General features: G+C 37.2%; 1 protein-coding gene across 1 annotated transcript; it reads left to right on the plus strand.

The window, feature by feature from the left end:
• The first annotated feature begins 22,520 nt into the window (after positions 1 to 22,520).
• dcn (decorin) lies at positions 22,521 to 47,458 on the plus strand. Its single transcript, XM_051688304.1, has 8 exons — positions 22,521 to 22,685; positions 31,332 to 31,605; positions 37,775 to 37,887; positions 39,361 to 39,574; positions 40,495 to 40,608; positions 40,735 to 40,828; positions 41,207 to 41,345; positions 45,876 to 47,458. Exons 2-8 carry the CDS (start codon positions 31,347 to 31,349, stop codon positions 46,074 to 46,076), a joined length of 1,134 nt encoding a protein of 377 aa, XP_051544264.1. The 5' UTR covers positions 22,521 to 22,685; positions 31,332 to 31,346; the 3' UTR covers positions 46,077 to 47,458.
• Positions 47,459 to 60,948: the final 13,490 nt, after the last annotated feature.

Genomic DNA, 60,948 nt, shown 5'->3' on the forward strand with positions numbered 1-60,948 from the left:
TCCATACTGATAATGTTCTTTTCTCAAAAATTTCTTGTTTTATGTTTCTTGGTAAGAGCTTGGCAGGTATTTTTTGCTTGGCTGAGGTTATTCTCGCCACATTTAAAGCGAAGAAAAACACATTATTCAGATTCTGGCAGCGGTGAACTGGGAGTTGTAAAGCTGTTTCTCTCTTACATAGGACTGTGCTTTCAGTCCACGCCAATGACACCAGGCCCAATGTTGTTTTTTTGTTTTGTTTTTTCATTAAGAAAAAAACGATAGTCAATCATCTACAAACAAACTTGTTTAGTTTAAGTTTTTGAATGTTCCCTTGTACAAAATAATTCAGTCAGTTTGAATTGGGGAGAAAAGTGTACTTGGTGTTTGTCTTTCTCCTAAAAGCCACTTGTACTTGATTATATTCACCAATAGATGGCAGAAGAGTATATATTTTAAAAATGTCTGACATAACTTTACCTTATATATATATATATATATATATATATATATATATATATATATATATATATATATATTTGTTTTTTTCTGATATTTCTCCTGGTAGATTTAAAAAGGTTTGTTTTTATTTTCTACAGTTTAGCTCCAATAATCTCAACTTAATATTCATATTAAAATTTTCATATAATATAAGATAGTGGTTAAATATTTAATATTAAGATCACTGTTTGATCACTGTGGGTTTTCAATGACCGATTCTACAGGTTTTACATTTGCCCCCAGAAATCACAGATTCTCTGTGACCTGACTCCAGATCATGAGGTAAAGATGTCTGCAAGCTAGATGAGAGCCTGATAATCTCTCACTCTCTCTCTCTCTCCCTCTCTCTCTCTCACACACACACACACACACACACACAGTGTTGGTGCGGCTATTCTTATGAGGACTCTCCACAGACATAATGATTTTTATTCTGTACGAACTATAGATTCTATCCTCTAACCCTAATGCTACCCCTAAACCTACCCCTAAACCTAACCCTCATAAAAAAACATTGTGCATTTTTACATTTTCAAAAAAACATCATTTAGTGTGTTTTTTAAGCAATTTGAATTATGGGGACACCAGAAATGTCCTCATAAACCACATTTATAGCATAATACCCTTGTAATTACCAGTTTGTAACCTAAAAAATGTCCACGTAAACCACCCCCCCCCCCAAACACACAGACACACACTCATCAACAGGCACACATTATGTTCCCACTCTAGGAAATGACAAAAGTCTTGTGGTCATCACTTTCAATTAAGTGAGACTACTCAAGCAAACCATACGAATGTGTGTAAGAGGAGATAAGTGAGAGAATATAAAGAAAGAGAGGTAAAGCGGGGAAAGGGGGTGAAAGAGAGTGAGAGAGAAATGAGATGGAAAGAAAGCAAAAAGCAGCTTCATGTGAAGAGTTGGTGAATTCCATCTGTCTTATAATGCAGGAAAGCTACGTGGCACTGGAGACAGCTGCAGAGAGAGAGAGAGTGAGAGAGAGAGAGGGGGGGAAAAGGAGAGAAGGAGACAGAAAAAAAGAAGGATTTTGGGAAGGTGAAGAACTGTTCCAGCACCTCCCCACAGTCCAGCAGGACCCTGACCCCTATATTCTTGCTTTCTGTCTTTTCACTCTTTTTTCTACTGTTGTTACCAAGCTGTCTCACCAGAACCAATCAATGTGCAATCTTAATGAATCACTCTCTATATAGCTGCACTGTTGTACCAAGACCATGTAAAATCACTATCAAATACAACCATGTATACCAGTACAAAACCTACCTACCTACCTAGATAACCTTCAGATCAATCTTACAATCCATGATGTAGGTGTGCATGTTCCTTTGTGCCAATACTGGCATCATGAGAGGATTCTTAAAAGGTGGGGGAGGATTAGGTAAAATAGGTGGTATAAGAGAGAGAGAGAGAGAGAGAGAGAGAGAGAGAGAGAGAGAGAGAGAGAGATTATCAGGCTCTCATCTCAGCTTGCAGACATCTTTTCCTCATGATCTGGGGTCAGGTCGCTGTACAGACGTTACTTTTGCCTGAGGTTAAAAATGTATTGCTTGAAATTATCTCACGCTAGCAGATAGTTCAGCAGAGTAAGGTATTTAAACCACGTTAAACCGAGGTATTTAAAGTGATGTACAAAATCGGTAGCAGAAGCATATGCAGAGAAACCTGTCTGTGCTGCTAATGCTAACATCCATGATTCCTTGAGGATTCAGTCTGGCCTGTGGCTTTTATTGAACAGAGGGCCTGAACTTAGTTATCATTAAAGAATGTCTGCAAACAGAAGGGCAGGAAATTAAACCCCACCCTGGAAAAAGCAAATAGAGACAGAGCGTCTGACCTGGTCAATAAACAGATCCAGGCCAAGGTTGGTCTAGAAGATCTGTTAGACATGGGTCATAGGAAGACATGGCAACCTGCATGTGCATGCATAGACATCTCTGTTTTCATGAATTTGGATGAAATTAGAACATTTACAAGAACTTTTAATCTCTCAGTTACACTGTGGTAGACTTCGATTCTTTATCCTCACTCTCTTTTCACTACTTTTCCACATGAACACTTCTGCACTACTCTGGTTTAACTTTGAAATTGAACATATTGCAATGCATAATCTTACACCAATTATGCTTAATAAGCTGACAATGTGTAAGGTCATATAAATGCTTTAAACGGTGTTCTTTTTTCAGAGTTAGGTCATAAACGGTGCAAGCAAAAAATGATCACCACACAGATTTTTGCACATTACCCCAATTTTCTTTACTGCTGTTCTGATGGCTTATTCGATGTCTGCTGTTTAATGTCTTGACATCAAAATCGAAGAAAAACCTGATAAAATTAAAATTTAGATGCGGTGGTAAAATGTAACAATAAGGTTCCATTCATTAACATTAGTTAATGCATTAGGTATCATGAACAAACAATTAACAATATTTTTACAGCAATATTTATCTTAGTTAATGTTAGTAAATAAAAATACAATTGTTCATGATTAGTTCATAGTGCATTAACTAATGTTAACAAACACAACTTTTGATTTTAAAAATGTATTAATATATGTTGAAACTAACTTTAAGGAAGATTAATAAATGCTGTATAAGTAATGTTCACTAGATTTGAATGAGATCATAATGTTTTCAAGATCTGAAAATAAAATTATATGAAGCATGAAACTAAAATAGTGACTATACTTTAACATGTGAAAAGCCACTGGTGTGCGTTTATAGTTAATGCTTGCTGTCATCAACTGATCAGAGTAAAGTATAACTTAAAGTAAAATTTTCTAAAGGAAAACTAAAAAACTGCCATCAGCAACCAAACTTACTTTGGATAAAACTTGTGTGTAATGTTTATGTCAGTATGTTTGTATAAAATGGATAATTCCAACCCTAAATTCTGATTGGAAGAGCTGTGTTCGAAGTGGTTATAAAATGCTAATAAATCTACACCTCTGACCGCCTGTTCTATATAAATGCTCTATATCAGTGGTCCCTAACCTTTTTTCCTTACATTTTATGTATCTTTGACAACCTCAAAAGCATATGAGGTTCCACGCCCCCAGGTTGGGAATGACTGCTCTATATTAAAGTGTTAGTTCACCCCCAAAAAATAAAAATAAAACAAATTCTCTCATCATTTACTCACCCTCATGCCATCCCAGATGTGAATGACTTTCTTTCTTCTGCTGAACACAAACAAAGATTTTTAGAAGAATAGCTCAGCTCTGTAAGTCCTTACAAAGTGGATGGTGACCAGACCTTTCAAGCTCCAAAAATCAGAAAAAAAGGCTGCATAAAAGTAATCCACATGACTCCAGTGGTTTAATATATGTCTTCAGAAGTGATATCATTGGGGTGAGTGAGAAGCAGATCAATATTTAATCCTTTTTTCCCTATAAATCTCCACTTTCACATTCTGAAAGTGAAAGTAGAGATTTACAGTAAAAAAGGATTGAAATCTGTTTCTCACCAAAAGTGATTGCATTGCCTCAGAAGACTTATATTAAGTCATATGGATTACTTTTGATTTATTTTATAATAGCAATACACCACACAAAGGCATGTGTTACAATGATTTTAACATGACAAAGGGGGTTTTAGGGACTCTGCATCATGGCATACCTAAGAAGACCTATTATAGCCCATAGTAAAATCATTGTAATGTACAACTTGTGGCTTATTATTGCTTTAATCATTCAGCTCATATTTGAAGTGAGCTGATTTCGTGAATGTGTCTACAGCAGGGAGGAAGAACAATAGTAAGGTCTGAACAAAGGGTTAATGCTGCTGTGAGTTAAAACACTGGGTATCAATTTTGAGCAAATGTAAATGAATGAAGTCTCTAAGAGTGAGAAAAAGAGTAGAGGGTCATATTATAAGACACTGCTATTACTGCAACCGTAGTGAGATGGCGCTTGAGTCAGTGGAGAGAGAGAGAGAGAGAGAGAGAGAGAGAGAGGAAAGAGGGAGGGGAGGAAAAAAGGAAGGTGGCAACAGAGCAAAAGAGCCAAAGAGTTGAGTACAGGACCATGGGAGCCAGACGGACCTCTATACACACACTCCCTCACTTATATATATAGAAACATTGATATATTTGGATTAACATGTCTGTACTCGTATCCCCTATCTCTATCCATATTTCTTGCCTTGTCATCTCATTTAACTCGTATCGAGATGGACACTTCTGCAATCATACACACAATGTGTCTGCAGACAAGAATACACATGCACACAGCAAACCAGCTAATGGAAGTCTCTCATCCTTACAGGCTCCACAAGAGGGCCACTGTGTTTACTTTACTTTTCAGGAGTGCAGATCACAAGATTAACACATGCAGCTTTACTCAATTATTGCATACTGTGTATACCAATGCATGCAAATCTATACATATGCATGTAAATGAAGCATGAAGAACTGTGAAAAACTGAAATGTGACCATCTATAATGCAGTTTTCTCTGTACTGGTATACATGGTCAAGCCACGCCTACAATCTTCTGCACAGTGTGTGTGTTTGTGTGTGTGTGTGTGTGTGCGTAGGTGCTAGAGGAGTGTGTACCTGTTTGTGTGTGTATTTGTGTAGGATTCTGATAGGTCAGCTAAAGTTATATACAGTATATCCTTCTAAATTCTTTTGTCTATTATAGCTATTATAAGTTACTGTCTAATGCTTCTCCCAGTACAAAAACACACTTTGATTATCTAAACTGTATAATTAAAGATGGCTTTAGTAGATCTTTTGTTTAATAAACAATAGCTTGATATCCACGATTTTCACGGGCAGCGAAATTACCCATTATGCTTAGCGCGAACTCCCAATGCTGATACTACAAACTTCCGGTTCGCAACTTAGTCACATTACCAAGCAATGAAATAATCACTAACGATAGTCAAAAATGATGGAACACTCCCTGTTTACTTAACGTAAATCCCTTTCTTACTAAAATCTGTGTTTGTATGCTTTCAACGGCAATCGCTGAATAAATAAGTACACAATCACACACATTTACATGGTAAAGTTACTACACTGGGCTCTCACGCTTTCTGCACACGCCCTGTGTGTGTGTGTGTGTGTGTGTGTGTAAAAGAGAGCGTGACACAAAGACATTCAGCACGCAGAGAGAGAATTCACATTTATTATGCACTAGATTTCACCGGGTTTCTTGTTGCACACACAATGTATGATGATGATGATAGAAAGCACTTATGAAATGGACAAGAAAGTATGAAAATGGACAAATCTGGGAATCTGAATCCGACCTGACACTTTTTAAGGCCCAAAAAAGAGGACATGTACGTGAAAAGAGGACGTATGGTCTCCCTAGGTTTCATTTAAAAATCAGCAGATTTGAGGGATGTATCATTTGGAATTATCTGTCAGTGTTTTAACAAAATAGGCAAAAAACTGAGAATTATGTTAATGCAACCTCTGCTTATTGCATCTGGTGCGACTCAAAATTTCAGGCATTGACAGCTGTTGGGTGGGGTTATTGTTGTAACATTCATTTTCCAGTAATTTTTAAGCCACCTGTAGTTGTTATAACATCCTCTAACAGCACATTTTCCTGAAGATCCTCCGATGATCAGCATCACCAGTAATGTTTGTCTAGCTCTAGTGTACAATAACAACAGCCAAGCGGAAGTGCGGAGCATCCGAGAGAATGTAGCTCGCCGTAATGGCGCCACCCATGGAGAAGTCAGGAAAAAGGTGGATACCATGGTAATTGCTTGATAATACCATGCTGTGCTCAAAATCTATAATTATACACATATAGTTTTATTGTCTATCCTCAGATACAGCTTCGAAAGAGCAGAAGCATATTCTCCAGCCTGAGGAACATAAACTGAGTAAGGTTAACAAGACTAAGAGCCATAAACAATGTCCTGCCCATTCCTTATAGGGTCAAAGGACAGGATCCACTGTTAAAGCTAAAAGGTCAAAGGTCAGTACACTGTTTTACACCCAGCCTGGCCGTATCCCTAAACGATATGACTAAACGGCAGGATTATGAGTCCCCTGAGCATTCACGTGTCCTCTTTAGGGAAAAATGTAGTCTTTATAAGAATTCCACATTCCCATTTCCAAAGCTTTATTAGGCAATAAAACAACAATAAAAATAAATAAATAAATAAACAAAACTGGGAAAGAAATACCATTTTTGTCTAGGGACAAAAATATCATAGAGACTTGGTTTTTTTGTTGTTGTATTTTTTGTATTTTATTTTATTTTTTACTTCGGCCACCCTGAACCCCCTAGCAACATTATAGCAACCGTCCAGAACACCTTAGAAAACACATAGCAGCACCCTTGCAACCACCCACAACCTCCTAGAAACCTAGAAAAGTTTTGCAGTGGCAAGCACCACTCTTCACTCTTCTTCAGAAAATGTACAAATCTAGTTATAAAATAGTCTTGTGCAATTCCCTTTTTCCCCCTCACTGTCTGTCTTGTTTTTTGCCTTTCCCTGACTGGACAAAAAATATGGTGTAGAACACAATGTTTCCTCCTATGCAAACATCACCTAAGCACTCCAAAGTCTACGCTTGTCCTACCATTTTTCTGATGTTTTTTTTCTTTAATGCTGTCTCTTTGCATGTCAAATAGAATTAGGAGGGTGGCTTCAGTAGTGGGAAATGCAGGTGTGTGCTTGTGAAAAAACTGCGCTGGTTTATCATTGCCATTTGCAGGCTGGCTAAGCGTTCATGACACAGCTTTTCTAGCCTGGAGACTCTCAGTAATGTAAACTCCCGCTGTGGCAGACCAGTTTGTAAACTTTACTGTGCTGTTTGGTTGTGAAGAGGTTTACCACACAGCACATACAGTGATTCATATCTCTCCTCACAACTTCCAAATCCAACTCAGCGTTTCATTCGATAATGTTCAAAGTCGATGAAATAGAGACTTCATAAACAAGGACTAATCAGCGGCGATGAGTTTACAGCTCCTTTTAATGGTGCATCTCAAAGTGTAATACGGCCTCTAATGAAGTAGCTTCATGTGTGTCTGTTTGGGCAAGTACGAGTCTCTCAGAAGAAAGCAGGATATGTTCCAGGAGATAATTATTCTTTTAATGTGTTTCCTGTCACACTGAGGCAGCCTGGAGGGCTCTTCAATGATTGTGTGTATGTGTGTGGAGTCATCTTATGGGCTTTGATAACCATCTGGCATCTAAAGGTGATTTTGGCAGATTCATCATTTTTCACCTGGCCTCCAAACTTAGTACCATAGTACTGTCATGGTTTTTGGACATAGTACAATGGAAATAGCATGTTTTTGCACATGTACCATTGTAGTTCCATGGTATTCTTTAAAGCACATGTAAATAAAACATGATCACACAGGAAGTCAGCATGTTGTTTCCGAGACTTTCAGTACCCTATAGGATCGGCCATATTATGCCAACTCACTGGCAAGCCCCATCTCCTATTAGACATTTTTGCATCATGTGTGCTTACCTTCCCTTTTGGTGCAGCTGGGAGTGTGATGTATCAGTTGTGTGGGAGACCCAGGTTTGGATCTCTCGTTGAAACCAGGGAAGTAATCATTTTTTCATAATCAGCAAAAAGCGTGATTCAGAGGTTGTATTTTTCCCTCTAACATTACACTTTTACTCCATTAATGGTTAGGTTTAGGTTTGGGGGTACAGTTTATAAAATATGCATTCCTCTTCACTGTATTACAGCCTGTACAGCTGAAAACAACTTGCTTTACAAATCGTTTTTGGTGCCCCTCCATGGACATTTCACCCAGAAAATTAAGCTCACAAATATATAAATATATTTATATATAATATATATAAATCTAAATTAATTTAATATATACATTTCACTGTGAAGCACACTTTATTTGGAGAGAGAGATACAGGGGAGTGACTTTATTGCATCAGAGATTTCACTTTACACACAGCTGATTGGTTCAGCATCAGTTTGTGATCTGTAACCCATAATAAAACCTGTTCTGGAGCAGATTAGCCGTGTGGCATAAGTTGCTATGGCAATGAACACCAGTGAAAACTGACTCACTTTTTTGAGCCCAACAACCAGAGATTGCTCAAACTAAACTCAAACTTACCTAGGTAGCTACTGAATCCAGCTTTGTGCAACAGGCCTCAGACCTGACCACACAATCACAAGTTGTTTTGTTTCATTTCGTTTTGTTTTTTGTTTTGCACGAATACTATGTTTTTGTACCATGGTAATTCCATTATATACTTTAAAGCACATGTAAATATCATAGTACTGTATATGAATATGGTAATCTTTAAGTACCATGGGAATCATAAAAGTTCCATAGTATTATCCTCAGATATACCATAAGCCATTGTACTTTACCAACACAAAACTTTTTTGAAAGGATTCCAGCATCCCTCCACATCAATGTCATCTTTATTTTACAGTGTTTTTTGTTGTTGTTGTTGTTGTTGTTACTATCATTAATTAACCTTCTTTGAATGAATGAATGAATTAATGGATTCTGTTGTGTTGTTTTGTTTTTGTTTTGTTTTGTCTTGTTTTAGTGTTTTTTGTTGTTGTTGCTATAATTAATTAACTTTCTTTAAATGGTTAAATGAATGAATGATTTATTTTTTTCCTTGTCTTGTTTTGTTTTGTGTCTGTCATGACATTTTTTGAATAAATTAATGAATGGATGAATACTTCAATGAATGAATGAATGAATGAATGAATGAATGAATGAATGAACGAATGAACGAATGAATGATGTAGAGGGGAGCTTTGAGCTTGGGTTGAGTCTGCTTGAGCTCATTCAGTCCATTGTATACAGGAAGCCACATCTGTTTACCTTCATCACTCATTAAGATCATATAAACATGTGAACTCATGAAGCTGAAGTTGTTCGGTTGATGGATCAGGTGTTTAATGTCTGTGTGTTAATTATTAGCTCTTTTCCTTTGTGCTGCTTTGGACACTCTAACAGATTTTTTGACACAGTAAATCTTATTTCGTATTGCAAATTAATCTCTAATTTGGCTGCAAACTGAATCACCAGAACAGCCATTCATTCCGGATGAAGAACTGAACAGAAGCAGATGTGATGTGTGTCGACATAAGATCAGCGTCAGCAAACAGAGTCAAGCGGAGATGAGAGTAGAGCCAGGAGTGTGCTTAGGTAAGCAGGCAGACATGCTGCAGGAGTCATAATAGGTAAGAAGAGCAGAGTTCACACGGATCTCTATAGATGTTAGTTACACTGCCAGCAAGACAATTTAAATGAATTAGTTGGTACACCCAAATATAGAGGCCCATCGTCTTTCATACACATTAACACAGAGATTAAAACTGATAAGTAGAGATATGAAACAAAAAGGAAGATCTATAAAGCTAATCAGTCAGCATTTTTGTGTTAGCAGCACAGCCAAAATGTACAGGGTTTCAAAGTTTCCAGAATACATGGACACTAGTAGGTCTGAATGTTGTTGGACAGAGATACTGCTGAGTGCTGCAAGTATATTATGCGTCACATATGTGTGACAGATCCTTTCTGTTTCTTGAATGTAATCCAGTGTTACAAACATTATGACATCAGACTCTTTGGCTGTAGATCACTTTCGATCTGAGAAGATGGATCAAGGGCCAATCTAGAGAGAGGTGCATAGTCAGTTGTCAAATATTGCTGTACCTTGTCTGTGCAGTTGTATTGTCAATGTTGTTGTCAGTGTTGCAGGTCTGTATTCTAAATACATTTCTGCACTGGTGCTTGTCTAGCTGGTGGACCAGCATAACCAACGGTTCACCAGCATGGTCTTTCTTGTGAACCTGGCTGACCAGGAAAGGTGTTACTTTTCTGCTGATTTGACCAAGTGACCAGACTTACGATTTTCACCTCAAGAAAATGGGTGGAAAAAATTCCGTAGACTTACACTGAAGAAGAGACCCAAGCCCAGTAGAGAGACCAGAAGACATGAAGACTTTTTGGTGGAAGCAGAGAGCAAGCCACAGGCACTTGATCCCTTTTATGAAAAGTATTCAGTGAGAAATGGAAGCAAACAGTAAAGCAAACACACAAATGTCCAAAATAAACAGGCTGGGCTACCAGACTGCTCTCGTGTTCTCTGGAGGATGATGGGAAATGAGCTCTATTGGGCATGGCAGGAGAGCCACAAGAGAGGATTCACCGTGACATCAGGAACTCATTCGTCTCAGACAGAATTTCATGCACCAAAGGCTGATTTATGGGTGACAGTAATGTCAAAGAAGCTACTTTTAGTGTTGAGTCAGTCATATTGTAGAAATATTAAAAAGCCTTGTGGTGGTGGCAATGAGATTTTCAGTAAAATGTATTGTTACTGCCATGACAGGCTAAAGACACTTTAAGGCTTAGATGCACGATCCTTGATGACAATCATGAGAAAAGGAAAGAGAGCGGGTAAAACTATTGTGTCACAAAAATCTGCGGATGTAATACTCAATCTTGTCTACGTTTTATCAGCTGTAGTAAAATGTGAATCTTAAAAAGCAAGTGATTTCTTGTTTAAAAACAGATTTGGGACACTGAAAACAATTTCCTTTAAAAGCACATTAGATACTAAATCTTGTTTTCAGAGAATTAAGTATTTTTCTTACTCAATTGACAAATTGTTTTAAGATTTGTTTTAAGGATTAATCTAGCTAATTTTAGTGAAGTTTATGCTTAAAACAAGAAAAAATTGCCAATGGGGTAAGAAAAAAAAAAAAAAACTAATTCAAGCGATATTTTTGGAAAACAATTATTAGCATTTTAGATAATATTGCCTCTTAAGTCAATTTATTACATTTTCTTTTAAGGAATTGGTAATGTTTTTATTGGGAAAACAAGAAAAAAGTACAATATATATATATCTTTTTTTGTTTGTTTGTTTGTTTTTTACAATGGACAGAAACTGGCACCCATAATGACACATGGAGAAAAAGGAGGAGACTGTAATTTTTTCCTCTAACTCTCAGACACACACAAAGACACTAGATAAAAACAAGCACAGTGATGGCCAGGCGCCGAAGTCTGACATATACAAAGTGTTTCATCTGGCACTCAGTGTTACCAGGCATTCTGGGCTGCCATCACTTAAAAAGACTGAAAGCTCCAAACTGCCCCATTCAGCACAGCATGGAAGAAAGATGGCTGACCTTCTATTCAGTCAAACTCTCTTACACTCATGCATCTGTTTAAGCATGGGTGAATAATTTTCATTATGTTGTTGGAAATACATTGTTTATTGCCTTTCGTGTTGTTAGACATGTGCTTGGCAAAATGATGCCTGTTTAGATTCTCTGAGCTTCAAAGCAGTTTGTTGGGTATGATAAGGCATGCCTTTGAAAGAACTATGAAGGATAAAATGACAAAAGTATACTGGTTCAAGATGTCTGAGACATTTGACCATTTACTCAAACCTAAGACAGGAGAGCTGAGCCAAGGCCTCGATAAAATCAACAGGATCGCTGAGCTCTGGGACCAATAAACCGATGGGAATATTCATTCGTGGCAGAAAAGAAAGAAAGAAAACGAGAGCGAAAAAGCAACATGAAAAGTTCATCATCTTTAAAATCACAGTAATGGAAGAGTTACATAGTTGCATACTGTAAATATTTGCCTATATGCTTTCCAATAAAATGGTGGACTTTGCCTCGAGTTAGAGTTTTCCCATTATTTATTTCAGCCTCTCAAACTTTGTTGCTTAGTCATTGTAGTTCAGGCAATCTCTGCTGGTATCAGAGTGTATGTGGGACACCACCACCCTTCTTTTAGTCCCCCTGAACAAAGCAATTAACCCCTACTTGCTTCTCACTGAAGTTAAGATGCAAACTCTCTGTACAGTTTAAAAGAGAACTATTGAGTACTTTATGATGTTTTCCTTTTGTTCCTGTAGCTAAACTGTTAGAGTAAAGTTATGCTTAGGTTAAGGGTTTGATTTCCAGGGGACACAATAACTGATGAACTGTATACCTTGAATGCACAGTAAGTTGCTATGGATGAAAGTGTCTGTCAAATGCAAATGTATTTTTTTGGTGTGTGTCTGAGTGTGGACTATGTGCTGAATTCTCCCCCCCCCTCCACTGGCCCTTTCCTGACCAGCCAGACTCCAGATCCTCCCTGCATTTGTACATTCCTCTGGTATTGCCTAACACATTTTATCATCTGGGTGTGTACATTGTATTTTAGACTAAAAAGTGGTGTTTCTTTGGGTTGGGGGTGTGTGTGTGTGTGTGTGTGTGTGTGTGTGTGATGGGGGGAGGGGGGGGGTTATACATTTGTTTTATTTGTGTGTGTGTGTTTGATAGTATTACACATTGGGATTAGTGTATGGCATCTGTTTATACTGTTATCACTGACATTTTTCCAGTGACATTTGTCTCTATGGGGTTTCTTAAAAACTTTAACTGCAACAGAGAAACTTTTTCTGCTTTCAAAAAGCCAAGGCATAGCTTAAACAGACATATAGTGTGGTATTAAACACAAATTTGCATGGTAAGTCTCTTTGCATTAAGGTTTAATGTGAAATGCATAAATGTAAATGATGGATGGATGAATGGATGGTTAAATGGTAGGATAGATGTATGAATGGTGGGATGGATGGATGGTGGAATGGATGGATGATGAACAGATGGATGATAAATATATAGATGGATGGATGGATGATGAATGGATGGATGGTAAATGAATGGATGAATGGATGGATGGATGGATGAATAGATGAATTGATGGGTGAATGCATGAATGGATGGATGGATGATTGAATGAATGAATGAATAAATGGATGGATGATAAATGGATGGATGGATGGATTGATGGATGGATAGACAGACAGACAGACAGACAGACTTGTTTGGATTTGTTTACATTTGCATTGTTTTACAGTTGGAGTTTGAATAGTCTTGGCCTGTTTGAATATTCCGTCAATATAAGTCGGAATTATTCTTACCATTCTTACATTAATGGTAAGATTTCATTTAAATACTGCTTGTGAATTTAGTACTAGTTACACACACACACACACACTACTGCAGACATTCCAAATTATACTTGCAAGCCTAAAGAGACTGCTAAAGACATCACAGATGTTACTGTCTTTCAGAATTTTCAAATAGAACCACCTTTTTTCTCTCACAAATGCACACTCACACTTATATGAGTCGTGTCAAATTTTTCTCTTACTCAAAACTTTAAGAAACTATTACACTGATATTCTCAGACATTTCATTTTCAGTAGCACAGCTAAGGACATTTCCATTCATTTAATCTTCTGCTTAGCCTCAGAGTTCCAGTTCTTTGGCACATAATTTGTATAACTGAACATGAAATGCTATGTTAATTTATGTTCATTTAATTTCCATTACACATTAGTAGATCCAATTGAGCAAGTGCTATTCCCATCTGCATACAGAACAACTAGCTATGTGTTAAATTATGAACACTTGTAATACTGTATAAATTCAGATACTGACTGCAAAATGCATTTAAAAGAAATCCCGTCTTGTCCCAGGTTTCAGTAAGGTCCATCAGAGAAGCCTTTGATGGTGTTGACAGACGAAATCAGAACCATCTGAAATAATTAGGTCATGTGGAGAGTAGGGCACAAACTGGGCCTCCTGTCTCAATGGGAGTGACCAAGGCAATGGTTTTCAACTCTACAGACTAATGTCTGTGAACTCCTTAAACAAGGAAATGATACACAAGCTGCTCCTTTGCATAAAATAAAAAAGCATAGTGATCACTGGCTGTCAAGTTCAGTTGCAATTTTGCTTGATTTAAAAATAAGATTTGTATTTGGTTGAGATTTTAACCCAGGTGCTCTTGCAAGCTAAATTACATTTTTACATTTAAGTAAAAAACTATTAAGTATTTATTTTTTTAGTCAGCATGTCTTGTCTCATTAGGTGATCGGAGACTGCCACATGTGTCCCCTCAAAAACATAGTTGCATGATTTTACAGAATTCAGACAGGTCTAGTCTAAAGCTATGTTAAATTAGATCCAACAACAGACACTATCTGATTTTAAATTCAGATTTTACATAACTCTTTCATTTTCACTGTGAAAGCCTGCTAAGCCAGGAAAATTACAAATTCTTCTTGTAAACTTCATAGCTGTACTGATGTTCACAAAACAGCTAGTGTCTGTTGAATTAGCAAAACAACGATTAGCTCAATCTTGGAAAAAATAATTCTCAGATAGGTAACATTCCCACTGAAATGCCTTTACAGGATGCTTGTGGTAACTTGTCTTAAAATATAATTGCAACAAAAGCAAAGTCTTAGTCACATAATTATTGTTATTATTTTTAAATATGTGATTTTATTAGTTTTGAGGTTTGTGAAGCTGTGTCTCCTGTGATTATTGTGTATTCTATAGCGTCTCATTTAGTATGGTTCACTTTCATTTGGTTTATTTAGTGTCTTTGGTTGGAGTCTCTGGATGTCTGCATTGGGGGACTGTTGGATTTATTAGTTCTGCAGGGTTCTTTAGGGGTTTTGGCAAATATAACACTATTTTTATGGCTCTGTTGGGCTTTGGTGGTCTTGCCACATGGTTGCCAGCAATACAAGCTGTTTGGTGTCTGACGGAAGCAATAAATCAAATCCAAACCAGAGAAACTGACTCTATATATCATCAGTCCATAAGAATAAAAGCAGTCTTCCTTTCTGACTTGACCACCAACATGCTTGATTTGAAGACATTTACAAATGAGATTGTAATAACTTTAATAAAATTTAGTAGTTAGCTGAATTAGTTCTTGGTTTATTAAATAAATGCTCTTCAAAGTGCCCTTAGACTGTCTTCCTGAAATTCACAAAAACTTTGAGAAGATTACACATATTCTGGAACATATAGTGTATACATTTATGCACTGGTTATAAACTCTACTTGTACTGAACTTGGAACTTAATAATAAATTCAAAGATTTGAAAGCTAAGCAAAATATTTCTGATATATGGATGTGTAGTTATATCAAATCTGTATTAAAGGTGCACTCAGCGATTCCTGAGAAACACTGTTGATATTTGAACTCAACTGCCAAAGCAAACACACCCCTCCCTTCAGTGCTCCTTTGGAAGCTCCACCCTCAACTTATCATAATCCTTCTTTTTTTAGTTTATATTCATCTGACCTTTTTCTCTTGATCAGTTTCTCAGCCATTTGTCCTCCTTGGAGTTTAGAAAGTTCGCATCAGCCAGATTTGTCATCACTTTTCTAATGAATTTCCCTCTCGCTCTGCCCCCACCCCCCATCCTGTGCACATGCAAGAACCACCCTCTGTTGCTGATTGGCTGGAGTAGTATGGAGTGGATCGGTCTGATCCACTTTGTTTTTGTCCCATTTACAGAGCCAGGGCTGTGTACAAATACTAGATTTGTTTCAGCCCACCCACAGAAAGAACAGCTAGCAGACTGTGAGGAGATGTTTGTAGAATTTGACAAAAAGTGTATTGGATTAGAATTACTGAGTGCACCTTTAACCATACTAAAAGAAATAGTGAAGAAGACAGGTATACACACCTGCCAACACACTCCCACAGCTGTGTTTTCTGTGGCCCTGATTTCAGAAATGAGGTTGTGTATATGGTTCTCTTTGATGACTGTGGTTGGTAATGTAGGGATTAGATCAGAGTAGCTCTTGGCAGAAGCCTTCAGTCTACTGACATCAGCTCAACATAAACAGATAATTCAGAAAATATATAAAACAACAGACAAAACCATCCCATAAAGTTCCCAATCGTTTTTTTTTTTTTTTTTTTTCAGCCTGGTCTCATGAACAACATATGACCATGGCAATATTTTTGCAAAATGAAATGATGTGCTTCATTACACGTTTGGCTGCAGTTTCCCAGTGAAATGTCCAGCGAGGGGCACCAAAAGTGAGTGAAATGGTGTCATTATCAAATAGGGTTTATAAGGTGAATGCTATGGAGATTTGAATGCATAAATGCATATCTCCCTGACCTAAAACTTTAACCTAAACCTAACCAATAGTGATCTAAAATCAAATGAGAGGTAGACACAAAACAGATATCCTTACCCTTAACCAACACCTAAACCTAACCGACAGTGTTCAAAAATATAACAGACAGATGGAAAGCACATTTTCTGAAGCAACCACGTCACCTCATGTCGCTTCTATGACACTTTCGTCTCACGTGTCATCTTGCGTGCTTGACTGGTGTCAGTACGCGGTCTTCTGAGTCCAAAGACCAACACTCTATGAGGTGAGCTACTGCTAAAGCTAATCAAATTGGAATAAGTGTGTTAATGTAAGTGAGTCTGTAATACAAGCGTTAAAATTAGGGCTTTCGATGTAACGCATTAATTCAGTGCGATTAATTGTACAAAAAATTAAATGCAATTAATTATATCCCCAGACCATAAAAAGGAATATTCCTGAGCAATTCAAGCTTGAAGTACCACCTGTTTTCTCCAGGGGGCAGTAAGCAAAATTTCAGCAGCTTATACAGAGAACAAACCTACCCTTCAGCGGACAGCACAACACTAGAAGGCGTTCTTGCATTCAAAACACAGCTTGATGGAGCGAAAATCTGAACTACGTGTATTTCTAAGTACTAAACTACGTTTAACTTGACACAGCGACCTAAAAATGGTATGTTTATGATGCAACGCAACCAAAGTGAGATGCTCCAAAAGCGTCTGTCTGATGCAGGTGTACATTGACTGGTCCTTAGACAAGCACTCATAATAAATCTCAGACTGATTGACAAATTCAATTGCAAAATAGATTGCTGTGAACTGTAGGCCAATGATTGGATTATGTTCAATAATATGGAAATAAACAATACATTAAATTCTAAAGCCACTTTTTGTATTGACTTATCAATGCTTAACTCCTCTGCCACAGTAATATAATGCATTTTAATTATCTGAAAAATATTTTAGCATTATATATTGAATTTTTGTTATTTGAGGGGCTTTCTCAGCAAATATTTATACATGTGATTAATTGCGATTCATTTGATTAATTAATCAGCACACCATGTAATTAATTCGATTAAATTTTTTTATTGATTGACAGCCCTGGTTAAAATGTATCATTTTTCAAATGATGCCTTATAGTAAAAGTGTTTCGATACATAGCAGTGTGTGAGTAATAGAGTGAAAAATAAGTGTCATAATCAGCCATTGCAGTTGTGATTTGTGTGAAAGTGAATAAAACGCACAGTTAGTGTTAGTGCCTCTAGTGTTAATTTCACCAGGAAACTGCAGCAAAACATAGAATTCGGCACATAAAAGTCAGTTTGCAAAAAAGTAATTACAGTAACATTCATTCTGTGAGACTTGTTTTTTTCATTGTGTTTATATATATATATATATATATATATATACACACACACACACACTACCGGTCAAAAGTTTTGAAACACTTACTCATTTTTTTTTTCACATTTTAGAATAATAGTAAAGTCATCAAAACTATGGAATAACATAAATGGAACTATGGGAATTATGTTGTGACTAAACAAAATCCAAAATAAATCAAAACTGTGTTATATTTTAGCATCTTCAAAGTAGTCACCCTTTGCCTAGTATTTGCAGACATGTACTCTTGACATTTTCTTAACCAACTTCTTGAGGTATCACCCTGGGATGCTTTTTAAACAGTAGTGAAGGAGTTCCCATCTATGTTGGGCACTTATTGGCTGCTTTTCTTTATTATTTGGTCCAAGTCATCAATTTCAAAAACATGTTTTTTTTATTTTATTTTTTTTTTTTTTTATTAAATTTTAGTTTTATAATGAAATAAATTAATATGGTGGCACAATTATATTTTTGTCTACAAAACTAATTTCAAACATTTAAGCATCTGCCTTCAGATCAAAAGATTTTTAAGATCATGAGAAACATTTCAGTCAAGTGTTTCAAAACTTTTGACCGGTAGTGTGTATATATATATATATATATATATATATATATATACAGTAAATAATATACAGAAACATTCAGTAGAATTAAGATGCAGTTTCATCTATAGGGTTTCATGTTTGCACTGGTAAAATAAACTGAAAATTAATGCGACTCAACCCTCTAAACCAACTCTTTCCATTAAGTGCTTTTAGCTTGTCCACAAATGACATAGTTTAATATTCATGTAAATATTAGTCACTTCTCCTAATTTATTGTACTTCTGTTTATGTTGGACCCATTTTACTTGTTTAGGTTGGTTCTCTTACTTTTTTTCTTTTTTCTCCTTCTCATCTTTTTGCCTTGAGTATCCCAGCTGTTCTGCAGTCACAAAAACAGAAGAGGTTCAAGTTTCACTGTGCTACTTCGCAGTGGTTTGGCCAACACACTGCTCACAGGTTATGCTAATGATTCTAACAGGCTCTGATCTCCCTTTTCATATATCACGTCTGGAGGCTGTGGTGCAGATTGACAACTGTGCCAATCATAAGACAGACAGAGCCGCTTCAGTTTTGCCACTCTTGACTTGAACTTGTTTTGAGATTGAATCCAGACTGCTTGCAGAAGTTGAGTCATCGATCCAGATTCCACTTTGCATTGAGTAACTAACCACTAAAATGGCATGGGATTTTCAGTTTACTTTTATGACATTGATTCAAAGCCTTATCAGGTCAGGATGTCTACAGCACATTTTAATATGTGTACATGGTTTTGACATGTCCTTTAACAGTTTATATGTTTAGATCTGACACAACGTGTGCTCTTACCCTTCGGTTTTTATCCCCTGCAAAACAACTTCCTTTTGACTTTTAGCATAGTAGTTTCTACATTAAGATTTTCTGCTGTGCAGGAAAACACAGCCAAACACAGCTGTTGACAACAGCAGGGACCTTGTGTCAACTATCCTTTAGGGAGCACAGGTGGTGTCAGAGGTCCTGTTTACACCTGGTATTAAGATCCGACTCAGGTGTTCCAATCACAAGTGGTCAGGCGAGACCAATCATGTTTACAACTGGTAGAAATATGCATCTCAAATGAGTCTCCTGTGACTGTGATTTCGAAAGGAAGATCTCTAATTTCATGACTGCGTACATCACAATTTTAATTTAACCACAAATTTGACAATTCGAGCAAAATTCTCAGTTATTTTAGTAGAGTACCTGTATTAACTAAGATTTAGATGCATGTGCATAGATGAACTGTCACTGCATGTTGATATCTGGCCTTCTGAACTAATTCATACTGTATACAGTATGTATATGCTTATTAAACTTTTTTGATCGGATTGTTATTTTTTATTTTTTTATAACCGGCAGTTACAAGCAACTTTAAGTTTAAAATTTTGAATTCTAAAATTAAATGTGGTCACGTGTTTTCAGCCACCTCTGAATCTGGTTTATTTAGCACCGTCCACATTGTATCGCCCCAAATTGATCTTTATACCATGTGTTAACAAGGTCAACGATAAACCTTATAACAAGTGTAACATGCTTTAATCTCATTTGGTCTATCATGAATTTCTGAGCTACAGAATGAACTGCACAGGAGGAGAGATCAGATTTGAAGTGGGACAAAAGAAAAAAGGGCACGAGTCACTATATGGAATAGAAATTCATCGTAGTTTCTCGAGCAAAACTTCCCATCAGTGAAAATGTGCATCAATTTCAAGATCACTGTCCAAATGTGCTCTGTTTAAGTTTAATAAAATAACTGATTTGATCCATAAGGAAGTGAGTAAGTGAATCAAAGGAATGGAAAAGAGAAAGAAAGACAAAATGTGAACTGGGGTTAATAGGAAAGTAGGGGTCATGCAACTGTTTTATGTAGACATTTGGCTTAGGTTTACTGTGAGGTTTACTGTGAGGTTTACTGGGACATCTGTAATTGTGAGCTCAGCCCAGGGCAGCTGGCCAGAGGGAATGACGATCAGGTCATCTGCGTCCTGCACTGATCTAACGCCACTATTCAGTCTAAAACTTTTGAGATTAATGGAAATGCTAACACATGGGTTTTAGGGAAATAGTTAATAAAATATGCATTCCTGGTGATCGTATTACATCATTTACAACTAAAAATACCACTCGATTTTGGCGCTACTCTGTGGACTTCCTGCTTCGGCACACTGGGGGCAGTGATTCAAATTTGGTAAGCACAGACCAATTTTAGCACTTTCGACCTACTGTTGCCGAATTCATCAGCCAATCAGTGTTGTCATGATGCCATTTTCCTGCCCCTCCGTAATGATAAGTCACATCGTGTTTACAGCTCAAAAATGTGCAGTGATTGGTTAAAAAAATGTGCCCATGAGCAAAGATAGCAGCATGCAGGTGACATACTTATGGGCTCCATGTACCAGCTGAGCAACTGTCATTGAGTTGAATGGGAGCGCTAACACATAGCTCTCTCCAGGTTTTATAGAATTGGTCCAAATGTCCAGAAAGATTCAAATATATAGCTTCTCTTCTCTTTCCTCTTGAACATGTGTAAAAATAACATGATCACATGAGAAATCGACATGTTGCTTCTGAATGTTCATGTATCCTGAAATCAACCCCCTTCTGCTGAATTACTGACAAGTGCCATCCCCTTTCAGACATTTTTGCATCAATTCAAGTGTGAACACATTTCCCTCTAGCGCTACTGATTGCGTGTTGTGCAAGCAACCTCAGAGATATAGGTTCTGTTCAAAGACTATTTAGCATAGATGGGCCTCTTCTATTAAAATGAATGGGACACTTTGGAACGGTCAAGAGTCAACACCTCACAGCTAAAAGAGCCAATCACATTTTAGATACAGACACTGGCTGTCAATTAACTTTACAATGCATGCACATTAGCTATACAAGCCGGGAATTTTTTTTTTAGTGTAATCTGAGGTAAAGAAGCACATTTTATGATACCAGCGTTGTCAGATTCTATTGATGATTTAAAATATGTTCTTTGAAAGTAATCTTGACAAACAGTTTTGGAGATTTCTGTCTTTCCCTATACAAGTAGATAGGAGCTGCACTTTCATGACTAGAAATAGCTTCCCGGGAGCGCCAGTGGATTGACTTGCTAGAAAGACTTTGGTTCTAGTCCTGTGGGAACAAGGAAGTAATTAAGTTCACATAAACAATGGTGAGCCCGATTCGTAGGTTGCAGTTTCAGTTGTAAGTTAGGTTTCGGGCTGGGCTTTGGATTAGGGGAAATAGTTAATAAAATATGCATTCCTGGTGATTGTATTACATACCACTCACTTTTGGTGCCACTCTTTGGACATTTAACCTGGAAACTGAAGCTCATATGCCATATGTTCAACAACACTTCCTGCTTCAGCCACCGGGGGCAGTGATTCAAATTTTGGTAAGCTCAGACCGATTTCAGCACTTTTGACCGACTGTTACGAATTCATCAGTGTAATGCCAAAAATACTCAGATTTAGGAGAATTGATAGCAATTCAACTCTGTCTCTCAATGAGAACAAAAAGAAAATTCAGACAAACAGAAATGAGAGAGGAAAAGGGAAGAAAAGTGGGTCTTGATTTCAGTAACTTGCTGAACGTGAGCCAGCTCCTCCCTCCTCATTCTGGGTCTCTCCATTTGCACATTCAATGGCTTGCCATGCCTGTTACACAGTACAAATAAACAAGCCTATTACGGATTGGGAAATTGTGTATGTGTGTGTGTGTGTGTGGTTGGGGTAATGGGTCACTGAATACGTTTGTTCTTTCAAAAGCAACCAAAGTATGGTGGGTAGGAAGCAGGGAATATTTTCACCATGCAAAAAAATAGCATGAATTCAACCAAAAAAGAGCAAAGAAAGAAAACATATGCGAGAGGGAGGGAGATACTTTTATTGTATACAGGGTTCCCTATCTTTACCAGATGGCACAGAATGGGAGGCAGCCAATGCAGTCCCTGCCTGTAGTCCCAGCCTTTCGTCTCTCCCTTTAACTTTCTCTCACTGTTCTTTTTTCTCTCCCTTTCTTGTTCCAAACTGCTTTTGGAATACTCCAGACAGGGGGAAGTTCTTCTCCAATTGTCTCATTTGAAAGGGACGAAGAAATCAACCCCTCCCTCTTTCTACTTCCTTCCCTCCCCTTCTCTCTCTCTCTCTCTCTCTCTCTCTCTCTCTCCCGCTCGGTCCCCCTCTCCATCCCCTCCCCCCCTGACAGAGCACACCTGCCTGATCTTGGCTACGGGCGTCCACACTACGATCAGCCCTCGGCCTGCCACACTGCACATCAGCTCCAGCCCTCTCTGGATTTGTGGGTGTTTCGTCTGCAGCTCTAAATCGTCCTATTCGTGCAGGTAAGACTAAAATCCTTTTATGTGGGGATTTCGAAAAAAGTTATGTGTAGATTGTCTGTCTCAAAAAGAGGTTGAAGGTCTGTGAATGAATGGATATGTGGTTATCACCCTACAGAAATCTCTGGTTTGGTGGTTTTCTGCAGCATGTTAAAGTTTAATGGAGAAACCAGATCTTTGCATTGTTTTGATTGATTGAAGTGTGCTGTTTTAAGTAAAGTTTTCAGTGTATTTTGCTTCGTTTTCAAGCATAAAGTATAGTTCTGAGCCTATCAAAAGTATCTATATATGCATGCATCTATATGGGTTAACTTAGGCTTATTTCAAAGCTTCAAAGCTATCTTGTGGGTGGGCTCGGGTGGTTTGGTTATGTGTGTTAGCACTGATTTTATTATGATAAGAAAGACATAATCTGTATTTTAAGAAAGAAAGTGCAGTGTGGATTTGTGAGTAAGTGAATGTACATTATATTAATGTGTGTATCACATATACCCTCCTCCCTTTTGTGAAATAATTTGTCCTTTTGCTTGAGAGGCGAGGACAGTTGGGATTTTCTGTGATTGCCAAATTGTTTCCCTTCTCTTTGCTTCCCTACACAAACTCAGTGTTGTGTAAAAGCCATTAACTTTGCAAGTGCCCTTATTCTCTCTGCTCTGCTCTTACTTCTATCCCTGTTTTTCTTCCTTTTGTGTACCACTTGCCATTAGGGGAAAAAAGTTCATGTAAGGCCTGAAAAGAAGCAGAGAGCATTTCATTACATTGGTCTCCTCTGATGAATCTGTCTGAACTACAGCAGTAGAAGGGGAGTTTGGTCAGGAGAAAGTTTGTTGGAGAGGTTTTGCATAGACTGTCTGCTTGCCTCCACTCGCTGAAGTTACATCCTAAACTTTTTGCCACTGGCAAGGAAGCCAAATTGCCTTGAGCCACAACAGCTAAAGGATGAATGTGCACTACTTTGAAGTGGAAAGAGAGAGAGTGAGTGCATTAAATGAGTGTCTTATTAATCCTTTAATGATATAGCTTCCTTCCAATTACAGGCAAGTCTGACAAGGCACTTCCTGGTAATCCCACCACAAAATTCCCAGCTAACTCAAAACATTCAGTGGTGGGGGAGAGTTAGTGAGACAGAGACAGAAAGAGAGAGAGAGGTAAATGAGGGATATATTCCATGGCCATTTCACTTCCCAAAAGTAGGGTGAATTCAGGTAAATTGGGCCACTTTTTGATATTGAAATGACTGTCAAAAAAATTACCCAATTTACCTAAACTCTTATTTCCCATTTCTAAAATACCAGTTTTTGTCAATCTCATATGAAGGAACACAACTACAAAGCAATAGTGACACACTTGCATTCCTCTTTTGTATATGGGCAGTTGATGCATAATGTTTCCATGACTTTTATAAGGGAAATGGTCCAATTTTTATTTTTAAAGGAGTCTACATATTCCATGTAGTTTCTCAATTAATGTGAGGTCATAAAAACTGAATGCATATAATTATAAAATAATTAATAAAATGCTGTTTAACCCTTCTGTTTTGGATAAAAATTCCAATCAACAAGTTTTGTTTGGGTCAAAAAAGAACCGGTAGAGTACAGTAGTATACTGTACAGCACCACCCTTTTGATTATAAATGATAACATTTTTTTTTTTTTACACTTAACACAAGCTTTTTAAAATAGCATTTCATCTAGAAATAGTGCCACCTATGTATCAGAGGTGGTACAACTATTTTACAGTAGATACACAGTAAATTCTTCATTTTGAGTAAAAAAGGATGATAATTAGGATACTTAAAAACTGTATATGTTTGAAACGTATACAGAATCATTTATATTTCAGAATATAAACATCTGCCTGGCTTATGGAAAATGGTCGAAAAAATCCCATAGACTTCCATTGAACAGGTCTCCACACATATCTAGGGATCATGATGTCATAGAGACTTGGGGATGCTATCTTTTGACTTGGGCCAGTAAGCATCCATCTTGCAACCATTTAGTACTGCACTAGGAACCACTAAGCAACATTAGCAATGCCCTTGTAATCACCCAAAACACCCAGACACAGCATAAATATAATCAAGTATAAAAAAAAAAATCTATATTTTTTTACTTATTAATTTATTCATTGCTGTGGAGAATTGCATTTTGACCAAATTCAACATTAAGATGATATTCTTCACTACTCTTGAACTCTTAACACACTGTTTTTACCCTTGACAGCAAACTGTCACCCCTCTCTTCCTCCCTTGATAGACAGTGTCCCTGCAATAAGTATTCTTTGAAAGCCACAGGTCTCCATTTGGCCTTTAACTCTGTGATGTTAAAAGAAGAGTCATTAAATGGTAGCCATGCTACTGCTTCCTTTATACTATATTTTAACCCTTTAAGGAAAAAAAAATTTGATTTTTGGACCAAATGTTTTCTTTTACTTTCTCATGGGCCAAAATCACCCACCAGCCTTCAGCATATAATTGGTTATTCAACATCTGAACTTTTTGTGGCTTTTGGGGTAGGTCCTTTGAAGACATCCATTTTGATGGGCTGAACCCTAGTTTTGATCTGTGAGAAAGTTTAATTGTCCTCTGGCAGTTGCTTTGGATTTTGTGTAAGTGGTCTGGAACCAGTTTGAAAGCAGAGGGCAAAGTGGTCAAAGCCCTTTTATGTTGGTGTAGCCCCTGGATGCAGTTTGTTGAGCTCAATATTAAGAACACATTCTTACGTTTTTTTTTTGTTTTTTGTTTTTTTTAAGTTGGTGCCTTATTTGTGTTCCAGTTTTGATACTTAACTCTTTTAATTGTTCAGATAACATTTTTACATTTTCCTCAGTGTTTGGGGAATTCTGCAAATTTTAGAGCTTTCACTGGAGAAATGCTTTTATACAAAAGGGAATAAAATTAGGCCGTATTGTTGGGTGTAATAATAAGATTGGACAGGTAAAGCAGTGGTTCTCAATTGGTTTTACTTCAGGAGCCAGATATTACATTGAACATCAAGTGCCAACCCAACACAGTAAAAAATGTAATGGTGTGAAATAGATTCTATCTAATAGATTATTTAATATGAAACTATACCATTTTTGTCAAAATACTGCAGTTACTGGTACTACTATAAAATCATGATCAATTTTAGCAAGGTGATGTGTGATTTAAAAAACCTTTATTTTGGCACATGGAACAGCCTTGTCTCTTTTCCTTCTCAAGCTATTTAGCATGTACGAGCTGTCTACTCTTTGAGAGGTTTTGACTTTGAGATGTTTTGACCTCCGTTGCACTTTAAACTAGAAAATTAGGCTATCACTAGAATCCAAATGGGTCACATCAGTTTTGTGGTCTGCACCGTGACATTGAGGGAAGCCCAGTTTGTACGTGCTCCAGATAGACAGTATGTTAGAGCAGAGCAGATAATTTGCGTGAGTGATTCTGTTATGGCTCGCACCACACTTGCGTGAAAACCAATCATTGATTGCACCGCATAAATGCGTGTGTCAGATGAGAAACCTTTTTAGTGCATATAAAGTGGAAAACAGAAGATAGAAAATGTTACATTTAAGAAATACTTAAAGTATCTATCTGTTTGTTTTAAAATTAACTGTTGATTGCTTTTAAAGCAGCACACATGTATCAAATGTCCTGTAGCCTGTAAATACCTTTCTGTGAGTCATTGTTGAAAGGAGCCATAGGTCATTGAATGTGTGTGTGTGTGTGTGTGTGTGTGTGTGTGTGTGTGTGTGTGCATGTTTATACTACATTGTGGGGACCAAAAGTCCTCACAAGTATAGTAAAACCTGAGATCACCTACCTTGTGGGGCCCAGCTAGCAGTCCACATGAGGGAAATGGCTTGTTAAACATACTAAACAATGTTTTTTGAAAATTTTAAAATGCAAAAAGTTTTCTGTGAGGGTTAGATTAAGGGGTAGGTTTAGGGTTAGCGTTAGGGGGTAGAAATTAACGTTAGATCTGTATAAAATCCATAAAATGCATGGAAGTCTATGGAGAGTCCCCACAATGATATAAAAACAAGTTTAAGTGTGTGTGTGTGTGTGTGTGTGTGTGTGTATGTGTGAACAGAGCAAGAACAGAAAAATTAGCAATATTGTTTTCATAGGCAATACCTAAACTATTTTAATCAACTTCCAAACACAGTTAACACTTTGTATTACAGTATAAATGTTACATATATTACATGTTATATGCCAATAAAATGTATTATAGTAGCTATAAAAATAGGTACATTTAATACAATTGATTTGTAATTACATTGTAATTACATTGTAAGTACAATGTAATTATATGGTACACGTTAAATGTCCATTCGTGTGTACTATATTGTACTTATTACATATAAATATTAACAAACACTTTCATGCAAATATGATCAAAACTCATCTGCCCCATATACTTCCATAAAACAGTTGATCGATAAGTAAATAAGTTTAAGGACAGCTTTACATTAGTCAACATTTCTCAGAGGTTATGCACTGTTTTGTGGCAAAACACTGTGCTCAATTGTTGCACAAATTAAAGTCACACTGTAACACAGACCACCTGCTATGGAGTAGTTTTGAGAGTAAACACAAAGCTAGTGTATAAGTGTGTATATTTATGTTAGCTATTGTGACTGTCTACTAGCTTGATTTTTGCTTTGTGTCAATCTTAAAAAAAAGAAATTGTTGGGAGGGAGAGAAGAGAGAGAGAGAAAGAGAATCAACCTCATTTTTTCTCTAAGGAGACAAATCAGACCTGCTGTGACACAACCTAAACCTCAATGGCTTAAAAGACCATTGCAAAGGTAGATTGAAAAAGAGGGAATTGTTGCAGAAATAGAGACAGAGAATATGAGAGTGAAAGTGGAAAGTTCTTCATTCCTTTTCAAAGATCCACAGTTTTAAAACCAGAAAGAGGCCGGTGCTGATTCTGGGTTCTTTTAAACATTTGGATCAGACTGTTGCCCGACCCACAGATGGAGAGAAATCAAAGCTATGGGCCAGTAACAGCCTGGCAGAAGCTGGGAGTTAGACCACTGAGCTGCGTCTGTGAAATCACATCTGAAGTGTATTTGTTTGAACTCAGTTCTGCTAATCACTGTCACACTGAGCCATCTGATGCTGGACAACTGAATCCAGATGAGGGTACACCAACAGAAGCTCTGTCAACTACTGGTAATACAACAGGACATTTACAAACATATTTATCAGATGCTTTTCTCCAAAGTGAGTGCATTAAAGGTACATATTTCATCCAGCATGATCTCTTGAAGATTGCAAAATGATACTACATGGTTCCTTACACATATTATGGCAGTTCCAAGGTGAAAAGTTGCCTGTGTGGCGCTAAAAGTAAGTGAAATTCTCACTTTTAACGAAAACTTGAACGATTGACCAGTCTATCTAGTTTTTAATCTACCTATCCGAAAGGGTCTTAAAAAGCAAAGGTGACATGAAAATGCAATTTCTGAAGGAATCACATCATTTTGTGGTGCTTCTATGACACTTTCAGCTCATGTGTTGACTTGCATGCTCTCCAAGACTCAAGCCCTGGTCTTTTGCATCGCAAGTGCAACACTCTTTCAGCTGAGCTAATGCACAGTTTGATCAAATTCGAATGAGCTTGTAAACGAAGTTGGTTATGTAATGCAAATGTTAAAGTGGCATGCACTATAGTAAAAGTATTTTGATGTCATAAGATTGTATGAGGAACAGGGCAAAAAATACAGGTTAATGAACTGATAATCTGCCCTTTTACTCGTGATTTTTAAAAAAGTGCATAAAAGTAATTGTTGTTGTGGTGCCTTTAGTGTTCATATATGTTATGTACAAATTTTGTTTTGCAAAAACGTACAGTATAGTAATGTAATTTTATGAGACTAGGTTGCATTTATCAGATGCCATTGTACATATCAGTTTGTGTGTTCCCTTGGTATCAAACCCATGGCCTTTGCATTGCTAGCACTATGCTTTAATTTTGTCATGGAAAATGTTGTCACTGAGCATCATCCTTTCCCTTTGAATTGAATCTTTTTCATTTTCAAGAAGTCTTTTTTTTATTATTCCACAAAGGCATGACACCATCAGTCTCTGCTCTTGTCTGTTTGCTGGGCTCTCATAGCAGCCTGTGGTTTGTTGACAGGACGCAACTAAAATGCAGCAACAGCTCTTCCCATGATCCTTCCGCAAACAGAATCGGTCATGGTGACAGCCAAAGCAGGAATCTTTGACACTCAAATGGCTTTTTATATTACTGACCAGGCCCTGACACTCCAAGCTCCTACTGCGGCTTTATTCCTGATGGGAATCAATTGAAAAGAAGGGAATCCATGTAGCTCTGGTAGAGCATGGCTCTAACAAAACTAAGGTCATGGGTTTGATACCCAGATTCACATACTGATAAAATGTATACATTGAATGCACTGCAAGTTGGGGATAAAAGCATCTGCCAAATGCATAAATGTAAATCTGAGTGCTTCTTTTTGCCCACTGGATCAAGACTCACATCTCTTGTGTGTAGGTGCTGATGACAAAAGTTGTCTGAGTGAAGAGATATTGTATTCAGGCCTGAAAGCATTCAAATATTTACCAGATCTGTTTGAGGTTAGTAAGCTGTTGATGTGGAAAATTGTTGAATAAAACCTCAACAGCTTTCCAAAAAATATTATATTGTTAGTTTTGAAACATGATGCTGGTTCAGTTGTTTGGTAAGTGTCGAACAGAAGGAAGTTGAATTTTTTTTTTCAGTTTGCTCTCATGCAGTGCAAATCAACAGAAATTAGGAATCTGAGGTTGAATGTCACTTGCCGTGCATTCTGTTTTTAAAATTTTTCATTAAATAGTTTGAAACTCTATACTTACCTCACAAAGGCAAAGCATGATAGTTCGTGCATGGCTATAGTTAATAAAGTTGGTCTTTCGAACCAAATTATATTGGCTTTATACAACAATCATCTGTATTAACTCTTTCTCAGATATTAACAGTTCCTCAATGGCAAATGAGTCCAAATTCATGTTACATAGATCCTTACTAAACGTAAATGCAAAAAGCTGTTGTAACAGTATAAGGATGGGCAAGGAGGAGGCGGGAACCGGCTGAACATTCAACATCAACTTTAATGATATAAATGAACTTAAAACAACATAAAACATAAGGACATAGACACACATGCAGCGCGGCCGTATGCGTCTCGCTCTCTCTCTCCCAAACTGCAGCCTCCGGCTCCCCTTTATCTCGCTCTTCCGCTGATCAGCTGATTCAGTGCCGGTTGTGCACCACCACGGCCTGACCACGCCCTCCTCCTCGTCACAGCTATCTTCTACTGCTTGGGGAATCAGGAAAAAAGAAAAAAAAAACTCTTTCCAGACAAGGTTTTCGAGGTCAAACTCCTGGCTTTCCAGAGTTCAAGAACATAGACATAGTAGTTATTCACTGTCCCAGTGATGTGGCCGTCACCTGGATTTGAACTACTGTAATTATGCCGTATGTTGATTACATAGACCTGAGATGACCCTGCAAAGTTGAACCAAACTATAGGAGTTACCATTGCCATTTCCTTGTCATTCAGCAACTTTCAGCTCCTCCCCAGACATATGTTTATGTATGGGCTTATGGACAACTTTGAGCATTCTCTCTGAGAGAGAAGACAGTTTTATTATTCCTGACTAAAGGCATGAATGAGTATAAACGAGTTTAATCCAAATTCAAATACCAACAGTTCTCACAGATCTAGTCTACGGGGTTTGAACAGTCCACAGCATGTGCTGAAATGTTTTGATGCCCTTTATTTCAAGTCCAGTGTGTGGACATGTATGAAGCATTTTTTGGTACTCTTTAGCGTGAACAGTGTACTTTCAGAGAGAATTTCACCCCTAGTTAAGGTAAGTTTTGGTAAATGACAAGCATCTTGAAATAAGTTATTGTTCTTTATTTAGATTTTCCTCTTATTTTAAAAAAACATTGTAAAAGTATAAAATGAAAAACATTTAGTAGATCTTTAGGACATTTATAAGGGTCATTGAACAATAAGGTTGTCCCAGATTAATAATAATAATAATTAAAAACAAATCTAGTTTAAATCATGTGTCAATCATTTAAATCATTTTTTTACTGTCTTCAGATGGATACACCCCTAAGGCCTAGACATTTTTACTTTAAGCCACAGAAAAAACAGAAAAATTACTTTGAACTAGAAATTAAAAACATGTCCATCATAGAAGAGGTGTACTAAAGTATTGTTTTGTGTGAATTGCATTTGTATGTATTTTTGAGAACTTTATTGACCCCAAAAAGTAAGACTGAATGTCTGCTATGTGACTATTCTGTTAACTTAAAAAAAAAAATGTTTAAAAAAATCAGAATTTGTAATGAGAATGTGCACTTTCTCAAAAGTTTAGCCTTAATTAACTAGATTTTTTTTTTCATAGGCACACCACAAAAGTTGCCGTACAGGCCCCAGAGCCCTCTAAAATCTAATACACCTACCTTTGACCTCAGCCTAGTTATCACCTATATTGCTCAGTCACATTAATACCCCCTACATCTGCCGTTTGACCTTAAACCCTCACCTACACCTCTCCACGCTCCAATACCCAAGACATCCCCCAGTATATCACTTCCTAATCTTTAACCCACCTGTCTTCTCCTCTTTGTGCCCCAGGCCTTCGTAAGCAACATGAAATCGGCCTGTCTTTCCCTGCTTTTGGTGTCCGTATGCTGGGCTCTGCCCTTCCGTCAGTCTGGCTTCCTGGACTTCATGATGGAGGATGAACCAAACTCAGGAGATGGTCCAGACTTGTCCGTGGATCGTAAACCACCAACTACCAAACGTCCTCTATTACCCGAGACCCCAGTGGGACCTGAAGGACCTGATGGACCTGTCTGCCCATTTCGATGCCAGTGCCATCTGCGAGTGTCTCAGTGCTCTGATTTAGGTAAAGTACACTTGACTGAATGAAAATGCCCCTTAATTTGAACGAAATGCCTCTTGATTTTATATCTGACTACTTAATGCAGTTAGATTCATGCATGTTGGCTTAAGTGACCAAAGATTTTTTGGGGCCTCTGTGAAATCTTTTTACTTTTCTATAAATGTGGCCTTTGTCCTAAACCTGTTTTCAATATCTTCATGGCAAAAACTGTCATACAGTTAAGAGAGTGGAGCAGTGTCCAAGCAGTTGTGAACAAACTCTCTGTCTGGTTTGATCTGCCCTTTGTTGAGTCATCATTGAACTGCTAAATTCACTGTCTCAAAACCACTTTAAATGTTTTCATATGCTGTTAACTATGCTCACTTCCGTAGACGTCCAGGCGCTAACCTCCAGACGGCTGCCTCATTTTCCTAATTGCATCCCCAGGCGAATATGTGTGTCTGTGTGTGTGTATGTTGGTGCTTGGAAAAGTCGCAGCCTCTTCCAAAGATGACTACTTCTCTTCCCGTAAATCTGCTCTGTCCTCAGGGTCTATGTGATCTTCACAGAAAAGAGCATCTCTAAAAACATTGTGTTACAAAGATTTACTTTATCCTTTAAAATTGTTCTGAGATTATCTCTGTTTTTTGAGTGAGATTAAGTTGCTTAAATCATATGATCTGTTTTTAATTTTCTAACCCTCGTGTTCTGTTTGTGGTCTCAGAGACACCAAGTCCATTGTAACGGCTGAAAAACACAATTAACCTTTAAATATCAGGTCCACTACAGGTATAATCTAATCTAATCTAATCTAATCTAATATAATATAATATAATATAATATAATATAATATAATATAATAAACATTTTAAACTAATATTTGTAACTATATGTTACATATGTAGCATATGTAATGTGCAGGGTTGGGGAGTAACGGAATACATGTAACGGGATTACGTATTTAAAATACAAAATATAAGTAACTGTATTCCACTACAGTTACAATTTAAATCATTGGTAATTAGAATAAAGTTACATTCAAAAAGTATTTTGATTACTGAAGAGATTACTTTGCATTTCATTTAATATTTAGTCCTTTCAGATGAAAAACATTTATACATATAAATGATCCAAAGAGAATTTGAACAGCGGTAAAAACACTTTCCATGTTTTACATTCATACGAACAGACAGATAAGTTTGAAGTAAATTTGGAGCAGAAGAAATAGAAATAAACCTTGTGTAAATTGTCAGCTTTATGCTAAGCTAAAATGCTATTTCTAGCCATTTTACATGCGCATGTTACCAGACACGATCATATTTTTTTAACAAGAAAATTCACGTTGGATCATAATTTCTTTTTTTCTAGTAAGACCTTTGATATTAGGGCAAAAAATCATATTCTTGATAATAATTTTTATATTGTTTTCCTGTAAAAATATCTAAAAATTCTTAAAACAAGATCAATTTGATTTATCTTGTTTTAGAAACAACACTGCATAAGATTTTTAGGTTTTTCAGAGAATGTATTTTTAACATGTATGTTTTGTCTTACTGTACTGGCAGAGTTTTTATAGTCAGAACAAGTGAAAAAATCTACCAGTGCTGAAGAAATAATCCAAAGTATTTAGAATACGTTACTGATCTTGAGTAATCTAACAGAATACATCACAAATTACATTTTGCAGCATGTATTCTGTAATCTGTAGTGGAATACATTTCAAAAGTAACCCTCCCAACCCTGGTAATGTGTTACTATATGTAACTATAATGTTACATATGTTTGGGGTCTGTGAGACCCCAGGCATATAATATAATATAATATAATATAACATATTAATATAATATAATACAATATAATATAATATAATATAATATAATATAATATAATATAATATAATATAATATAACATAACATAATAATATAATATAATATAATATAATATAATATAATATAATATAATATAATATAATATAACATAATAATATAATATAATATAATATAATATAATACAATATAACAATAATATAATATAATATTATATAATATAATTGTAACAAATCCCTTAGCTCCAGGGAATGAGGAAGGGGGAGATGGCAATTCCAACACAGGAAAACTCTTTTATTTAAATAAAAACCGTTCGCTTGGCAGTGATAACGAAAATAACAAAATCAAAAATCCAATAAATCAAAGGTGGCAAACAAATAAACAGCTTTTCAGCATGGTGAATGGCCAACGCACTGACAGCTTGTCAGTTGGGCTCTCTCTCTTCATCTGCCGCTGTCTCCTCTCCTTAAATACTCCTGTCACTCCTCACAGAAAAACAAGACAGGTGTTAAGCACAGGTGGAAATATAATATAATATAATATAATATAATATAATATAATTCTGGATGGCTGGGTTCCAAAAACAAAAGTGTGAATGTAAGTGGACCAAGACTAAAGTTGACCAAAACTATACATATTTTAATTATTTTTTAATAGTTAATTATTATAAATAATATTATTCATGTCATTCTACTAATGTGCAATATTTTACACATTTTAAAATCCATAAAGGCTTCCAAAATTTTCACAAATATCAAACGTATTGAAATAATGTAAAGGGAGGATAAAGGTGAGATTTTTACCATTATTATTTTACATGTACAGCATCCGAGGCTCCGCGACCTCCCAAAAAAGAACTTACAGTCAATATAAACAGAACGTGAGGGATTATGAACCAGACACTATTTGTCAGCATAACTGAGTTGCTAGCATATTTTCATAGTTGGCGTATTCTTTTCTAACAAGAAAATATTCAGAGATCTATTTCAGAGACAGAAAATGTGTTTGCAAAGAAATTCAGATGACCAGACAAACGAAAACAGCAGTTCTCAGGAAGGGCTCATTCCACTCAACCTCAGGAGATAAGGAGAAAGAGAGGAAGAGTTGAGGGAGTTTTAAATTGGATGTCAGCAAGAGAGTATACGAGAGAAAGAAAATGGTGGAGTAAAAGAGACAGAAAGAATGAGAAAGAAAATTGGAATGAGAACAAGGGAAAGAAAAAAGACTGAATAGTTGGTTATTGCTTTCAGACTCCCCGGCCTCCAGCACTCATCTGCTCCACAGGTCTTTTGGCATGAAACAGACCTGGAAAGGAATGGAGATAGAGAGAGAGAGAGAGAGGAGGGGGGAGATAGGTGCGCCGCCAGGCCTGTTCTCCATCTACGTTCACATCTCTCCAGTGAAATATGTGACCCATTTATACAGTTCTGCAGCTGCAGGGAGAACTGCCTGGAAATAATGCCAGGAACCCAAAAACAACTAATGGAGAAATTGAATTTGTTTGACGGAAAGTTTGATGAAGGGCCTGGTCCTGCTTACTGTTGCCAACTATGAGTTGTAAATGTGAGATACTCCCCCTTTTTAGGTGCCAGTAGATATCAGTTTTGTATTTCTTGCTTGCCAGAAGTTGAGTATATCTGAATGTTTACTGTATGATTGTTAGGTAATGGACCATATAGTTAAGAGAAACAAGGAAACATTAAATATGATTGAGATTAATGGGATAAGTCACCAAAACATGAAAATCCTGTCATCATTTATTCACACTCGTATAATTTCAAACGTATATCACTTTCTTTTTTCATGGAACACAAAAGCAGATTTTGCAGAATGTTCTGACCTTTTTTACATAAAATAAAAGAATATGGTGATCAAGGGCTTTCAAGCTCTAAAATGGACAAAAAGCACCATAAAAATATCATAAGAGTAGTCAATACGACTCATGTGCTATATTTCAAATCTTTTTAATAGGATTATGTGATGAACAGACCAAAATTTTATGACAAAATAATAATAATAATTCAAATTATTCACTGACAATTTTACCTTTTTCATTGACAGTCTCATTCCCATTCATATTTCAAATCTGTGAACCACATTTATGGTGCTTATATGTGCTTTTTTTGTTGTCTTTTTGCAGTCTTACAGCCCCTGGTCACTATATCCTTTAGTTATATTTTGTTTTGTGTTTGATGGAACAAAGTAAGTCATATGGGTTTGAAACACCATTAGAGTGAATAAATGATGACAGAATTTTTCATTTTTGGGTGAACTATCCCTTTATGTGCACTGATGCAGCTTATGGCTTGATCTGTGAGTAGAGAGAGCTGACAATGAGTACACTTGTGCATGCTTGATAGTCCTGTCTCTTTTCTTAATCTTGGTTTAAATGCTGATTTCAGTAGACAGTTTGTTTTAGAATAGTTTAATAATTGTTCCATGCAGATTGCCAATGGGTTTTCCAAATGGGTTTTCAGCACATTCTGTTCTAAATATCTGACGTTATATATTATGTTGATTGGTATAAATTCAGACTTGTTTACTCAAGTGAGGCTTTGTTCCGAGAATTTTAAGTTTTATTATGTTGTTAGTGCATTTTTCATATTAACCACTGATAATACATTGTATAAATAGAACACTTTGACCTACATTGATTGCTGTGGTTTTGGCTAAAAGACATTGAAAATGAGACTAAACAGAGCTGAACTAAAGGAACATGTTTGAGACATTGCTATCCAGTGATAATATGTATGACTGTTCTCTTTGTGTCCTCTTTAATGTGGTTATATAAGTAACAGAGACATTTTTTTTAATGGTTTATACTGTAGAGAGAAACAAGAGAGGAAACTCATCACAAAACAAAACAATAAAAAGTTTATGTGAGGTTCCTCCTTAGAGCTGAAATTATTAGGTGTTTACCCTTTTTTTATTCACAGTTATTTGTGTCTTGTGCTTAAATCTGTGATATATAGTGGCCACAAAATGGACAATTTGACACTTAACAATCTATGAGTTTCTTTGCATTTATAACAAAATATCAAACCAAGTGTCATTTATTTTAAAGACACATAGCACAAACACTTTTCAAGCAAAATAATAATAATAATAATAAAAGTTTGTTTGGATTTATTTTTTATAAAACAATATTGTTTAAAAATTAAGATAAAAGTATGACTTTGTGGAACATATCTATAATTAATGTGCTGAACGACACCTGTGGTTACTCTGCAAGGACACCTGTGTGAACTTGAGGGTAGCTTCATACATCCACTAAAATTACCTTAATACCACTGGTTAAAAGTCAGTGGAAAATATGGCTAAGTAAAAAAAAAAATCTCATTTCATCATTTATGTGCAGATGCCACTTGGTTTGATATTTTGCAATGACATTCATACATTTTTAAAAGTGACTTAAAGAGATAGTTCACCCAAAAATGGAAATTATCTCATCATTCACTCACCCTCATGCCATTCCAGGTGTGTGTGACTTTCTTTCTTCTGCTGAACACAAACAAAGATTTTTAGAAGAATATTTCAGCACTGTTGGTGCATACTATGCAAATGAATGGGTACTAAAACTTGGAAGCTCCAAAAGTACATAAAGGCAGCATAAAAGTAATCCATATGACATATTAACATATGGTTAAATACATGTCTTTAGAAGCAATGTGTGGGTGAGAAACAGATCTCCATTTTTAACTTTAAAATTCTTCTTCTTCGTTTTTGGAGATTTGCTTTCTCCATGCATATCGGCAATTACTGGGCACTGAGGAGAATTTATAGGAGAAAATAACTTAAGTATTGATCTGTTTCTCACCCACAACTATCATATCTCTTCAGAAGACATGGATTAAACCACTGGAGTCTTATGGATTACTTTACTTTATTTGCTTTTGGACCTTCAGAGTTTTGATACCCATTCATATGCATTATATGGACCTACAGAGCTGAAATATTCTTCTAAAAATCTTTGTTTGTGTTCAGCAGAAGAAAGAAAGTCACACACACCTGGAATGGCATGAGGGTGAGTGAATGATGAGATAATTTCCATTTTTGGGTGAACTATCTCTTTAACTAGACCCCAAACATAATCAAAGGAGCATCCATTCTCTAAATGTCCAAATACTTTTTGGGACCACTGTATAGACTATTCCACCCACTTTAACATGGTCTGCAGGATATTATATGCAAGCTGTGTCATACTGTCATTCAGTGTTCCCCTTGTTTGGAAATTGTTGTGCTGCTTTATCCTGCCTTGTCAAACTTTAAAGAAATGAAATGAAGTGAAATGAACACACACTGTATCAGCTCATATCTGGTTATATCAGTGTCATTTTTTTTTTAAATGTGGTTGTGTGTTTCTTAGGTCTGAAGACTGTTCCAGAAAAAATTCCACTTGATACTATTCTGTTGGACTTGCAGAACAACAAAATCACAGAGATCAAAGAAAATGACTTCAAAGGCATGAAGAGTCTTCAAGTGAGTTATTAAATTACTCCCTCGTTCCTTCTTTAACTTTACTTGACTTTAATTCACTTTTTAAAAAAGTGTAATTCACTTTTATATACAGTGAGTTTCAAAAATATTGTATGATCAGCATACTGTAACAATTTAAGCAACAAGTTGAATTGGAAATGAATTTCAGAATTTCTCAGTTTTTGGTGTGTCCCCCTTTTGCTTTACTGAAAGCATGCACTCAAGCTGGCATGGACTCCAAAGGTTTTTGCAAAACATGATGATCCATGTTATCACAGCATGATATGAGAATGATCTAAAGAGCATTTTGTGTGGAAATCTGATCATTTGTACAGAGTTAACATGGTCAATGTCACAAATTTCCTTATTTGATAACTGACCTTGAAATAGTGTAGAATCTTAAATATTTCTTATTCATTGTAAATCCTAAATCTTTCTGTTTATTTCCATGTTTAATATAGATTTCTGAACCACACAATTCACTACTCACTTCTTATTAGTGGAAGTGACAGTGTGATGTTTTTGCTATGACCTGGAAACCAGTCATTTGAGAAAATGAAGTCTAAATTTCCAATCGAAATCATTTGTGAACCTCATTTCACATTCAAAGAAATCTACACTAATTGCTATTTTGTTTCCCAAAAATAATTGCTTGAGCAACACTGAAAAGCACATATTTTCCAGAGAAAACAGTCAAATGGGGGTTGTCTGCCAAATGTGAAACTTGGTGCTTAAACTATGCATTTCAACCACAGTAATTTTAAAAGGCAAAATTTTGCTCAAATTTTTGGAAACCCTGGAGTAATATTCAGTTTACAAAACAAGTCTTCAGGGAAACTCCTCATCCATGCATAATTTCTTAAAGGCATGTGAAATCCTCTGTGTTTGCAATCCATCCTCTCCAGAAACCTTCTCCACCCTGCTGCACAATTCTGAGGAATGCGTCAGTCCCAGGTGCAGAACTGTAACGATAAATATACAGCCCTCTCATTGAGGCCCTTTGCTGTTTCTTTGTTTCCAAGCTCAACATCCACATGAAGCCTGGATCTGTTAGGCGCCAATGAGAAATGAATGCGAACAAAACAGAATGTGAGAAAACGGTGCCAAAATGCTATGTGAGCCGTCCTTATTTAATTATCACAATGAAAATAAATTACGATTTTTATTTGCTGGAATGTATTAGAGCTACACTACACCTCCAGACACAGTCGCTAAACAGTACTCGAAGTAGCTGGTGAAGTTTTTAAGACTGAATGCCAGAGTTGAACTATATGTTACAGCCTCAAAACACTAGAGCAGAACCAATTTTATGATGACCATCTAAAATTGTCTGCAGCTGAACAATGACAAACAAAGAATTATAGAGTAACTATATACCACTTACAGTTAACCTTATTCCCTAGAATTGTGAAATGAGACAGTATTCTAATTTCTATTCTAACTCCCTAAATAGATTTAGTTTATTTCTCCCTTTAGACACTCATTCTGGTAAACAATAAGATCACCATCATCCATGCCAAGGCCTTTTCTTCTCTCATCAACCTGGAGAGACTCTACCTTTCTAAGAATCTCCTGAAGGAAGTTCCTGCCAACATACCGAAAAGCCTTCAGGAGTTGCGCATTCACGAAAACCAGATTAACAAGATAAAGAAGTCATCCTTTGCTGGCATGGCCAATGTCATTGTCATGGGTAAGAATATTACGCCTTTGCTGACTAGAGGATCGTCTGTTGGCAGGCCTTTGAAAACATTGAGTTATTGTCTTTTTTGGTTAGCTTGTTTATCAAAATGTTTTGTGAAGAGCTTTGTTTTGTTTATCCTATTAAAAATGAAATAACCTATGAAAACTATATATATGAAATGTGTATATCTGCTAAAAGTTTCTGTACACTATACAGTACTGTGCAAAAGTCTTAGTCACATAAGATGTTTCACAAAAACGTTTGTCTTAATGTGGTTACTTATATCTTCAGCTTTAGTGTGTCATTAGGAAATGTACATTTTAGACTCCCAAACATTCCTTTTGCAAATAGAATAGAATAGAATAAGAACAGGGAGCCCTGCAACAGATGTCATGGCCCCCACAGAGCCCCCCACTGAACATCGAGTCAGTCTGGGATTACATGAAGAGTTAGGAAACATTTGAGACAGCCTAATTCGAGAAAAGAACTGTGGCAAATTCTCCAAGAAGCCAACAACTAAGAAAAACTGTGTCCAGGTGTACCTAGGAGAATTGGTGCTGTTTTGAAGGTAATGGTGGTCACACCAAATATTGATTTATCTTTTTTATGTTTACTGGGCTTTGTATGGCTTTGTAAATGGAAACAATTTAAGGCATTATTTTTGAAGAAATTTTCAATATGCAACATTTTTCACAAGTGCCTAAAACTTATGCACAGTACTGTATATATACTGTAGATGACCTCAGTGCACATATAGATGTCCTCAAACCTAACAGACATTTAGATTTTAAGCAACAAATACCACCAATTCAACAATATCAAAGTTGGAGGGAAAACATTGCAGTACAACTCTATGTATGGTTATAAACCTGTTATAACATATTAACTGCTATGAACCAATACACATTTTTACACTTGTCTTGTTCCAGAGCTTGGCTCTAACCCTCTGAGCAGCTCTGGGGTTGATAACGGAGCTTTTGCTGATCTGAAGAGGGTTTCTTACATTCGTATTGCCGACACCAATATCACCTCCATTCCTAAAGGTACAGAACTGTACTGTGAATAATGGTGGAGTGAGGAGTTTGAATGTTGCCACTTTTCACTTTAATGTAATGTAATGTAACAAACACCAGTAATTGAATTGTCTGTGTTGTCCCTACAATACTCAGGTCTGCCCAACTCTCTGTTTGAACTTCACTTGGATGGAAACAAGATCACCAAAGTGACCGCAGACAGTCTGAAGGGCCTCAAACATCTGTCCAAGTAAATGCATTTCTCTTAGTAAAAAATCTTAGTATTGAGATGACTGGCAAAAGCTCACGCACTCTGTGAGACCCAAATACAATGACATCATTGCATGGATCAGTTTGCTTTGGATTACAATGAGAAATTAGAACATTCATATTACATGTATTTTCCACTGTATGTGCCTAGCTCCACAAATTGAATCACAGCCGAACTGTTATAAAAGTCCTCTATTGACTTAAATACAGACCCAATTATGATAAGACTGAGTGGAAGATTGTTTTGCTGTTGGCCTCATAATCCTAATAATAATTGGCAAGGGACATTATAGAATAGGAAGAGAACAGTGTTTCTTTAGAATGTTGTTTATTTATGTACCTCTGTGTATGTTTGTAGGCTGGGCTTAAGCAATAATGAGATCAGTGTGGTGGAGAATGGCTCTCTGGCCAATGTGCCTCACCTGAGGGAACTTCACTTAGAAAATAACGCATTGACTGCTATTCCACCTGGCCTGCCAGACCACAAGTACATTCAGGTGAGTGATCTCACGCAAGCAAACATGCAAAAACAGACAGGTATAGGTGAGAATGGAGCTAGTTGTCACACAAGGAAGATGGAAAGGGCTGTATCTCAGTAACTATAAGATTTCAAGATTTCTGTTGTTTTGTATATTGATTTCAAAAACATAGTTTAAAACTCTCTTAATAATATTAAATTATAACAAAATAATTATTTAATATTTAATTATTATATAAATATTTTAGTTATTACAATAAATGTAAATTAAATACAAATTTCATTAAAATAAATTGTCTCATTTTTTACTAAAATGTAAATATCATCATTCAATTCGTAATAGCTTTTGGTTAACTAAGTGAACATAATAAAACTACACTGGTATACATTAAGACAAGGATCAAGTAAATAATAAAGGTAGATTTTAATCGAAAAGTTATACCGTGATCTCAGGACAGGGGTATATTTCACTGTGGTGGTGGGGGCGTGGTTAAGCGCCGGTTTGTGAATGGAGAGCGAGATCAGGAGATGACAACGGTAAGGATCATCACCTGGCAATGATTGTCTCTAACATCTGTTTGTCATTGCAAACTTGTCTGTTTGACTCTGGGGATTGCAGTACCTGCTGGTTTCCCCTGCCCATCTCCACTCTCACTCCCAAGGTGGTGAACCCACATTCACGGGTGGGGCGTGGAGACTGGGCCAGTCTGTTGGAGCTGTGGGGAGCCTGGACATTTCCAGGACCAGTACCTGGTGATGGAGGTGGGGACATTGGTTTGGGTCCCCGATGTGCCGTAGGCTGCCCCAGATCGTGCTGGGGCATACTGCATACCTGTGAGTATTAAGGAGGGTATATACCAGGCCTTGGGGGATTCGGGTTGCAGGCAAACCTCCATCCATCAATGTCTGGTTCAAGAAGAGGCTTTGGGTGCTGTTTATCCTGTAGTGACAGTGACGATTAAATTTCAGGGACAAAAGCATAGTGTCGAGGCTGTGGTTAGTTTGCGCCTTAACCATCCGCTAATTTTAGGCACGAATTGGTCAGCGTTTTCCACGTTATTAAGGGAAATTTGCGAGGATGGGTCCTGTAATAGAACATTTTGGTGTGGGATTTGTGATGTGTTGGCTGGGGAGGTGAAGCCGGGGCCATCTGCGCAAGTTCCACTTCAGGATGACGTAAGGGAGGGGGAAGTCTCGGCTTCCCCAGCCCTTAGAGGATTTCCCTCAGGGGATTTCCCTCTGGAACAGACACAAGACGAGACTCTTTGGCATGCCTTCGACCAAGTGAGAGTGATTGATGGTCACCATCTTCAGCCAGACATTGCACTCACCTATCTGTATTTTTCTATTATAAATGACCGGTTGTATTGAGTGACGTAGGACACTCAGACAAAGGAAAATACGACCCAGTTATTGATACTGAAGAACCGTAAGGAAATATTATTCCAGACAGCTCATTATAATACGATGGCGGGCCACTTAGGGCAGGAAAAGACACTGAAGTGTCTAATGGCCCATTTCTATTGGCTGGGCATTCACGGGGATGTTCGCAGATGGTGTGCGGCATGCCGCTTCCTTTGATCGAGGTCCCCTTCAATAGAATTGGCATGGACCTTGTCAGACCATTATAGCGGATGGCACATGGGCATCGCTTTGTGTTGGTTCTGGTGGAATACGCAACGTGATATCCAGAAGCAGTGCCTTTGTGCAACATCTCAGCACGTAGTGTTGCGGAGACACTCTTAAAAATTATCTCCTGAGTGGGGATTCCGAAAGAAATCCTCACTGATCAAGGCACTACTTTTATGTCAAGTACACTATGCAAGCTGTACGAATTATTGGGCATTAAATCAATTCGGACAAGCGTGTACCACCTGCAAATGGATGGCTTGGTCGAATGGTTTAATAAAACCCTGAAAAACGTGATTCGTAATTTCATGCATGAAGATGCTCGGAATTGGGATAAGTGGCTTGAACCCCTGTTATTCGCAGTGCGAGAGGACCCGCAAGCCTCCACGGGGAATTATTGTATGGGTGTAAGCCTCGCAGTATCTTAGATGTCGTGAGGGGAAATTGGGAGGAGGGACCTTCAAACAGCAAAAACATACTTCAATACATTCTTGACCTGAGAGGAAAAACTCCACACATTGGCAACTATCACAGTTATCACAATTTGCTACAGGCTCAAGGATGTCAGACCCGGCTGTATAACAGGGGAGCTCGGCTACGGGAATTTACACAGGGAGATAAAGTCCTTGTATTACTACCCACATCAAGCTCTAAATTGCTCGCAAAGTGGCAAGGGCCCTTTGAGGTCACACAGCAACCTGGGGAAGTCGATTACGAGGTTAAATGCAAGGATAGGGGCGGAGCACGTCAGATTTACCACCTCAACCTTTTAAAACCATGGAGGGAGGTGGTCCCCATGGCATTGGCAAAGGTGGTACTGGAGAGGGAGAAGCTCGGGCCGGAGGTGAACTTAAAAGCCAATCATGACACCCCGGTCACTTGTGGAGGCCACCTCTCACTGTCGCAAATCACTGATGTGGCCCGGTTGCAAAGAGAATTCTCAGACGTGTTCTCGCCCCTTCCCGGTCATACAAACCTCATAAAACACCATATCGAAACAACTCCAGGGGTAGTGGTACGCAGTCGTCCCTACCGATTACCCAAGCACAAAAAAAAAGTGGTTCGAGAAGAATTAGAGGCCATGTTAGATATGGGGGTAATAGAAGAATCCCAAAGTGACACCAGACACGGTTCTCTGTGGATTATAGAAAGGTCAATGCGGTGTCTAAATTTGACGCATACCCAATGCCTCGTATTGACGAACTGCTCAATTGGTTGTGCATGACTCGCTTTTATTTGACACTGGATTTAATGAAAGGTTATTGGCAGATCCCCTTAACTCCAATGTCCCATGAGAAAACAGCCTTCTCCACACCGTTTGGCTTACACCAATTTGTGACCCTTCTGTTCGGTTTGTTTGGTGCCCCGGCTACGTTTCAGCGCCTTATGGACCACAACCTCAGACTGCACTCTGCATATGACACTGCCTTTCTGGATGACATCATTATATACAGTAATGACTGGCAGCAGCATATGCAGCATCTGAGGGCGGTTCTGAGGTCACTGTGACTGGCGCGACTCACGGCAAACCCCAAGAAGTGCGAAATTGGACGGGTGGAGTTACAGTATCTGGGGTTCCACTTGGGTCACGGGCACAGCGGTTGTGGCCTGCCTAATATCCAAGACCAAAAAAGAGGTGAGACAGTTCCTGGGGCTGGCTGGCTATTATAGGAGGTTTGTACCTAATTATTCGGACGTCACCAGCCCACTGACCAATCTCACTAAAAAGGGAGCCCCAGATCCGGTCCAGTGGTGGGAGCCGTGCCAACAGGCTTTTATGCAAGTGAAAGCTGTGCTTTGTGGTGGGCCATTGTTACATGATCCTGATTTTTCTCTCCCCTATGTTGTACAGACTGATGCGTCGACAGGGGGTTGGGAGCCGTGTTGTCCCAGGTGGCGGAGGGGGAGGAGCGCCCAGTGCTGTACATTAGCCAGAAGCTTTCGGTGAGAAAGGTGAGGTACAGCACGGTTGAGGAGTGTCTGGCCATCAAGTGGGCGGTCCTCACCCTTTGGTACTACCTCCTGGGATGGGCTTTCACCCTCTGTTCAGACCATGCATCGCTCCAGTGGCTTCATCGCATGAAGGATACTAACGCGCGGATCACCCGTTGGTATCTGGCTCTTCAGCCTTTTAAGTTTGAGGTGGTCCACAGCTGGCGCAGATGGCAGTTGCGGACTTTTTCTCCAGAAATGGCAATGATTGTCTCTAACAGCTGTTTGTCATTTCAGTGAGAGTGGAGACAGGCTTTAAGAGCGAGCCAGATGCCAGTCACGGGAGAGAGTTACGAGACACGAGCTGGAAAAAAACTGTGTGAATTAATGTCTGCTGAAAAGTGTCGTTTCTGAGTGTGATCTCTGAAAAGCGTAAATATTGAGTTTCAAAGAAATAAAACATTCCATTTGAGTTGGATTCACCGTCTCCCACTTCCTCCTTTTCCCTAACTGTGAACATTGTTACATTCATGAAGTCGGGGCACGTTGTCGCATTTTTATTGGGACAAGTTGTCACAAGTTTTTTTATTTATGTTGTAAATTATTTAATCACATATCAGATTTCAGATGGCCAAACAATTTGTTTTAATTTTTTGATATTACCTTTTACATTTTTGTTTCATGACAAAGAATCATGCATTCCATAAACAATATGTGTTTAGACTTTAAGGTATGTACCTATACAGAAATTTGAGTTCCAAATAAAACTAAAAATTAAACAAAATTAAATTAAAAAATTAAATGAAATTAACTGAAATTAAAAGAAATATTCACTGGAGTAAAAAGTGTGACATCTAGCCCTGGTCTTCCCTATGTACCCATGCATAAAACTTCTAAATAATCCAGTTTCTAAATGTCTTTGAGTTGCTGGTCACACCTTGCCTTCATCTAATTTTTCCATTCATTGTATTACTTTCCTCAATCCCAGGTGATCTATCTTCACGCCAACAAGATTGCTGCTGTGGGAACAGAGGACTTCTGCCCTCCTGGCTATAATACAAAGAAGGCCATGTACTCAGGCATTAGTCTGTTCAGTAATCCAGTGCCCTATTGGGAGGTCCAGCCAATCACCTTCCGCTGCGTCTTTGACCGCTCGGCCATACAGCTAGGCAACTACAGGAAGAAATAGATTGTCCAATCAGAGGGCTTATTCACTGTTTTCATCCCGCCCATTCCTGTTTGAAGCACATAACTTAGTCTGAATGTCATATCTTAGTTAACTCAAAATAAATAGCATCTCCATTGTCAAGATTTTCCACATTGTACCATTGATACGGGACCGATATCACATGATGCAATACTTCAATACATCTAAAAGCAGTAATAGCAAGCAAGTAGCCAAATGCATATCAGTATTGCCATAAAATATCTCTCTGCAAATATATTGTGTTTCTATAATTGCAGTTTATGAGGAGTAGCCATGACCACTTAGAATATCCAATAGCACACATTGCCCTTATACCCAACAGAGTGTGTGATGAAATTATCTTTTTTAAAGCTATGTTCTTAAAGGGTTAGTTCACCCAAAAATGAAAATTCTGTCAGCAATTTATTACCCTAATGAGTTAGTTATTCCAAACCCTTATGACGACTTTCTTACTTCCGTGAAACACAAAAGGAAATGTTGGGCAGAATGTGAGTCTCAGTCACCAACAGGATGCAAAGAAAGTGAATGGTGACTGAGACTCACATTCTGCCAAACATCTTCTTTTGTGTGACACAGAAGCAAGATAGTCAGTTAATGATGGCATAATATTCATTTCTGGGTGAACTAACCTTAAGCTGGCCTGCAGAGCGGGCAGCAAGGGGTTAACACATGTCAACCAGTGCCATTAACAAGAGCTTGTATACTAGAGTGTACTCAGTTAAAACTTTCTGTATAGTGCTAGTGTTCAGATTGTGCTGTTGAAACGATTGTACACACATTCTTAACATCTTGAAGTCTTTTGAAATTGGAGTGAGCAGGAAGTTGATATGTCGAGCTGTTTTCGTGTTTTTCTTCCTCCCAGTGACATTTGTGTTTATTGGTTTCTTGAATCCCGGCTGCAATGTAACAGAGTAGAACGCTCTACCCAGGTGAACATAGGTCTTCAAGATGTAGAATAAACTATGTTGTCATTTTGAATACCCAAAGTCTTATATGCATGCTTTTCTGTTCAGCTCCTTAATGACTGTGTACTGACTGCTATGTTACGTGTGAGTGTGTATGTGTGCTTGCGCCTTTCATTTCTGTTTTGTGTCCCCTTGTTTTTTGTTTCAGTCTAGAAGGATTGTGGGGAGACGGTGGACATGGACACCTCCTCCGCTTTCATGAGAGTCGTGAATGTCACTTGTATAGATGCTGTATATAAATGCTGTATAAAAGAATCCTATCAATGCTTTGAAGCACAAGCACTTACAGTAGTTTGGACTTTTAATATATCGGCAATAAAGGTAATCCCTTTCTCTCTTTCTGTCCAATGAGGGCTCTGACACAGGTGTCTTCAATCAAATAAACAGTCGAATCTATCATCACGCTTTCTGGGAGCTTTCACTGTTCACCCAGCTTCCTCACCAGGCAGTTTCACAGGTTTAGATGGGTACATGCTTGTTTTTAGGGTGGGTGATGTTGAATGATACCTCATTTAAAAAATGCAGGACAGACAAGCTTCCTTGGATGGATCCTGCGGTCACAGAGGAGCTTTGAAACACACATTTAAGTGTTAATTCTGGTTTAAATCTGAAACATATCTGGTTAAACTGATGTGTTTTGTGTCATTTACATATTAATTAAATTTTTTATTAATCATTTTATCCAAAGCAACTTACAAATGAGGAACATCACAGTTGGCCAAGAGCCAATAATACGGTAAGCACTATCAGACTTCCAAGATTCAAGGGTAAGCTAGTATTACATAAGCTAAGAAATGCCGAAAGTAGAAAAAAGAGAAAATATTATCATTAAATGGATTCGCCTTTGATTATGTTTGGGGTCTAGTTAAAGGAATAGTTCACCCAAAAATTTAAATTCTCTCATCATTTACTAACCCTCATGCCATCCCAGATGTGTTTGACTTTCTTTATGCTAAACACAAAGATTTTTAGAAGAATATTTCAGTGAATGAGTACCAAAATTTTGAAGCTCCAAAATGCACATATAGTATAAAAGTCATCCATACGACTCCAGTGGTTAAATCTATATCTTCAGAAGTGAAGTGAAAGGTGTTGGTTAGAAACAGATCAATATTTAAGCCCCTTTTTACTATCAATTCTCCTTCCTGCCCAGTAGGTGGCGATATGCATGAAAAATGCGAATCTCCAAAAACAAAAAAGAATGTGAAAGTGAATGTGGAGATTTATTGTAAAAAAGGACTTAAATATTGATTGATTTCTCACCCACACATATTTAACCACTGGAGTCATATGGATTACATTTATGCTGCCTTTATGTCCCTTTGGCGCTTCAAAAATTTGGTACCCATTGACTTGCATTGTATGGACCTTCAGAGCTGAGATATTCTTTTAAAAATCTTCTTTTGTGTTCATCAGAAGAAAATAAAAAAAAGTCATACACATCTGGGGTGGCATGAGGGTGAGTAAATAATGAGAGAATTAAAATTTTTGGTTGAACTATTCCTTAAATTGATAATTGAAGTGATTTGTCCTTTACTTAGATGGAAACACTAAGCATTAAATAACATACATTTTACATATAATTAAATAGTCATGCTATTAGGGATCCTCTCCAAAGTAATTTCAAGGAGCAGTCTGAAAAAGTTTTAAGAAGAGACTTTGTCAAAGATTTTTATATGGCCATTTTCATTATGATTTATAGTTTTTGCTATAAAATATATTAACTTTAAAAAGCAAGATATATATATACAATACATATATTGTAGGTAAAACAATAATACATTCTATCCTACTTTTAATTGTATGGTTAAAATGTCATTTTTAAATATAACTATTATTTTATGTGGATATTGTATCTCTGATTTGAGAAATAGCTGCTTTTAAAAATAATACTTTAATACAATAATACAATTGTGTGTCAGCTCGGGGACACCACTTCAGACAAATTGTGGTTTCAGAGTCAACCACAAAAAGACAATAAACAATTATGAGGGGGTTTATGAAACAGGAATAAACTGTGATGATTTTAGTTAATAATAGCCTTTGTAAGGATGAAAAAATATTATATAATTTCCTGACTGGATAATGACAAAGTCTCTGGCAGCCTTAGCCAATAACCGCTTATGAAATCAGACACTTCAAAACACTGCATGAAAAAGCTGAAAATATCCAAACGAAAAGGTTTTATAATATAATTAATAGTAAATACATTTTATACTACATTCCTTTAATATGGACAGAGTAGAAAGCAAATGAGAGAGAGAGAGAGAGAGAGAGAGAGAGAGTGTGTGTGTGGGTGTGTGTGTGGGCAGGTTTGGGGGATTTACAAGGACATTTTTTTAGGTCACAAACTGGTAATTACAAGGGTATTATGCTATAAATGTGGTTTATGAGGACATTTCTAGTGTCCCCATAATTCAAATCGCTTAAAAAACTTACTTAACAATGTTTTTTTGAAAATGTAAAAAGGCAGAAAGATTTTTGTGAGGGTTAGGTTTAGTGGTAGGTTTAGGGGATAGAATCTATAGTTCGTACAGAATAAAAATCACTATGTCTATGGAGAGTCCTCATAAGGATAGCTGCACCAACATGTGTGCGCGCGCACACTGGCTAAGGTGCATGTTCTGATTTAACATGTAAAACACTATTTAAAGATTTATTACAAAATAAAAAAGATACTGAAAATAAATAATAATTAATTCAGTGTGACTATTTTCACTCATCTTATTCAAATTAAAGGTAAATAATAATTTTTGTATAAACAATGAAAAAAAGTCATGCATACATTGCAAAGCTGTATAATGGAATCCCTTTTAAACTGTAGATGTGAAGTAAAATGTATTATTACAAATATGTGTCTATTTCTTCATCAATTTCATTAGATCCCTACCAGGTGCTTAGCTTACTCTCTCTCGCACACACACTCCCGCACGCTTTCTCCCTGGCCTACCTTCTTTGTTCTTTCTCTCTGGTGCCCCCTTGTGGAATATTTTGTGCCACACTGAGGTCAGGTTAGTCCTCCTCTCAGCTCATGCCCATTTTACTGTCATATGAGCTTATAATATTGAACCCCTTCTCTAGGACTCAATGGTAAAGTGCAGTGTGTGCGTGTGCGTGTGTGTGTGTGTGTGTGTGTGTGTGTGTGTGTGTGTGAGAGAGAGAGAGAGGGTTTGAGATGGAAAGACACAGGATCTGATTGTATATGTGTAAAAATATGTATGTGTATGTACTGTATGTGTGTATGCCAGTGTGTGCAGTGTATGGTAGTTGGTGGTATATTTAACATATGTAACTGTGGCAGCTTAAATCATCTCTCCTTGCAGTAAAGGCAAGACCTCAAATATTTTCTGCAGAGAAATTAATACCCCCTTACACATGCATACACCCACTTTGTTCTCTTTGTTCACATCGATCTCATTATTTGTGGTGGTGTGTGTGTTTGTGTCCTCCACCTTGTAAATGTGACGCCAATGTTCACTCTGGTTTTACTCCATTCTCTGTCTCTGTGTCTTATAGCAAGTCTTCGAATTTTGGCGAAGATAAATTAATTTTTCTCTGTAACACGTCTGCCATGGATGTTCATATTCTCCAGGCAGAACAAGTAGCCACACCCCAAACTCACACTATATGTGGAGCTAGAAAGCGATGGGTGGAGCTGAGCGGGCCGCTCAAAATAAAACATCAATCTTTTGATAGTGCCTGGGAGGCTCAATGTTTATACTTTTTGGGGAGGTAAACCCACGAGTGGCTTACTTATATTTGTCAATGTACAATAAACTGGGATAGTAGAACATGTTTTGACAACAAACTTACATACTTCACCTTTAAAGTGAGTCCCTATCAGTTGCCATTGTATTAAAAAGATGGACCGGAATATTCATTAAAAGTTTTCCTTTTGTGTTCCGCATAAAAAAGAAAGTCATATGGGTTTGGAACGACATTGGGAATGAGTAAATTATGACATCTGTGACATGCTGTTGATTGCTATAGTTGTTGCCCCAAAGACTTCCATGGTAAGTGCATCATGGTCAACACATTTTTGTTTGCAAACTGCACAATCAGTAAACATTATTTTCTGTGGAAATCAAGTGCATGTTAGAGCTTAATTTGTATTTAACTCAGAATATTAATTTAACACATATTCAAAATTGCATCACAGCATAGCACAAGTGACGTTATTCTCAAAATAACGTGGAAGACATCCCTTCAAACAAGGCCCTGAGTGTGAGATTTGATGGGCTTTCCATATCACATGCCCCGAAAGCATGCTAGTGTGCTCACACTGACATCTTAATTAGCTTGCTGCTATTATATTAAGTGGATATACAAAAGTCTGTAACATTGCTAGCTTACCCAACCTCCAGTGGCACATGTGCTACCATGTGTGTGAGTGTGTATGTGCACAAATAACTGAGTTTGCCGATGTGAAGCTCAGGGGTGAGACTGTGGCACAAGTTAAAGACAGTATCTGTCACATTGTTGAGAAGTGTATGTGTTTGTTGTCTTTAGGAAACCCCAACACTTGACTATATCTGTCCAAACTGCTTCTGAAAGCTGATTAAGAGGGGAGAGGTGATAGGAGGGATTTTACAAGATGACCGTGGGGTTCTAAAACAGAACCAGTTTAGACCTTTTACAGCTTCTAATTTGCATCCAAAAATTAACTTAGCATTAAGGATGGTATAGCCAAAAGCATGTGGACACACCCTGCTAATTAACATGATTGGCTAGACACACTAATTCTAGTAAAGACAAATGTTAATGTTTAAGAAATGTGAAATGTGAAACCAAATTTGCTCACACGTTTTCTTTCTTAAAATAAAATGTTGTATAGGAGGCGAGATCAAATTCGATGCCTTTATTGTAGCGACATTAAATTCTGTTTGTTGATTGGTTGGTGTAAAAACTCTTCGAACGAGTCAAGTTGTATGTTATCTTATTATTTTGCAATCTCTTGTTGTCATGATACTCTGTTGGAACTGTCTTGCTACTTCCTGCTTCACTCTAAACATGAGCTACCCTGAAATATTTAATATGAAAGATTCATTTCAAAATGTTTTGGTTTGTTTTCTTTTGTCAGCTCTCTCTACATTAAAAAAACCCAAAGTAAATTTATGTGTGGCTAAATTAGTGAAATGCTGACATAAACATACAGTATGCATTGACAATGAGAACCATATAAGGCACTTCTCAGATTTAATACAATGTCCATACAATGCAAGGGAATGGTGGCCAGAACTTCTTCAAAAATCACATAATGGTAGAATAAAAGTAATCCATAAGACCCCAGTGGTTAAATCCATGCCTTCAGAAGCAATATGATAAGTGTGGGTGAGAAACAGATCAATACTTAAGTCCTATTTTTCTATAAATCTCCACCTTTGACCAGCCCCAAGGTGGCTTATGCACAAAGCATTCAAATCAGTTTAAAAAAGTTAAAGTGGAAATTTATGGTAAAAAAGACTTAAATATTGATCTGTTTCTCACCCACACCTATCATATCACTTCTGATTTAAGCACTGGAGTCATTTGGATAACTTTTATTCTGCCTTTACGTGATTTTTGAAGAAGTTCTGGTCACCATTCACTTGCATTTTATGGACCTACAGAGCTGAAATATTCTTCAAAAAATCTTCGTTTGTGTTCAGCAGAAGAAAGAAAGTCATACACATCTGGGATGGCATGAGGGTGAGTAAATGATGAGAGAATTTTAATATTTGGGTGAACTATCCCTTTAACAATTGCATGGAGCAATTTTCTGATAACACCACAGAGCCACAGTGTTTACGCTTTTCAGGAAAATCAACTTAAGAATGGCTTACTTATAGTTAAGCATTGTAATAACATCTGTGTATATTAACCCTTAAACTCATACATCAGGTCTTTAGAGACCTGGAACCTCATTCCACCCCCTGTACCTCATCCGTTTTTTGGAGTTGTGCCAAAACCTCTTTAGTATTCCTCAATCTATCTCTTATAAATAGTGTAACACACACAAAAATTTCAAAATTGAAACTATATATATATATATATTATAATGGCTTAAGTACCAAAAGTGTATAGGGTCTTTAGAGACCCAAGGTATTTAAGAGTGTTGTTTTTTCCACACTTCCATAAATTATATATTTTTTATGATTATTTCATATCTATTTAAGTTTAATATCACAGGATCTTTGTTTCATCTTTGTATATTACAAGAGAAATTAGTTCTATATTCATACAAATAATCACTATGTCAAGTTGATTTTCTGTGCAACAATGAATTATCAACAATGGTGAATTATCAGTATCCTATATTCTCAAGGTGGCACTGATGTTTCAATGATTGATTTGATTTACATTTGTCATTGCTAGCTGACATAGGAACAACACTGAAGTAAATTATAGCAAGTGTAACACATGAACACTATGATATGACTATTGTCATTTGATTATACTACTGAAATAATGTAAGTTGGTCATCTATTTAGACTCAATAAGTGCCTGAGAAAATACATATGTGTACTGTACACTGGTGGCCATATACTTGGAATAATGTACAGATTTTGCTCTTATGGATAGAAATTAGTACTTTTATTCACCAAAATGACATTCAGCTGATCACAATGTATAGTCAGGACATTAATAATGTGAAAAATGACTATTACAATTTAAAAAAAAATAAATTCAGAACTTCTTAAACTACTTCAAAGAGTTCTCATCAAAAAATCCTCCATTTGCAGCAATGACAGCTTTGCAGATCCTTGGCATTCTAGCTGTCAGTTTATCCAGATACTCAGGTGACATTTCACCCCACGCTTCCTGTAGCACTTGTCATAGATGTGACTGTCTTGTCGGGCACTTCTCACGCACCTTACAGTCTAGCTGATCCCACAAAAGCTCAATGGGGTTAAGATCCATAACACTCTTTTCCAATTATCTGTTGTCCAATGTCTGTTTCTCTTTGCCCACTCTAACCTTTTCTTTTTGTTTTTCTGTTTCAGTTCTTTGCAATTCTTCCCATAAGGCCTGCACCCCTGAGTCTTCTCTTTACTGTTGTACATGAAACTGGTGTTGAGCGGGTAGAATTCAATGAAGCTGTCAGCTGAGGACATGTGAGGTGTCTATTTCTCAAACTAGAGACTCTGATGTACTTATCCTCTTGTTTAGTTGTACATCTGGCCTTCCACATCTCTTTCTGTCCTTGTTAGAGCCAGTTGTCCTTTGTCTTTGAAGACTGTAGTGTACACCTTTGTATGAAATCTTCAGTTTCAAGCACTGTATAGCCTTCATTCCTCAAAACAATGGATTGACTGATGAGTTTCTAGAGAAAGCTGTTTCTTTTTTTTGCCATTTTTGACCTAATATTGACCTTAAGCATGCCAGTCTATTGCATACTGTGGCAGCTCAAAAACAAACACAAAGACAATGTTAAGCTTCATTTAACGATCCAAAAAGCTTTCAACTGTGTTTGATATAATGGCAGTAAATACAGTTGCATCTCATGAAATTTCTGTTTAAAAAAAATGAATCCTGTTCTTGATTTGTCCTGATTTGTTGCATTATTTCTTTGATTTATGAAAAATAAAACATAAAAATAAATCAAAATATATTTTATTTTATTATTTTATAATTGTCTTGAAAATATTTTGAAAATTTGACAATATCTGGGCATTTATTTATTTTTTTACACAAATTTGTTATTGATGTAAGTGTCGGGTCTCTAAAGACCCAAATTGTAAGAGTGTTTGGGAAAATGACCATGCATTTAAGCTGGGATATGAGAAGGTATTTTAAGATAAAAAAAAACTGCACGCATCATTTTTAATTTACCCAGATGGATTATAATACAAGCTTTGTCTACAAATAGCTTTGTCTGTCTTGAAGATGTCCAGGCCAGGAAAAAATGGTTATGGAAATTACGAAACTGACTGGAAATGTCTGGTGTCATCAGAAACACAGACAGTCGTGTTCTGGACTTTCCTGAGAGCCGTTCTGAAAACAGAGGAAATATATGCACTGATGTCACATAACTGCAAATTCATGTAGATGGGACGAAAAGAGGAAACAGAAGTCTCAAGGAGACGTCACTCAATAAGTGCTCCAAAGTGAGACGATGCTGGACCTGTTCATGGAACGGGTTTCAAGAATCTTTCCAGTAATCTTCAGGATGCTGAGGCATTCATTTTCCACTTTGTGTTCCTCAGAAAGAGACAAGAGAAAGAGAAAACAGCTGGCCTACAAACACTGTTAACATTATTGCTCAGGTCAGGCTGGCAGTAACCAGGCTTGAGAAAGAAACAGCAGGCTGCTGAATTGGATGCTTATCAGGAGGTTTTCCAAACAAAGACTGTCATCACCAGTTGATGGAGCATTTAAAGTGCACTAAATTCAGAAGCTTGTAACTGGTTTTGCTGTTTATTCTGCTTAGGAAAGTACACCAAGTGCTGGACATTCTCTCTGGACATGTCTGGGCCAGTCAGACTAAGATAAGCATGTGATTGGGCAGTGGTGGCTCAGTGGTTAAGGTTCTGGGTTACTGAACAGAAGGTCGGGGGTTCAAGCCCCAGCACCGCCAAGATGCCACTGTTGGGCCCTTGAGCAAGGCCCTTGACCCTATCTGCTCCAGGGGGTCTGTAACATGGCTGGCCCTGCACTCTGACCCCAGCTTGGCTGGGATATGTGAGAAAAAGAATTTCACTGTATATGTGCAAATGTATAACATGTGATAAATAAATTTTATTAATGATTGTGTCTACTTTTCAGTGTGTTTTTAAGCATTGGGATCAACATCTAGTACGAGGTAGCCTTGCTTAATAGGTTTCAGGTAGACGAGGGGTGTGCTCAGAAGACAAATGGAACTTGAAGCAATATCATCCTTTGTTTTTAGTGATAACTGTGATCTTTTTCTTAATTCTTTATTTGATTAGTATTACTGCCATAAATTTAAGAGTTTTGCACACACGTAAAAAACACAAGAAATCAAAAGAAATCAAAAAAAAAAAAAAGAAGAAAAAAAAAGCTGCAACGCTAGAATTCTGTTCCAAATACAGTTTACAGCATATACTGTATTGCACTGCAACGCTAGTATTCAGTTATTAACATTGCCTCTATCTTACAAAAATGTGCTTCTGTTTGCAGATGATGTTGTCAATCACCTTGCAGGTGTAGCATATTTACGTGGTTTGAACACAACTGTGAATGTACTCTCATTCCTGCATCTAATACAGCTGCATAGGTCTGCCCTGACCTGCCCCTGCAACATAACTTCATTGTCATGCATGTCCATCACCCACGTGAACCCATTAACATGTGCCTACCCTGAAGACCTGATGAATGATTAGAGAGAGAGAGCTGGAGGGATGACCTCCAGGGGACATGAGAGATGAGGAATGTGTGAGAAGATCACAGGAGAGCACTGTTGACAGGTAAGGGCATGGCAGTAGTTAGGTTGGTCCAGAGCAATTCAATATCACCTAAAGGCTTTAGATTCGTGGCCTAGCATTTGGTGCTCCAACACATTGAGCCATGGTGCACATGCAGGTAATGTGAATTTGAATCTGGCTCATGTCATTTTCTGATCCTGTTCCCACATTTTCAGCCCATCATTACTGCCATCTCTCTACTATCCTGTCAGTAATATTAGCTAAAATGACAAAAATAATATTGAAAAATAAAACCGCACAATTAAATTAGTAATGGAGGCCAGAGGATATTATGGGATGTCACTCAAAAAGTCAGTCAACATTTGCTTATATGAATCGCTCAGTTATGCTTATACTTTATTCACATTCTTGGTTATCCTGTACCAGTTCTGATTCTTTATGTCAGCCAGGGCCGGAGTGGCAATCGGGAAGATCGGGAGAATTTCCGCTGGGCCGGTCAAAAATTGGGCCGGCTAGGTCCGCATGTTGATTGACAAACTTTCATCATATGTCACATAACAATTGCCAACAGTCCGTAACATCCTGTATTTAAAGGATTAGAATTGCGTTCCGTATTATAGCGGACGCAGTCTGTATTTTATCATCTCACACCCAAACAAATGCCTGTGAGAGATGAAACTGATGTTGCGCTGCTTCCCTTGACAGCACGGGAAGGATCATGGAAGATCCATCGAGAACAGATAGGCTACTAATAGCTGAATGGAAGAACGTGCTTCAGGTACAAGATCATCACAAGTTTAATACTGACTGCAGTCTCACAATCTCAGTCAATTAATCTCTGAAATCCTCTTCCCTAGCAGTGCAGAATGATAATAGCACAATTATTTTTTGTCAAAAAATAACAGAATACTTAAAGTAAATGAATACAGATGCAACAGCACGACACGGTACGAAAATAATGGGACTTTACAGTCTCAAAAGATTAAACTCAATGAAACAAACTGCACAAAGTGTCTTCAATGTTGTATAATGTGATAAAACCCTCTTAAAGAGACAGTAACCATTTTGCCTTTGTCCTGAACATTTACATTCCAAGTAATGAAAAGTACAAATGTGTTATTTTCAGTCTTTTATTTCACTCTTATTGTTGTAAAATGGCACGTTTTTGAATGGCATGTAAAAATGTAAAAACAATCATGCAACTTTTATTGTTTCAGTGGATCTGTTGCTATTTTAATTATCTAAAATACAAAGCACTGACCATTAAAATGTGAGCCTGTACATCTTGAAAGAGTTATAAACATTTATAGTTCTACAGTGTTATTATGTGCCTAGAGAGTCTTAAAAATAAACTTAGTTTACCCCAAAATGAAATTTCTCTCATCATTTACTCACCCTCATGCCATCCCAGATGTGTATGACTTTCTGTCTTCTGCTGAACACAAATTAAGCTTTTTAGAAGAATTTCTCAGTTCTGTTGGTCCTTTCAATGCAAGTGAATGGTGATCAGATCTCAGAAGGTACAAATATCTCATAAATGCAGAATAAAAGTAATCCATACAACTCCAGTGGTTAAATCTATGTCTTCAGAAGCGATATTATAGGTGTGGGTGAGAAACAGATCAACATTTACGTTTTTTTTTTTATTTTTTTTTTTTACTATAAATTCTCCTCCCTGCCCAGTATGGGGTGATATGCTTATGTAAATCACCAAAAACAGAAGAAGAACTCTTAAGAGAGAAGAGTGCTTATGAAAGTGAAAGTGGAGATTTATAGTAAAAAATGACTTAATTATTGATCTGTTTCTCACCGTTTCTCATTTACTTGCATTGAATGGACCAACAGTTCTTCTAAACATCTTCATTCATGTTCTGCAAAAGAAAGTCATATACATCTGGGATAGCATGAGGGTGAGGAAATGATCAAATATCCCTTTAACGTTCACTTATTTTTACAACACATACAATGAAGTCTTATGACAAAGTGAAAATCTTAGTGAATGCCGTATGTGGTATGATGACATGGAGAGCTTAAATAATTTTCAAGTAATTACATATATTGCATATTTTTGCTGTGATCTTATTTTATTGTTATCATCTTCACCTCCAACCCCCCTTTTGGGTGTGGGCTGACTTGGACATGACATCCCGGGCTGAATATGAATCCCACTCACCCTGATGTCAGCTGTCTTGTAGTTCACCATAAATGTCTTTTTTAAAGCAGAAAGCAGAGGCAGCACCCTGTATTTGTGCTCTGAGTGTGTTATAATACAGAACTATGCTGAGATAAGAAATTTGCAGTCATTTATCACATTACGTCGTGACATAAAACGTACATCAACATTCTAGCAATAGTTAGTGGCGCATACTAAGGTAAATTCAATTTCACATTAATGGCTTATTCTTGGGGTTAAGGATGTGAACACACTCCTAAACCTAAGGTCAGAAACATACTTTAGGCTAGTACGTAAACATAGCCTTGAGTGCTTGACCAATGCTTTGCCAAAGTGTGGTCAGATTAAACATGCTAATGTGTGTTATTGCTCTGCTCTATCAGTAACAAATCTCAGTACTCAAGGGGGCAATAGAGTTACCTTCAAATGTCTGTGCCATTAAACAAGATGTGTTATTATTTAGGTAAGTTGCTATAAATATATTTACTTTACCGTACTTGCTCAGCAATATTCTCTTGAAACTGATGCTCTGCCATTACAGTAGCTGATTTGAGAAAACTCACCGTAGAAACGGACAATAGACTAATCCCATTGTTTATAAACACTGCAGTACAGTAAGTGATGGCAGAAAGCTGGTAAACTGTTGTGTTAGATATAACAGATTAGATAGCTAGCTCTAGCTTGCTCCTCTATATATTGCTAAAAATTCATATAGAATATAATTTGCCTTCAGGTTCAAAGCTAGCTAGGTTTGTGTACAATATTGCTAGTAACACAGCTAGTTATAATCATCAGTTAAATGAAGGTACGACACAAAGTCATCATAAATACAGAAATATTCTTAGCTATGCTATTATTATAATGATTTGTGTTAATAACATACCTGTAATAAAATGTTCCCTGCAAAGATAGAGTTGGAAATGATCTCCTCAGTCCAGTCAGCTCTGTTGATGGAATCCGATAAAAGTGAAGCCCTCGGTTTTTGCCATTGCGAATTTGACAGCAGCACAACATTTCATTTAGCTTATATTTGCACACATAATTTTTAATTTACCCAGATGGATTATTGGTAATAATGTAGGCCTGTGAAGGACTACATGTCCCAAACTGCTTTGCTAAACCTGAACCTTGTTATTCAGACAATTTAAAGGTAATAGCTTTCTTTTTGAGGTCTGTTGAGTCAGCAAATTAAAGGTTTGATTTACTGTTTGTGCCGGTCTTTTTGCCATCACTTCCGTATGTGACGTAGGCTGTGACGTTGCCAAAGTATTGGTCTATACATCCAAATGTCCACTATAGCGGCCCTTGTGGGGACGCATGAACAGGGATGTATGTGAAATCTGAAAGTATGGATGCTGAGTGAAAATTTAACTCAATTAAAAGTCCAAGTATCTAGTCAAAAACATACTTGAGAGTATTCACATTAAATTGTACTTAAGTATTAAAAAAGTATCTTTTTTTCCTAACTAGAATGAAATCAAGAGAGGAGATTGTGTGAGAGAGGATGTTGTTAAATTCGATTGGTTTGAAAGTCACCTTTTTACTGTCTCTGATGACTGTCATATTTCTGCCACAGTGGCGTTCGCAACCTGGTCAAAGAATCATGTTCCAATAACTACATTTTGCAAAATGATTTTTATGTGGCCTGTTGTATGTAACACGGCAGTTTCCTGGTGGAATGAACACTAGAGGCACTAAAACAACAAAGACTTTTATCCCGTTTCACTCAAATCACGAGTAAAACAGCAGATTATCAATTCATAAACACTTACTTTTTTGCTCTGTTCCTCACATAATGCAATCTTATGACATATAAACACTTTTACTATAGTGCATGACTAATTTTAATGTTTGCATTACATTACCAACTACATTTACAAGCTTGTTTAAGTGTGATCTAATTGCATGGTAGCTCAACTGATAGAGTGTTGCATATGCAATACAAAGGACTGGGGTACAAGTCCTGAAGAGCACATGAGTCCACACGTGAGCCCAAAGTATTATAGAAGCACCACAAAATGACACATTTGCTTTTTATGACTTTATTGGTTAGGTTTAAGGTTTAGGGTAGAGAGGTAAGTTTTTTTTTTCTTTTAAATCATTTTTAATTTACCCAGATGGATTATAATACAAGCTTTGTCTACAAATAGCTTTGTCTGTCTTGAAGATGTCCAGGCCAGGAAAAAATGGTTATGGAAATTACGAAACTGACTGAAAATTTAAATCTCCATAGAACATTAACCTTAAAAACCTCATCTGTTCAGGAGGACATTTCACTCACCTTTAGTGCCACACAGTGGAAATTTGCCCTGAGACGTTTTTTTTTTTTTTTTTTTTGCAAAAACATTGCC

Source organism: Myxocyprinus asiaticus, chromosome 45 (genome assembly GCF_019703515.2).
Source record: "Myxocyprinus asiaticus isolate MX2 ecotype Aquarium Trade chromosome 45, UBuf_Myxa_2, whole genome shotgun sequence".
Classification (NCBI taxonomy): Eukaryota; Metazoa; Chordata; class Actinopteri; order Cypriniformes; family Catostomidae; genus Myxocyprinus; species Myxocyprinus asiaticus.

Excerpts from the sequence above, each read along its gene's own strand:
- dcn (XM_051688304.1), top strand. The coding sequence starts at position 31,347 with ATGAAATCGGCCTGTCTTTCCCTGCTTTTGGTGTCCGTATGCTGGGCT. Across the intron at positions 31,606-37,774 it reads GTCTCAGTGCTCTGATTTAG|GTCTGAAGACTGTTCCAGAA; the intron begins GTAAAGTACACT and ends TGTGTTTCTTAG. Across the intron at positions 37,888-39,360 it reads AAGGCATGAAGAGTCTTCAA|ACACTCATTCTGGTAAACAA; the intron begins GTGAGTTATTAA and ends TTCTCCCTTTAG.